Source organism: Anolis carolinensis, chromosome 5 (assembly GCF_035594765.1).
Source record: "Anolis carolinensis isolate JA03-04 chromosome 5, rAnoCar3.1.pri, whole genome shotgun sequence".
Lineage (NCBI taxonomy): Eukaryota > Metazoa > Chordata > Lepidosauria > Squamata > Dactyloidae > Anolis > Anolis carolinensis.
The window spans coordinates 53,531,551-53,603,639 of record NC_085845.1 but is presented as its reverse complement, the minus strand read 5'-3'; the positions used below and the strand labels follow the sequence as shown (position 1 = coordinate 53,603,639).

Genomic DNA, 72,089 nt, shown 5'->3' with positions numbered 1-72,089 from the left:
TTCTTGGACTAGAACTTCAGGCAGCTGCCAAGGCTCTGACTCCGACCGGAAATCTGGGGAAAACTCCATATTTTCCTCCTCATCTGCCACAATACTGTCAGGAATAGGACTGCAGGGCCCATGAGTCATCACACTAGGCAACTGACACATCTAAAAGAAACACAATATAATTAACCTAGGTACAACAAATGTGAAAGAAGGCAACAATATACATAAAAAAACATTTCTGGACTCACAAATGTAGTCTAAGAGAATTGGGCTTCCATTCTCCAAACCGGAAACAAAGTGGGAGGAAATGTAAAGAGTGTTAATGATGCTCGAAATCAAATGTTGTTCTTTTACAAAGTCAAACTAAAACTAAGAATAAATGCTTCGGTCTTCTCCTGATCTTCTTATCTCCTCACCTTGCGTCCAGCCGAGTTACGTCCGCACTTGCGATACAGCGACCTCTTCCCTTGGCTCAGTGGGCAGTATTTTAAAGTATGGGCCTTTTCGCCCGTGGCACCGCAGAGCGGACAGGTGTATTTGCGCAAGATGGGGCACTCCACGGTGCCGTCCATCCCCTTCAGCCGGTGGGACGAATAGACCTGCTTGGATTCCCCGTTGTGTTTGCAGAAATTGCAAATCTCCTTGTTTTGGGAAGCCTGGCCATTGGCACTACCTTTGGAGCTCTTGCTGCTGGAACTGCTTCCATTAACCCATTGTGATGCTGTTTCAAAGTTGTCCTCGTTGAGGACTAGCTGCATGTCGTACTCCATTGTGTCCCAACTCTGAGATGGAAATGGGACCTTCTTGCGTTCCGCGATGATCTCCGTAACCACTTTCGCAAGGCTCAGATAGCCCTTCCATCTGTCAAACTCCCTGAACATGGAAGGGGCATAATGTGGCACGTGCATGGCTGATCTGGAGAGCATGGTGCCAATTCTACCCTGGTGTGGACACACACTGAATGCCACATATTGGAGGCGGAGTCTTTGTTTTATATATAAGGGGAGGGGTTCCAAACCTTTCACATTGGACCCTCCCATCTATTTTTACCCTCCTTTGCCCTAGATTTAACCCCCACATGTCTAGACAATCACAGCTTTTCAAGGAAGAGTTTGGTTTTTCCAATTTTTTAACTTCAGAGGTAATGCCACAGTTTCTCCCTTGAGGCAGTGGTTCTCGACTTGTGGGTCCCCAGATGTTTTGGCCTTCAACTCCCAGAAATCCTAACAGCTGGTAAAATGGCTGGGATTTCTGGGACTTGTAGGTAAAAACACCTGGAGATCCACAGGTTGAGAAACACTGCCTTAAGGGAACGTTAGCAGTTGTGGTTCTGTTTGTCCATCCAAGAATGAGTTGAATTTCTGCCTTGGATGAAATAGCAACATTGCACATCCAACGTTTGCCAAAGTCCTGAAGGACGGATCCAGTAATGATGAAGCCTGCAAGAGTGTTATATTGCTTTTGCATGGCAGAATAGCATTGGACTGGATGGTCTCTTCTACATTTATGATTCTATGATGTTTGGCGCCATGACTCTATGATTCTATCATTTTAGGATTCTAGGACTTTTGGGATGATTCTGTTACTTGGTTCTTTGAGTCTATGACTTTAGGGACCATGTTTCTATTATTCAATGACTTCTGTGACCATATTTCTATGACTTTTGTGACCATTCATGGGCCATCTGGCTAGTATTCCGGGACGGTAAATGATATATCGGTTACAGCACCAGATATTTCTGGATACAGTAGAGTCTCGCTTATCCAACATTAACGGGCCAGCAGAACGTTGGATAAGCAAATATGTTGGATGATAAGGAGACATTAAGGAAAAGCCTTTTGAACAGCAAATTAGGTTATTTTACAAATTAAGCCCCAAAAAATCTTGTTTAACAGCAAATTAGACAGAAAAGGTAGTTCAATACGCAGTAATATTACGTAGTAATTACGAATTTAGCAACAAAATATCACAATATATTGAAAACATTGACTACAAAAATAAGTTGGATAATCCAGAACATTGGATAAGCGAGTGTTGGATGAGTGAGACTCTACTGTATATTGTTTTTGCATGGCAGAATGGCGTTGGACTGGATGGTCTCTTCTAGCTTTATGATTATATGATGTTTGGTGCCATGTTTCTATGATTCTATCATTTTGTTGTCGAGCAATTTAGAACAGTATAGGATACCGCTAACTGTTTCTTTGAGTGGTGTTCTGTGGAAACACAACCCGCCCATCCTCCCCCGCTGATTTCATGAAAATAAAAGAAAAGAAAGAATAAGCCTCATCCGGCAAGGCCCACACACTGAAATACTAGGCCGGCCATCGTTGGCCGGCAAGCTTCCCTGACTGGAAGAAATAGAGGCCGCCGCCCCAAAGAAGGGTTCTGTGCAAGATTGCACCAAGGGGTAAAGAACGACAGCCGCGAGAGAAGACAGAGGCGGTGCATCGTGGGAAACACGTCGACCACGTAGGCCGACAAGGCCCACACGTTGAAATACTAGGCGTGCCACCGTTGGCCGGCACGCTTCCCTGTGAGGAAGAAAGAGGGGCCGCCGCCCCAAAGGAGGCTTCTGTGCAAAATCGCATAAAGGGGTAAAGAACGACAGCCGGCGAGAGAAGAGAGAGGCGGTGCATCGTGGGAAACCCGACCACGTAGGCCGAGAGGCAGCATAAAGAAAAGAAAAGAAAAGAAAAGAAAGAAAAAAGCCACAGGCGACAAGGCCCATACATTAAGCCGGGCCGGCCACTGTTTGCCGGCACGCATCCCTGAGAGAGAGAGAGAGAGAGAAAAAAAACCAGAGGACACCGCCCCAAAGGAGGCTTCTGTGCAAAATAGCATAAAGGGCTAAAGAACGACAGCCGGCGAGAGAAGAGAGAGGCGGTACATCGGGGAAACTCGGCCACGTAGGCCGAGAGGCAGCAAAGACCAAAGAAAAGACAGAAAAAGCCACCGCCAAAAAGGCCCACACTATAAAATACTAGGCCGGCCACCGTTGGCCGGCACGATTCCCAGACAGGAAGAAAGAGGGGCCGCCGCCCCAAAGGAGGCTTCGGTGCAAACTCGCATAAAGGGGTAAAGAACGACAGCCGAGAGAGAAGAGAGAGGCGGTGCATCGGGGGAAACTCGGCCACGTAGGCCGAGAGGCAGCAAAGACCAAAGAAAAGACAGAAAAAGCCACCGCCAAAAAGGCCCACACTATAAAATACTAGGCCGGCCACCGTTGGCCGGCACGATTCCCAGACAGGAAGAAAGAGGGGCCGCCGCCCCAAAGGAGGCTTCGGTGCAAACTCGCATAAAGGGGTAAAGAACGACAGCCGAGAGAGAAGAGAGAGGCGGTGCATCGGGGGAAACTCGGCAACGTAGGCCGAGAGGCAGCAAAAAGAAAAGAAAAGAAAAGAAAAGAAAGAAAAAAGCCACAGGCGACAAGGCCCATACATTAAGCCGGGCCGGCCACTGTTTGCCGGCACGCATCCCTGAGAGAGAGAGAGAGAGAGAAAAAAAACCAGAGGACACCGCCCCAAAGGAGGCTTCTGTGCAAAATAGCATAAAGGGCTAAAGAACGACAGCCGGCGAGAGAAGAGAGAGGCGGTACATCGGGGAAACTCGGCCACGTAGGCCGAGAGGCAGCAAAGACCAAAGAAAAGACAGAAAAAGCCACCGCCAAAAAGGCCCACACTATAAAATACTAGGCCGGCCACCGTTGGCCGGCACCCTTCCCAGAGAAAGAGAGAGAAGAACAAAAAAAAGGAAATGTGGGCCCAAGCCCCTCAGACCCGGGGGGCCGGCCACCGTTGGCCGGCCCCACGCCCACACGCCGCAACCCACGGGGAAGGGCAGGCTTTCTTCACGTCTGCTTGCAAAATGTGGGCCCAAGCCCCTCAGACCCGGGGGGCCGGCCACCGTTGGCCGGCCCCACGCCCACACCGCTGGACCCACAGGGGGAAGGGCATGCTTTCTTCACGTCTGCTTGCAAAATGTGGGCCCAAGCCCCTCAGACCCGGGGGGCCGGCCACCGTTGGCCGGCCCCACGCCCACACCGCTGAACCCAGAGGGGGAAGGGCATGCTTTCTTCACGTCTGCTTTCAAAATGTGGGCCCAAGCCCATCAGACCCGGGGGGCCGGCCACCGTTGGCCGGCCCCACGCCCACACCGCTGGACCCACAGGGGGAAGGGCATGCTTTCTTCACGTCTGCTTGCAAAATGTGGGCCCAAGCCCCTCAGACCCGGGGGGCCGGCCACCGTTGGCCGGCCCCACGCCCACACCGCTGAACCCAGAGGGGGAAGGGCATGCTTTCTTCACGTCTGCTTTCAAAATGTGGGCCCAAGCCCATCAGACCCGGGGGGCCGGCCACCGTTGGCCGGCCCCACGCCCACACACCACAACCCATGACACAAAGATACACTCCATAACAGCAAACCGTCTAGCCTCTGGAAAAATCTAGCCATTTCTGTAGTCAATGATTCCATTATATTGTGATATTTTGCAGCTAAATTCATAAAGTAAGCAATAGCAACATATCATTTCAGCATATAGAACGACTTCTTATGTCTCCTTGGTTGTATAACATGCATTTATGGTGCTTTATTTGGATAATAATAACCTGATATGATGTGTTATATGCTTTTCTTCAACAAGTCCAATCCAAGAAATTTGCTTATTTCAGCAGTGGTAGGCCCGTTTGGCTTTGATCAGTGAGACTCTTCTGTGTTCATGTTGGGTCAATAAGACATAAGATATAACTGAAGTCACAGTCAGCATACAGCATTACCAGCTTAAAAAACAGTGGTGTAAAAACACGGCTCGAGTCCGAGGACTGAAGAGGAGGTAGTTTGACAGTTAAAAAACTATACAGTGCGAAATACTATTGGCCTGTCAAGCTATTCTTAAATAGGCTACAAACGACCACACAGACCTATAATGCTTTTTGGAGGAGGAAGGTTTTAAGGCTCTGATGTTAGGCACATGTTTCCATGCAGTTCCACTGCAGGTAAGACTAGTGTGTTCTTCAGGGGTTATTAAAGTTCTCCTGCAGATGACCTGGATAGAGGGAAATGACTTCAGTTGGTATACATACAGTTTAAGTAAACTTGAGGAAGTACAATTATGAAAGATATAGTGTGTAATGTAGTAGAAAGTAATTCAAAGTAGAAACAAAGCAGAAATGTTGATTCCAAAGGAAACATGAAGGCATTATTAAGTAATTGTTTTTAATAGCAAAAGAGATTCTGAGTGGATTGATTCTCTACTTCTTACTCTGCGTAAGATTATCATCACATGCTCTCGACTACACCTGCACAAGGCAATGGTACAGTAAAAGAAGACAATTTTGAGAAGTGGTAAAGGCCAAGGTGTCCCACTTCTTTCAGTGATTCCGCGTGCGCGGCCAGAGGGCGAGGGGAACAGCAAGAAACAGTTTCCACGAGACGGAACTTGCGCCCACTCCTTGAAAGCAGCCGCAAAGGCACACGCCCTGACGGGCAATCGGCAACGTCCGTGTGCGCGGACAGTGGGCAAGGGGAACCAAAGGCGGCCGTTCTGCCGCCACATCGTTGAGTACACTTCCTTTTAAGGTGAATGGGACACTGTCCCACAGTCTGTGATCACTCCACCCTCGTTATTACCAACAGACCAGCAAGAAACAGTTTCCACGAGACGGAACTTGCGCCCACTCCTTGAAAGCAGCCGCAAAGGCACACGCCCTGACGGGCAATCGGCCACGTCCGTGTGCGCGGACAGTGGGCAAGGGGAACCAAAGGCGGCCTTTCCGCAGCAACAGCGTCAATCACAACCTCTCAGGGTGATGGGAGACTGTACCACTGTCTTTGATCATTCCACCCTCTTCTATTGTTTTACCCACAGGGCAGCAAAAAACATTTACCACTCGGCGAAACGTTCTGCCAACACCTCGAAAGCAGCCGCAAAGGCACACGCCCTGACGGGCAATCGGCAACGTCCGCGTGCGCGGACAGTGGGCAAGGGGAACCAAAGGCGGCCGTTCCGCAGCAACAGCGTCAATCACAGCCTCTCAGGGTGATGGGAGACTTTGAATCGTTCCACCCTCTTCTATCGTTTTACCCAAAGGCCAGCAAAAGGCAGTTCACAGTCGGCGTAACCTGCGCCCACACATTGCAAGCAGCCGCAAAGGCACACGCCCTGAAGGGGGAAGGGCATATACCTCTAGAGTCTGGCGTCACGTAGTCCGAGAGGCAGCAAAAAGAAAAGAAAAGTAAGGGAAAAAAACAAAGGGCAGCAAAGACCCCACCCTGAGCCAGCCGGCCACAGTTGGCCGGCATGCATCCCGGAGAATTCGGCACGGCCCTCCCACAAAGTTTTTTGTTTTTGCGACTTAAGCCTCTACCCACAGCAACACTCCACCACCCCAGGGGAAGGCCGTGTACCTCTTCTATCGTCCTGCCAACAAGCCAGAAAAAGGCAGTTCCCACTCTGGGTAACCTGCGCCCACACATTGCAAGCAGCCGCAAAGGAACACGCCCTGAAGGGGGAAGGGCATATACCTCTAGAGTCTGGCGTCACGTAGTCCGAGAGGCAGCAAAAAGAAAAGAAAAGTAAGGGAAAAAAACAAAGGGCAGCAAAGACCCCACCCTGTGCCAGCCGGCCACAGTTGGCCGGCATGCATCCCGGAGAATTCGGCACGGCCCTCCCACAAAGTTTTTTGTTTTTGCGACTTAAGCCTCTACCCACAGCAACACTCCACCACCCCAGGGGAAGGCCGTGTACCTCTTCTATCGTCCTGCCAACAAGCCAGAAAAAGGCAGTTCCCACTCTGGGTAACCTGCGCCCACACATTGCAAGCAGCCGCAAAGGAACACGCCCTGAAGGGGGAAGGGCATATACCTCTAGAGTCTGGCGTCACGTAGTCCGAAAGGCAGTGTCACGACCCAGGCGGCAGAGGCACCAATAACCATACACAGAGGCCAGAATCTAACTAATATCTTTATTGAAGGAATATATAAAGTTAATAAAAACAAGTATAGAAAATAGTCCAGAATTAGACCCTTCAGGAAAGGTCAGAATTAGTCCAAAAAAGCAATGTCCAATAAGAAATATTAAGGTCCAAAGTTGTAATCCAATAACCGAAACACTCACTTTGCCAAGCAAAGTGAGGGGAGATGACAAGGTCCTTTAGTCCATAAAACTTGAACGTGGCTAGGAAATAACTTGACACTTGAAACAAGGCTTGAACGTGGAACAAGGTAACTAAGAACAAGAACAAGGTCCGTGGAATAACTTGGTAAAATCCGTGAAACAAGGCAAGGATTAGTCCTGGGAAACAAGGCAAAGTCCGTAGATAAACAAAGGCTGGGAAGCAAGGCGAAGGCTGGATAGCAAGGCAAGGCTTGAGCTGAAGCGAGGCTTGAATCGGAGCGCGCTGTCCAGACACAACTCGCTCCGTAGGCTGACGAATTGACTCCGCGAAGTTGCTACGCGGGCAAAACACCTATATAGAGTCCAACTTTCTCACCAAAGCGGTTCTCTGGGAATCAGAAACGAAAGCTAAACTCTGAGACCAGATGTTAAACTCCTCAAAGATTCTCACGAGAACCAGTGTTAATTGGCAACATTCTTAGCTGCTATCCTCGCACTCCTGCGCGAAGCTGAATCCAAACTTCTCTGTTGTTTACAAAACTCCCGGCGCAAGAACACGGGAGAAGAAGGCTCTGGGGTTGTTTGACATACTTCTGGGGCACAACTTTCTTGCAGGTGCAAGGTTCCCAGATCTGCCTGGGAAAGATCAGGCTGAGAGGAATCCAGTTCAGACTGGGAAGGTAAAAAACCCAAGTTTTCATCTTCATCAGGAATTGCAATGTCCTGAGCAGGACTACAAGGCCCATGGTTCATCACACTATCCCCCTCCTCAGGGCCCCTCCCAAACTGGGGTCCTCTCCCCGAGGCGCGAGATCGCGGTTTGGTGGGATAGGTCAGATGGAAGCGACGGGTTAGATCAGGAGCATGGACTGTGGAGGCGTCTTCCCAAGAGCGTTCCTCAGGGCCAAAACCCACCCAGTCAATGAGATATTGTAGGCGGCGGCGATGAAAGCGAGAATCCAAAATGTCCTCAACCTCGAACTCCTCCTCCCCATTCATCAAAACAGGAGGGGGGGCCGGTTGGTCTGTATCAGGACGCACACCATCCGCCGGAAGGAGCAGGGAACGGTGAAACACTGGGTGAATGCGCATTGAACGCGGAAGTTGGAGTTTGAAAGTCACGGGGTTTAATTGCGCCACCACTGGATAGGGGCCAATGAAGCGGGCATCTAACTTCCGGCATGGGCGGTGGGAGGGCAGGAAGCGAGTGGACAGAAAAACCCGATCTCCTACCTTGATTTCGGGGCCCGGCTGGCGGTGTTTGTCAGCGTGGCGTTTATAGTCCTCCTTGGCTTGGTCCAGTTGCTGGAGCAAAAGTTGTTGCACCGCTGTGAGTTCCTGCAGCCAATCCTCTGCTGCGGGAACTTCTGAAGTTTCAATGACAGGGGGAAAGAAACGTGGATGGAAACCGTAGTTTGCAAAGAACGGCGTTTCTTTTGTAGAAGCTTGAACTCCATTATTGTAGGCAAACTCAGACAGTGGTAACAGAGAAGCCCAATTGTCCTGTTGGTAGTTTACATAACAGCGAAGATACTGCTCCAAAGTGGCATTGGTGCGCTCCGTTTGCCCATCTGTTTGGGGATGATGAGCTGAAGATAAGCGAGAGTCTATGCCCAGTAGTTTTTGCAGTGCCTTCCAAAAACGAGAGGTGAATTGAGATCCACGGTCTGTGACTAAACTCTTGGGCAATCCATGTAGTCTGAAAACATGCTGAAGAAATAGATCCGCAGTTTCTTTGGCCGTGGGGAGGCCTTCGCAGGGAATGAAATGGGCTAACTTGGTGAATAGGTCCACCACCACTAAGATCGTGGTGAATCCACAGGAAGGTGGTAGGTCAGTGATGAAATCCGCGGAAATTATTTCCCATGGGCGAGATGGGGTAGGAAGGGGGTGTAAAAGCCCTGAGGGCTTCTCCCTTCGTATCTTGGAGCGCTGGCATACTGGGCAGGTGTTGACATATTTTTCCACATCCTTGCGGATCTTGGGCCACCAAAAATCTCTTAGGATCAAATGCATGGTTTTAAATAGTCCGAAGTGTCCTGCTGGTTTGCAGTCATGACACAGACGAAGCGCTTTTTCCCTGCCCGGTCCGGGTGGGATATAAACATGATTTCTATAGCAGAGCAGCCCATCTTTAAGCGAAAAGGGAAAATGCAGACCTTGGCGAAGTTGGTCCTGCGCCCAGGCATCTGCTTGCTGACTAGCCCTGATTTCTTGAGCACAGATGGGTCCTGGAGTAGGAGAAGTTGAACCAATGGGACTGGATTTGGTGTTCCCCACAGTGAGCGTGGCAAAGTTCTCAGGTTGTAGCAGTTGGGATTCAAAGGTCTCCTTGCGTCCTGCAGCGTATTCCGGTTTACGTGACAGGGCGTCTGCTTGCTTGGTTTGAGCTGGGGTCACATAATGGATCTGGAAGTTGAAACGTTCAAAGAATAAAGCCCAACGTTGCTGCCTCTGATTTAGTTTGCGGGCAGTTCTTAGATGTTCTAGATTACGATGATCAGTGTGGACTTCAATGGGGAATTTGGCCCCTTCTAGCCAATGTCTCCAAGTTTCAAAGGCTGCCTTTATGGCCAGTAGTTCTTTTTCCCAAATGGTGTAATTCCTCTCTGGTGTGGTTAGTTGACGAGAATAAAAGGCACAGGGATGGAGGTGATCTCCCACCGGTTGTAAGAGTACAGCCCCAATTGCCACATCAGAGGCGTCCGCTTGCACCACAAAAGGGGTTCCAGGATTTGGGTGCTGTAGAATTGGCTGGGAGGTGAATAGTTTCTTCAGTTGCTGGAACCCTTTCTCTGCTTGATCGGTCCAGCGGAAAGGCTGCTTTCCACGGATGCAGCTAGTGATGGGGTCGGACCAGCGGGCAAAATCTGGAATGAACTTGCGGTAGTAGTTCGCGAACCCCAAGAAACGCTGCACCTCTTTCTTGTTAGTTGGCGCCCGCCATTCCAATACTGCTGAAACTTTGGCTGGATCCATGGAAAGCCCTAGAGGCGAGATGCGGTAGCCAAGGAAATCTACCTCTTGTAGATCAAAAGCGCATTTTTCTAGCTTGGCATAAAGTCCATGATCCCGCAATCGTTGCAACACCAATTTGACGTGGTTCTCATGTTCTGATTGTGATCTGGAAAACACCAAAAAATCGTCCAGGTAGATTATCAAGAATCTGTCTAGATAGTCCTGAAAAATATCGTTGACAAAATGCTGGAACGTTGCGGGAGCTCCGCATAAACCGAAATTCATAACTCGGGACTCGAATAATCCGAATTTAGTCTGGAAGGCGGTCTTCCACTCGTCCCCTTCTCTGATGCGAACTAGATTATAAGCCCCCCGAAGATCCAGCTTGGTGTAGACCTTGGCTCCTCGAAGTCGGTCCAGTAGATCCGAGATTAAGGGCAGGGGATAGCTGTTCCGCTTGGTGATATTGTTCAATGCTCTGTAGTCCACCACCAAGCGTAATTCCCCTGACTTCTTCTTCACAAACATCACTGGGGAGGCGGCTGGGGATTGAGAGGGTCTGATGAACCCCTTGCGAAGGTTTGTCTCTAAGAATTCCCTGAGAGCTTCTTGCTCTGGTTCAGTCAGGGAGTAGAGATGCCCTCGCGGGATCGGGGCCCCCTCCACCAAGTCAATGGCACAGTCATAAGGTCTATGTGGGGGTAATTTTTCGGCTTCTTTCTCATTGAATACATCCCAATACTCGGAGTACTTCTTTGGCAAGGTGATGATGGGCTCGGAGTCTGTGGCATGGCATACCTTGGCTACGAGGCAATGGTTTTGGCAGTACGGTGAAGCAAACTGCAGTTCTCTGTTGGACCAGGAAATGTTAGGGTCGTGAAGTGTCAGCCATGGAATTCCCAAAATCACAGGGAAATGGGGAACCTCGGTAACAAAGAAGGAAATCTCTTCCATATGTTCCCTTATCCACATCCTGGTGGGTTCCGACCACTGGCTTACGGGGCCCGTCTTGAGGGGACGGCCGTCTATGGCTTGCACCACACGGGCATTCTTGAAATCATGATATTGTAATCCCAGAGAGTCGGCATACTCTCTATCGATGAAATTGTTGGTAGCTCCAGAGTCTATCATGGCGTGGATCATGACGGGTCCCCTTTTTGCTGACCATAATGTGACCACGAGAAGGAACAGGACCCCGGTTGGCGGCTCTTGGATGGATTTTTTGACCGGGTTGGCGAGCCTCTCTACACCCGGTCGTTGGCTTCCCCCGCCGGCTGTGTGCCAGTCGGCTCAGACGCCTTCGACTCCGTGGAGGACGCCGCCGCAAGACGGGCGGCAGGCTTCCCTTTGGCTGGGCACTCTCTGGCGAAATGGCCCCCGTTCCCGCAGTACCAGCAGAGGTTCAAGCGTTGACGACGGGCCTTCTCGGCGGCATCTAGTCTGGGACGCACATTGCCCAACTGCATCGGCACCTCCTCGCCTCCTCTGGGGTATGGGGTTGGCGGCGGGGGTCTCCACACCGGACGTGGCTGAACACTGGCGGGAGCGGGGGGTTTTGCCCCGGCTCTACCGCCCTGGCCTCGAACCCATTGTTTTCTGTTGGCAATCATGACTTCAGCCCGTAAACATTGATCAATGAGTGCCTCGAGGGTCTGGGGAGGATCCACCTTGGAGATTTCTTCCAGCATTTCAATGTTGAGACCCTCCCGAAATTGTCCTCTGAGGGCTACATCGTTCCAGCCGGTGTTGTGGGCCAGCACGCGGAACTCGGCTATGTACTGAGACATGGGTCTGTCTCCTTGAAGGAGGCGCCGGAGTTTGTGACCGGCTGCCTCCAAATTGTCCTCGATTCCCCAGGTCTCCTTAAGGTGATCCAAGAAGCGTTGTGCTGAATTTAGGTGGGGGGAGGCTTGATCAAACAGGGCCGTCGCCCAGCTAGCCGCTGGTCCATCTAGAAGACTGTAGACCCACGCCACCTTGATGTCTTCTTGGGGAAACTCGGCATCACGGGCCTCTAGATAAGCTTGACATTGGCGGCGGAAAACATGAACCTTAGCAGCTTCTCCAGAAAACTTGGTAGGCAACGCCATGGCCGGGAGGCGAACTCCGCGCTCCCTCAACCCTTTTATTTCTCCATCCTGCGCGTTGAGTCTGTCACGGATGCGGTCCACTTCGTCCTTGCTGATGGTGTAGCTGAGCGGCTGTCCAGCCGGCGCGGCTCCGGTAGACATCCTGGCCTCGGTTAGTTGGTGCTTATGGGTGGCGGAGTCAAACTGTCACGACCCAGGCGGCAGAGGCACCAATAACCATACACAGAGGCCAGAATCTAACTAATATCTTTATTGAAGGAATATATAAAGTTAATAAAAACAAGTATAGAAAATAGTCCAGAATTAGACCCTTCAGGAAAGGTCAGAATTAGTCCAAAAAAGCAATGTCCAATAAGAAATATTAAGGTCCAAAGTTGTAATCCAATAACCGAAACACTCACTTTGCCAAGCAAAGTGAGGGGAGATGACAAGGTCCTTTAGTCCATAAAACTTGAACGTGGCTAGGAAATAACTTGACACTTGAAACAAGGCTTGAACGTGGAACAAGGTAACTAAGAACAAGAACAAGGTCCGTGGAATAACTTGGTAAAATCCGTGAAACAAGGCAAGGATTAGTCCTGGGAAACAAGGCAAAGTCCGTAGATAAACAAAGGCTGGGAAGCAAGGCGAAGGCTGGATAGCAAGGCAAGGCTTGAGCTGAAGCGAGGCTTGAATCGGAGCGCGCTGTCCAGACACAACTCGCTCCGTAGGCTGACGAATTGACTCCGCGAAGTTGCTACGCGGGCAAAACACCTATATAGAGTCCAACTTTCTCACCAAAGCGGTTCTCTGGGAATCAGAAACGAAAGCTAAACTCTGAGACCAGATGTTAAACTCCTCAAAGATTCTCACGAGAACCAGTGTTAATTGGCAACATTCTTAGCTGCTATCCTCGCACTCCTGCGCGAAGCTGAATCCAAACTTCTCTGTTGTTTACAAAACTCCCGGCGCAAGAACACGGGAGAAGAAGGCTCTGGGGTTGTTTGACATACTTCTGGGGCACAACTTTCTTGCAGGTGCAAGGTTCCCAGATCTGCCTGGGAAAGATCAGGCTGAGAGGAATCCAGTTCAGACTGGGAAGGTAAAAAACCCAAGTTTTCATCTTCATCAGGAATTGCAATGTCCTGAGCAGGACTACAAGGCCCATGGTTCATCACAGGCAGCAAAATGAAAAGAAAAGTAAGGGAAAAAAACAAAGGGCAGCAAAGACCCCACCCTGAGCCAGCCGGCCACAGTTGACCGGCATGCATCCGGGAGAATTCGGCACGGCCCTCCCACAAAGTTTTTTGTTTTTGCGACTTAAGCCTCAACCCACAGCAACACCCCACCACCCAAGGGGAAGGCCGTGTACCTCTTCTATCGTTTTCCCAACAAGCCAGCAAAAGGCAATTCCCACTCGGCGTAACCTGCGCCCAAACATCTACAGCAGCTGCAAGGCACACGTCCTGAAGGGGGAACGGCACCCTCTGCGTGCCAGGTCAAAGGGGGAGGGGACCCAAAAGCGGCCGTTTAACGACCACAGCGTAGACCACGGCATATAAAGGAGAAGGGACACTAGACAACCATTTGGAGAAATGCTGGCAAAGGCGGAGGAGTACCACTGTCTTTGATGATTCCCCCCTCCGAGTTATAAAGGCACCCTCCGCGTAAGCGGGCAGAGGGCTAGGGGACCCAAAGGCGGCCGTCCCATGACCACTGCGGCAACCACACCCGCTCTAGACAATGGGACACTGAAAGATGACAATTTAGAGAAGTTCTGTCCCAAGTCGAGGTGTAGTAATTCCAGTGGATAAAGACATCCTCAAAGGTTCAGATGGACAGATAGTATACCTCTGTAAAGTGAGAGTCTGGCGTATTCCTACACCTGAAATGATTATCTGAAGTATCCACATCAAATATAACAGTGCTCTTTCTGTACAGGAGCTGCGAGGATCTGTAGAAGACCAAACAGTCATGGCTCGTGATGGTAATATTTCCCCCCCCCCAAATAAAAAGGGAATTGAATGAAATCCGAACAGAACACAAAGAGGAAGCATTATCTACCTTGGCTTTTATGGTCTAATTTTCCACAGAATATCCTTCAACCTCTACAGAGCCAGTATTACATGAGAGAAAACGTTTTGTAACTTCCGAATACAGAGATGGGCCAAAAGTATATTAAGTTCAACAGGGACAAATGAAAGATAGTACTTCTCTCCGCGATGGTTGTTCGGGAGTGGAACTGTCTCCCCCGGACTGTGTTGGAGGCCCCTTCTTTTGAAGCTTTTAAGCATAGGCTCGATGGCCATCTGTCGGGGATGCTTTGAATGATACTTCCTGCGTCTTTCTTGGGGGAGAACTCGATGGCCCATGAGTTCTATTCCAACTCTACTTTTCTATGATTCCATGATTACATGATTCGTGAAACGGCCCCTTGAGATGGATGAACCCAAAAACGTCAGTGGGGCAACGTCGAGTGATGAAAAAGAGGAGAAAGGAAGGGAAAAGAGAGAGGAAAGCATTGTAGGATAGAGGAGAGAGTTGTTGGACAGAGTCCAAAGGGGCCACCCCCCCGCCCGGACGCCCAAAAAATTGGCCAAAGTTACTCTGAAGCAGAGTTGGTTAAAGGAGGAGAACTGTTGCTCTAGGAGCAGTCGGTCTCAAAATCCAAATCTGGGAAATTCAACACAGGAAGGTTGGCCTTCAGGAAAACAAGTTTCTCAACTGTTTGAGGGTCCAGCAAGCTGCGGTGGGGCGTGACTACATCTCCCGCTAGGCTGAAGACCCTTTCGCTCTGGACGCTGGTGGGAGGACAGCTGAGGAACTGGCGGGCTACGTGCGACAGATCCGGCCACATGTGTTCACGTGAAGCCCAATAGGACAATGGATCACAAGAAATTATCTCCGGAGGCTCCTCAAAGTACCTGTTGACCGAGCATTCGGCCGAGTCTACCTTTTGAGCAGAAGCCAGCAAAGAGGATTCTTCAGAGCAGGCAAGTATGGCCACCGTCTCTGCAAAGAAAACGTTTCCTGTTCGCGGCTGGAGATCCGTATCCCTACGGCAACCCCCTACCGGCTCCGCGGGACTTTCCGTCTCGCCACTAGCGCTAGTGCTTGGGGTGACAGGCAGTTCTGGAAGAGGGGCCGCTGTGCCCGTTTCCTCCACCCTGGCAGCAAAGACCTCCCTCACAAGGTCAACAAGTTGGGCCTTCCACATGGTAAAGTCTTTTGGGCAGACGTTGTACTTTAGCCGTGGATCACACAAGGCCGCCAGCATATGGACCTTGCTGGAAAGAAGTGGCTCTAGCCGTTTCCGTACAGCAAAGGACAACCTCCTCACCACCTCCTGGACCGGCGGTGTCAGCGGTCCAGCCAGGGAGTCCATTGTTCGACCGGCCCCAAGCCTTTCTAGGTGCCTCCTTAGCCTCAAGACCATGGGCACTGCCTGGCTCAGAAGAGCTTTTGATTCCGAAAGTGTCTCAGTGGCATGTTTGAATGGCTTTAGTACGTCTACTAGCTGGGAGATGGTGTCCCACTCTTGCTTAGTTGGAACAAGCTTGCTAACAGGCGCAACCAAAGTGAGGGAGATGCCGTGTACCGCCTTCTGCTGCTCGACCATGCGTTCGAGCATTTTTAAGGTTGAATTCCACCGAGTCGAGACGTCCTGGAGCAGCTTGTGCTGCGGGAGGCCTTCAAGGCTCTGCCTGTCTCTCAGCTGCCGGGCTGCCTTGATGCTCCGGTGGAAGTAGCCCGCGATCTTTCTACAGCGCTCGATCAGCAGGGAGATGTTTGTGTTGCTGCCCGACTGCTCTTCCTGGCTCTTTAAACCTTCCTTGACGGTATTGTGAAGCAAGTGGGCCATGCAGGATACATTCTGAAACCCGGCACTTTCAACCGCTTTGATCATATTTTTCCCTGCGTCCGTCACCATAAAGCCCCTCCTCATTTCTTCCGGCCTACACTGCATCCATTCCCCCATCATGTTTTCCAGATAGTTGCAGATGGTCTCTGCCTTGTGATCACGATCAACTACCTCCAATGCGAGGAGTGCCCAACGATGGGATGTATCCATAGTGCCTTCCTTCTCCCACCAATGTGCCGTGAGAGAGAGGTAGGAGTGGCCTCCTCCCAAGCTTGACCAAATATCAGAGGTAAAATGGATGTGTCCTCCCATGGCGGTACGCAACATCTGGATAATGCGTTCCTTACAGCCCTCGTACAAGCCGGGGATTACTTTTCTGGAAAAGGTGTGACGGGAGGGGATTTTGTAGCGGGGGCACAGTCGTTTCATAAGGCGTACAAAGCCTTCTTGTTCTACCAGGCGGAAGGGATGGTGATCTAGGGCAATCATCTCTCCCACAGTTTGGGTTATCTGCTGGGGTGTGAGCAATGTTTCCCCCGTTTTCTTTCTGTGTAATGGAATGGCCCAATCCTCCAAGGTGGACTGTGTCCGCCTTCCACTATCTTCACCTGGTGAACTTTGCGTGCTAAGGCTGCCACTGGAAGGGCTTGCAGTTCCCCCTCCCAGCGAAATGGAGGGATGGTGTCGCTTCATGTGAGAGCTCAACCCCGAGGTCGCAAGATGTCTCGTGTCTCTGCCTCTGCTGATATTTGCCCCACAGTGTCTACAAACTGCCAAAGTAGAACTCTGAGAGTGGACATGGAAATGGTCCCAAATAAATGACCTTGGCCTCCCCACAGCCACTGTGGCGACGCCCTCAGAGATGGGAGTCGTGGGCACCCTTTCAGCAGCATGAGAAAGTCTACGTTTTGATGGTAGTACCTCCTCTACCTCCTCCTCACTGTCAGTAGCTGGGGGAGGGGTGGGGTTATCTATATCCTCACTATCCACCACCTGTAGTTCCAGGACGGCAACACCTGTATGTTCCAATGATCGTCCAGTTGTCTCAGCTCCATGCGACAGCCGGCTCCGGGTGGATGCCTGTGAACTGTCTGCATTAGAACAGCCTGGTTCTTCATCAAGTCCACCCACTCCCATAGTTCGGCGTTCCAGACGTATGGGACCCACCTTAACTTTTTTGGCCCCCCACAGTGTCCTGGCCGTGGCTTGACCACTACTAGGACTTGCTCCCCCAGACCCGCGTACAGCTGAGCGCTTCATGTCAAGGGGAGTGTTTTCAGGTAACAGAAGGGATGATGGTAAGGTGTTGTGTTACTGGTGGGAAATATTTGTTGAATCTTGATTGGCAACGTGTTATATTCTGGCCAATTTACTGTTGCAAAAGCGTAGTCTATAACATTTAGTTAGTTTTATTTATTTACAAGGGGATACCTGTACTTTCCAGTTCTACAGGAAAGTATGGGATATGCAACTCTTTCCCAAAGTTGGCTTGGGAAAATCAGGAAGCGTCCCTGGCAGACACACTCCCACGCAGCCCTGGAGGTGTTTGAGACTGGGAAAGGCAAGGCACAAAGGCAAGCTTTTATTTTCCCCGAAGGAGTTGTATTTTGAACAGGATGGGATATGCAACTCTTTCCCAAAGCGTCCCTGGCAGACACACACACAAGGCAAGGCACAAAGGCAAGCTTTTCTTTCCCCAAAAGGAGTTGTATTTTTAACAGGATGGGATATGCAACTCTTTCCCAAAGCGTCCCTTGCAGACACACACACACCCGTAGCCCAGGGGAAGGCAAGGCAGAAAGGGAACCTTTTCTTTCCCCGAAAGGAGTTGTATTTTGAACAGGATGGGATATGCAACTCTTTCCCAAAGCGTCCCTGGCAGACACACACACAAGGCAAGGCACAAAGGGAACCTTTTATTTTCCCGAAAGGAGTTGTATTTTGAACAGGATGGGATATGCAACTCTTTCCCAAAGCGTCCCTGGCAGACACACACACAAGGCAAGGCACAAAGGGAACCTTTTCTTTCCCCAAAAGGAGTTGTATTTTGAACAGGATGGGATATGCAACTCTTTCCCAAAGCGTTCCTGGCAGACACACACACAAGGCAAGGCACAAAGGGAACCTTTTCTTTGCCCAAAAGGAGTTGTATTTTGAACAGGATGGGATATGCAACTCTTTCCCAAAGCGTCCCTGGCAGACACACACACAAGGCAAGGCACAAAGGGAACCTTTTCTTTCCCCAAAAGGAGTTGTATTTTGAACAGGATGGGATATGCAACTCTTTCCCAAAGCGTTCCTGGCAGACACACACACAAGGCAAGGCACAAAGGCAAGCTTTTATTTTCCCGAAAGGAGTTGTATTTTGAACAGGATGGGATATGCAACTCTTTCCCAAAGCGTCCCTGGCAGACACACACACAAGGCAAGGCACAAAGGCAAGCTTTTCTTTCCCCAAAAGGAGTTGTATTTTGAACAGGATGGGATATGCAACTCTTTCCCAAAGCGTCCCTGGCAGACACACACACAAGGCAAGGCACAAAGGCAAGCTTTTCTTTCCCCAAAAGGAGTTGTATTTTTAACAGGATGGGATATGCAACTCTTTCCCAAAGCGTCCCTTGCAGACACACACACACCCGTAGCCCAGGGGAAGGCAAGGCAGAAAGGCAAGCTTTTATTTTCCCGAAAGGAGTTGTATTTTGAACAGGATGGGATATGCAACTCTTTCCCAAAGCGTTCCTGGCAGACACACACACAAGGCAAGGCACAAAGGGAACCTTTTCTTTCCCCGAAAGGAGTTGTATTTTGAACAGGATGGGATATGCAACTCTTTCCCAAAGCGTCCCTGGCAGACACACACACAAGGCAAGGCACAAAGGGAACCTTTTCTTTCCCCAAAAGGAGTTGTATTTTGAACAGGATGGGATATGCAACTCTTTCCCAAAGCGTTCCTGGCAGACACACACACAAGGCAAGGCACAAAGGCAAGCTTTTATTTTCCCGAAAGGAGTTGTATTTTGAACAGGATGGGATATGCAACTCTTTCCCAAAGCGTCCCTGGCAGACACACACACAAGGCAAGGCACAAAGGCAAGCTTTTCTTTCCCCAAAAGGAGTTGTATTTTGAACAGGATGGGATATGCAACTCTTTCCCAAAGCGTCCCTGGCAGACACACACACAAGGCAAGGCACAAAGGCAAGCTTTTCTTTCCCCAAAAGGAGTTGTATTTTTAACAGGATGGGATATGCAACTCTTTCCCAAAGCGTCCCTTGCAGACACACACACACCCGTAGCCCAGGGGAAGGCAAGGCAGAAAGGGAACCTTTTCTTTCCCCGAAAGGAGTTGTATTTTGAACAGGATGGGATATGCAACTCTTTCCCAAAGCGTCCCTGGCAGACACACACACAAGGCAAGGCACAAAGGGAACCTTTTATTTTCCCGAAAGGAGTTGTATTTTGAACAGGATGGGATATGCAACTCTTTCCCAAAGCGTCCCTGGCAGACACACACACAAGGCAAGGCACAAAGGGAACCTTTTCTTTCCCCAAAAGGAGTTGTATTTTGAACAGGATGGGATATGCAACTCTTTCCCAAAGCGTTCCTGGCAGACACACACACAAGGCAAGGCACAAAGGGAACCTTTTCTTTGCCCAAAAGGAGTTGTATTTTGAACAGGATGGGATATGCAACTCTTTCCCAAAGCGTCCCTGGCAGACACACACACAAGGCAAGGCACAAAGGGAACCTTTTCTTTCCCCAAAAGGAGTTGTATTTTGAACAGGATGGGATATGCAACTCTTTCCCAAAGCGTTCCTGGCAGACACACACACAAGGCAAGGCACAAAGGCAAGCTTTTATTTTCCCGAAAGGAGTTGTATTTTGAACAGGATGGGATATGCAACTCTTTCCCAAAGCGTCCCTGGCAGACACACACACAAGGCAAGGCACAAAGGCAAGCTTTTCTTTCCCCAAAAGGAGTTGTATTTTGAACAGGATGGGATATGCAACTCTTTCCCAAAGCGTCCCTGGCAGACACACACACAAGGCAAGGCACAAAGGCAAGCTTTTCTTTCCCCAAAAGGAGTTGTATTTTTAACAGGATGGGATATGCAACTCTTTCCCAAAGCGTCCCTTGCAGACACACACACACCCGTAGCCCAGGGGAAGGCAAGGCAGAAAGGGAACCTTTTCTTTCCCCGAAAGGAGTTGTATTTTGAACAGGATGGGATATGCAACTCTTTCCCAAAGCGTCCCTGGCAGACACACACACAAGGCAAGGCACAAAGGGAACCTTTTATTTTCCCGAAAGGAGTTGTATTTTGAACAGGATGGGATATGCAACTCTTTCCCAAAGCGTCCCTGGCAGACACACACACAAGGCAAGGCACAAAGGGAACCTTTTCTTTCCCCAAAAGGAGTTGTATTTTGAACAGGATGGGATATGCAACTCTTTCCCAAAGCGTTCCTGGCAGACACACACACAAGGCAAGGCACAAAGGGAACCTTTTCTTTGCCCAAAAGGAGTTGTATTTTGAACAGGATGGGATATGCAACTCTTTCCCAAAGCGTCCCTGGCAGACACACACACAAGGCAAGGCACAAAGGGAACCTTTTCTTTCCCCAAAAGGAGTTGTATTTTGAACAGGATGGGATATGCAACTCTTTCCCAAAGCGTTCCTGGCAGACACACACACAAGGCAAGGCACAAAGGCAAGCTTTTATTTTCCCGAAAGGAGTTGTATTTTGAACAGGATGGGATATGCAACTCTTTCCCAAAGCGTCCCTGGCAGACACACACACAAGGCAAGGCACAAAGGCAAGCTTTTCTTTCCCCAAAAGGAGTTGTATTTTGAACAGGATGGGATATGCAACTCTTTCCCAAAGCGTCCCTGGCAGACACACACACAAGGCAAGGCACAAAGGCAAGCTTTTCTTTCCCCAAAAGGAGTTGTATTTTTAACAGGATGGGATATGCAACTCTTTCCCAAAGCGTCCCTTGCAGACACACACACACCCGTAGCCCAGGGGAAGGCAAGGCAGAAAGGGAACCTTTTCTTTCCCCGAAAGGAGTTGTATTTTGAACAGGATGGGATATGCAACTCTTTCCCAAAGCGTCCCTGGCAGACACACACACAAGGCAAGGCACAAAGGGAACCTTTTATTTTCCCGAAAGGAGTTGTATTTTGAACAGGATGGGATATGCAACTCTTTCCCAAAGCGTCCCTGGCAGACACACACACAAGGCAAGGCACAAAGGGAACCTTTTCTTTCCCCAAAAGGAGTTGTATTTTGAACAGGATGGGATATGCAACTCTTTCCCAAAGCGTTCCTGGCAGACACACACACAAGGCAAGGCACAAAGGGAACCTTTTCTTTGCCCAAAAGGAGTTGTATTTTGAACAGGATGGGATATGCAACTCTTTCCCAAAGCGTCCCTGGCAGACACACACACAAGGCAAGGCACAAAGGGAACCTTTTCTTTCCCCAAAAGGAGTTGTATTTTGAACAGGATGGGATATGCAACTCTTTCCCAAAGCGTTCCTGGCAGACACACACACAAGGCAAGGCACAAAGGCAAGCTTTTATTTTCCCGAAAGGAGTTGTATTTTGAACAGGATGGGATATGCAACTCTTTCCCAAAGCGTCCCTGGCAGACACACACACAAGGCAAGGCACAAAGGCAAGCTTTTCTTTCCCCAAAAGGAGTTGTATTTTGAACAGGATGGGATATGCAACTCTTTCCCAAAGCGTCCCTGGCAGACACACACACAAGGCAAGGCACAAAGGGAACCTTTTCTTTCCCCAAAAGGAGTTGTATTTTGAACAGGAAAAACACCCACAGGACAGCCCTTTGCAAGTTTGCAACAACAAAACAAATAGAAAGACCTAAGACCCACACCACCAAACTCAGCCACAGACCACCCCACCTTTTCTCCTGTCCTGGTCTTCACACAGCCATGCTGTGACGCAGCAATGTTTCCTGCCTGCCTACACCAATCTACCCTTCCACCCTCTCCAAAAGTCCCAGTGCGACTGAGCCACGAGGCGTGTGCACGCTGTTTTCATTAAGCACGTCCTACCAGCCCCTCCCCCTGGTTAAACGTGCTCTCTGATTGGCTACAAGGTGCAAACAACACACTAGATTGCCCCAGTGGACTTAAAAAAGTTTGGATGATTTGACAAAGCATTTTTTAAAAACGAAAAAAAAGGCGCCATTACGGAAAACGGCCAATCGCGGTTCGAAACCGCGATATCCAGGCGTGTGGACAGCCAAGATTCAATATTGCTTCAAAAAATCCGAAAATAACGAATCAATAACGGTAAACGGGGAAAACGAATTATTTGAGCAAGCCTAGTGGGTAATGTGCACTGTGTTGGGGATCATTTGGGAATGAAACTGAAGCCTGTGTGAAAAACAGTAAATAGATAGTCTGTACAGAAGATTCATAAAAATTCTTTTCTACCAGTTCAATGGGGTGGTGGAATAACTGGTTGTGCATCTTGCAACACAATGGGATTCAAAGAATCTGTTCCAAAAGAATAGCTAATGAGGCAGTTCATTAAAGGAAATTGGTTATGGGTACAATGTTAAAAGAGGACAGTGATTTTTTTCCTTCTCTTCTTGCTTCCTTTCTTTTGCATTATGGTTATTAATAACTGCAATTAATTTTAAAGCTTGTTTTCTACCTTTACTGTCATCATTTCTGTTTGTGTCATCTAAATTATATTGTGCTATTGCAGCTTTGCCTGGCTCATTTTCTCCTACTTTTCCAAATTTGTTTTCCTTCTTTTAAAAAGAAAACAAAACAAAACCCTCAGTATTTCCCATGAGCAGCACAACTAGTGTAGTTAATAAGGGTGGCATATACGTTCATGGTGCCCCCTGAGATATGAGCTTTAGGTGTGAATAACTGGCTTGTCTCCCTCCATGTAATACAGAAACAGCTTCCATCCCACCAGAAGAACAGTGGACATGATCTTCACTGCACGACACTCCAAGAAAAATGCAGGGAACAAAATCAACCTCTGTACGTGGCATTCATTGACCTTGCAAAGGCATTTGGCACAGTGAATCACAGTGCTCTCTGGACCATCCTCCAAAAAATTGGGTGCCCTGACAAATTTGTGAACATCCTTCAGCTCCTCCATGATGACATGATGGCAACAGTCTTGGACAGCAATGGCTCCCAAAGCAACCCATCTAAGGTGGAATCAAGTGTCAAACAGGGATGTGTTATTGCCCCAACCTTATTTTCCATCTTCATCACTATGATACTTCATCTTGTTGGTGGGAAGCTTCCCACCAGTGTGGAAATAATCTATCGGACAGATGGCAAGCTATTTAACCTCAGGAGACTGAAAGCCAAAACCAAGGTCACAACAACATCTGTTATAGAACCCCAATATGCTGATGATAATGTAATCTGTGCGCATTTAGAAGAAGATCTACAAGTCACTCTAAACACCTTTGCAGAAACATACGAGAAGCTCGGCCTCTCATTGAACATCGAGAAAACCAAAGTGCTCTTCCAGCAGTCGTCAGCCAATCCCCTGCAATTTCACAAATACAGTTTAATGGTATAAGATTAGAAAATGTTGACCATTTCCGCTACGTTGGCAGCCATCTCTCCACAAAAGTCAACATTGACACTGAAATGCAACACCACCTGAGCTCTGCAAGTACAGCATTTCTCCGAATAAAGCAGAGAGTGTTTGAGGATCGGGGCGATCTATTGTCCTCCCAGCTCTGCTATATGCCTGCGAAACATGGGCTGTCTACATACATCACACTCAGCTCCTGGAAAGATTCCATCAGCGTTGCTTCTGAAAAATCCTGCAAATCTCTTAGGAAGACAGGCAGAAAAATGTCAGCGTGCTGGAAGAAGCAAAGACCACCAGCATTGAAGTGATGCTCCTACGCCATCAATTCCACTGGACTGGCCACATTGTCCGAATGCTCGATCGCCATCTCCCAAAGCAGTTGCTATACTCCAAACTCAAGAATGGAAAATGGAATGTTGGTGGACAGGAAAAGAGATTTAAAGATGGGCTCAAAGCCAACCTTAAAAACTGTGCCATAGACACTGAGAACTGGGAAGCCCTGGCCCTTGAGCACTCTAACTGGAGTCAGCTGTGACCAACAGTGCTGTGGAATTTGAAGAGGCACAAATGGAGGGGCTTAAGGGAGAAACATGTCAAGAGGAAGGCATGTCAAGCCAACCCTTACTGGGACCGCCTTCCGTCTGGAAACCCATGTCTTCACTGCGGAAGAACATGCGGGTCAAAATAGGTCTCCACAGCCACCTATGCATCCACAGCCAAGACACTACACTTGGAGGGCCATCATCCTCAGGCTACGAGGAATCGCCTAACCAACCTTTGAATACAGAAACACTGATCCATAGGAAGCCACTTGGCAATGGAAATGTGATATTGTTTTTTCTTGTTAATGCAAAAGGGTGTAGCCATGCTGGCAACTGATGTCACCAGTATTGATCATTTATTCAGCAGCCTAGTGCCATGTTTGGCTGTTGAACCTTACCATTATTAATGACTCTCACAATAAGGCACATTCAAATTGATTTAAATGAGCAGAAAGCCCTAGGTTTTGCTCCAATTTTATTTTGGAGATAGTAATTTATTCCAGTATTTATTTATTTATTTATTTGTTTACTGCATTTATATACCGCTTTTCTCACCCCTGGGGGGACTCAAAGCGGTTTACAACATAATGGCAAAATGCCAACCATACATTAGAAAACATAACAGACTGATCACATCATAAACAATAAAATGAGCAACATCAAGTGTACTTATCAAACAACTCAAAAATAACAAAAATAGAAATTTAAATATATAAATCAAACATTTAGGACATGTTTACTAATAGATCTAATGTTAGTAAACAGTTAAACATTAAACGTAAAAAGGCAATTTGCAACAAGCCAACAAGCAGATGTAGTGTCAGTGTTTAAAGTGCTGTCTGAATTAGATTATATTCCACAATTCCACAAGATAAAAAAAAGGGCCAAGTTAAGAAGGTTTGGTTACCATTCCCCTTCCCCTCCTGCCTCCCGAATTCCCTCCCCATAATGTCTAGCCCCAGTCTTTATGCCCTCCCAAAAATTCCCAGATCATTGCAAATAAAGACGCCTCTGGATACTGTATTATCAGAGCAATTTGATACGAGCTTCCTGGATCAATTTTAAAGCAGGATAAAATAGAAAGGAAGAGGAGGAACATCTTCTCAATCAGTCTGGATGTACCTATAGGAGGGAAAGAAAAAGCAGTGTATCACAATACTGTGGACACTGATGTGTTTCCTGAGCCTTCTTCCTGAATTAGCAACTTTAATTAGCATCTTCCAAAAATGTGCCTGATAAAGAGTCAATTCTAATCTGAATATTAGAGATAACTCTGCAGTTATTACATTAAAATGCTCAGATCATCCCAGCTTCGGCTAAATGGGAGTGTTTCTTCAATAGCATTGCATTCACTTGAGAGGGAGTACAAGACAGAGAAAGGAAATGTAGGTGAGCATAAGTTTGTATTTCCAAGAGTGCCAATTGCAAGTACCAATTAAAGCAATGGGAAAAGTCCAGGATAACTTGCCAATGTGCTGCCATGAAAACCCCAAACTCGAACTTGACACCCAGACTTCTGCCTTCTGATAAAGAAAGTAAAAGAATAATACATTGCTGGTATAAAAGCAAAGTAACTACCTTGTGCCTACACTTGTGAGCCAGCTGTATCAGGGGGACATGTTATTTAGTACCTGCACTGAGCTTTATATGAAAGTGAAATGGGGCATTAATCACTGATTCACTGATGAATAAAGAGCTCCTACATTTTAATGGGCCAGGGGAAGATTTAATCTTTAGCAGTTTTGCTTTGGAAAGCACTTCCCAAATAATTAATTTCAAGCAACTTATTTCATTCAAGGAGTGACTTCCTGACTATTGCAGCAATCCACACTCTATTTCCGGAGCATTTCACACTGGAATGAGCTTTGCAGAGGTGTGAGTTACATATTCACCTAGGATTGCCAAACCATTTGGTGTTCTGATAATCTCAAAGCATGATCACCATGTCTGGGAACTATTTTTTCATTTATTTTACTTTTTCACTTTGTAAAAGTACACTTCCTTAGTTAATTCTCCCATACAATTGTCACAGAGAGACACATACACACAGGTTATCACTACTACTACTGTCACTACTCAGTACCGCTGCAGCTGTATGAGCTAAAACACTGGTGTTGTAGTTAGGAAAACTATTAATAGTCTTTTGAAATCTCCAAATTCCAAATTGGCTAAAGCAGACTATAATTAATCTTAGAAGGATCTGAACAAAAACCTAAGGGCTGTATCTCAGGGGTGGACTCCATGATTTGCATGCAGAGGAAAGCCTAAAAAGAATCCTGCTTAAGACTTTAAAAGCCACTTCTAGCCAGTGCTGGCAACACAGCCCTGAATGGACCAATTGTCTGTCTCAGTACAAAAGGCATTTTCTATTTCCTAACCCCTTGGGATATATTGCATCGTGAAGTCCTCATGCATGCATATGTCCTTCTACAGCTAAGAGGGCACTACAGCTAACCCGGTAACTTCTGAGTTTTACAGCATGTGTAGAAGGGCCCTAAGAGATTCTGTCATACTTTCCAAACGTGTTGTCACTCAACTTAAAAATGCATTGTACATTAGAACAAATGATACAAGCCAGAATTTGTGAGGGAATACATTCCCAAACTCACCATGGAAATGGCAAACCATGGATAACAGCAACCCTTATGGAATTCCATTGGAAGTTACCATAGATTTGTGTTGGAGGATCTAGAAAATTCCTAAGGAGCTATCCTCTTTAGGTCCTTCAATGTGATTCTGTGGTAATGCCCAATAGAGGCATGCCATCAAATCATCTAAAGAACCTACAAAATTAATGGAGAGGACATACTGTGGATACTCATTCCTTTGGTACAGGAGTTACACTGTAATTCAGTTATCGATTGGTAAGGTACAGATCCACAGCTGCTCTGTGTTTACTAAAAATTTACAGTCAGGATCATGGCACTCTTATCATGATTGAAAATGCCTTACCAAATTATGGAACTGATGGCAGCAGCTGAACTGAAAGATAAAGGTCTGCTCAACAAGGTTTCAGGGAATAGGAAGATAGTGTTTCCATTCCCCTTCCACCAATAAGTGATGTTAGAAATATTTGAACAAACCTCTATTTCTCAGTGTGGCTGCTGCCTGTAGATTTGGGTGGAGGTTGGCCTAAAAGATGTTACTTAGCTAAGCAGATAATGTAGAACATAGGTCTAATTTTATAATTATTACTTTAAAATTCCATTTCTCTGTATGGACAAGTATTATGCATTTTAATGAGCACTCTATTTGAGGATAGTGGAACCACCATTTTAATGAAACTTGCAGGAAAAAGTAGAACAGCAATTTCTCAGCAGAGTGAAAAGTTCTTAGTGTGAAAGGAGCACATCTCTAGCAATGTCAGACAAGATAACTTTCGCCGGTGGAGGGACTCTTCCAGACACTGCTAATACCTCAGCTGAAGAAGCAATCTGGCTATTTCTGTCTCAGACAGCACAATCCATTAAGCATCCATTAAGGCATCAGCATGAGAGGAGGGGAAAAAACATTTTCTCTGTTTCTTTAAATAAAAGAACCAATTCATATAAATGCATTGCCCAAGGACAAGGCTAACAAAGCTTTGTTCCCCTCCAAGTACTTACATCAACTAATATTTTAAAAGTTTCAGCTGCTGAAAAAGTAAATACTATATACATTATATCTCTAGCAGGAGGAATTCAAGGTTGAAATGGCCTCCCCATTTCATTCTAGCCAACTTGGTAGCTGAATCGTGCTTCATCACCGCTAATGGGACAATGACCTTATGGCAAAGGACAAGAAACCGAGAAATCCGAGGACAAGAAACTGGCTCAGGAACACAAGGCAGACTATATTTTGCTCCTTTTAACACCTGAGTGCTCCAATTTACAGCTTCCTGGGGCTATTACCTTACTTACACCATTGTTAAGTTTGGCCCTGATCTCATTGTTGTTGAATGTGGCACCCCCACCCCACCCCAAAGAATTTGTAATTCACCTAGGACATGCAAGCCAAAAGATATAAAATGATTTACTTTTTCCTGCGTCGTCAGGCCTCCATAACCCCATGAAGGGCCAGCAGCAGCCAATGCCCCTCAATGCTCACTTTCCACCTTTTATATTTTTTTTTATTAAAAGTCCATAAAGATGCGCTGATTTGTATCAGCAGAAATACAAACTGGGTCTGCAGCAGCGGATCTCTTACACAACAAACCCAATCTCCCATTCTGATAAAATGTATCCTTTCCTTCCTCCAATGTGTCCATTTCTATTTGCTTTTATTCCAGCTCTGTCTCTTCTCGCATGTCTTCCATCATATGTCTATATTTATTTATTTTATTTATTACAACATTTATATCCCGCCCTTCTCACCCAACAGAGGATTCAGGGCGGCTTACAATAAAACACACATATAAAAATTGTACAGTACATTATAAATCAGATTAAAAATTATTAGCTTACATCAGCATTCATATTAAACACATTCTAAAATACAGATGGGCATGTTCAAGTTCAAAAGACTGGGTCTGTCGATTAAGTTCTGGTGTACATAATAATAATTAGCGCTGCTAGTTGTTGTTTGAATATATCTACATGCCTACCCATATGTATGCACATGCACATGAGCAGAGCCCCAGCCAGAATATAGAAACAACATTTTTAACCCTTTGATATGATCTACCTTATTCCCCTGTATCCCTGTTTCTGAACTGTACTAATTAAATATGATTGCAGCAAGAAGCTTACCCCTTGCTGATCCTACTGGGGAATTTCCTGTGACATCTGGGATGGGCAGGTCATGAGACAAAGGTGACAATCAAGCTCCATTGGGTACACATGCTGGACAACAGACAATTTCCTCTGTGAGATCTGATAATTGTAAGCAGGTCCCTGCCCAGCTGATTGCTTCCATTGAGCTGACCATGGAAACAGGAACTCCAGGTGTACACACATACTGGATCCCTTTGTCTGAGGCCCAAGGCTTGATTGAACATAACCATCACCTTTTGTCTCAGGACACCTCACCCCCACCTTTCCCAGGAAACTGATGCATCACCCAACATTAAGACAAATACAAACAAATCAGAGACTTATTTGCATTTCCTGAGGTAGACACAGACTTTCTAAGGCTCACCTCCTCCCAGGAGAGCTGTCCCTCAACCTGGTTTAGCATAACACTCGCTGGGAAGGACCCTCCATAACTGACGTCCTTACTCTAAATTCAACCTCATCATAAGTAGACAATCTAAACTCACGCAGTCTCATATGTTCATAAATGTATGTAGAAAGCTCCAGAAATATCCAGTACTACCTGCAACAAGACAATCATTGTTTAAATAAAAGGTTCTCCTTACTTCATCTTTGTCCAGAACTCTTCTGCTTTGATAATCCACTAACTACTTCCCTACTTATTGGGAGAGGGCCTGTATCATGGAACACAATGTAAACGTTTGTTTGCTGAGATCTGACAATGGTCCGATGGGAATGATTCCTGATTTTGTGGAAAGTGAGAATACCAGTCTTCACCATAGCCACAGAAGATATACATAGGCATAAGTTGCATCTACACATGTGTACATAACTAAAAGGTGCCTTTAAATGCAACAATCCTCTTCAGAAGTTATAAAGTATGGAGAACAATATAGAATAGCAAACATAATTGCAGGATGACCCAGTGCTGCAAGAAGATCTTCACGTTCCTGTTCTTAAAGGCTAACAAAGGTCTCCTGACAATTCATTACCAAATGGCTATCCATAAACATGCAGGTACTAGCATCAATGCCAGAGCATATTTCTCCTTGCTTAGGGAAGGGATTCATGCCTCTCTAGATTTCATAACCTGTAATTCAAAGTCAGTGTGGATAAAGTGACCTTCATCAGAATTCCTGCTTAGAGTCTAAAAGCCCAGTACACACAAAGTTGCACAGACTGCATACTTTCCGGAGTTCTGCCTGTCCTGCTGAATGATCCTTAAAGTTTGCATAAGTCAACACTTTCTCCTGCTGCATTATTACCACCAGTGAGTACTGGCAGAGGCATGGGAGCTATTCTTACACACAGAGAAGCACTAACAGCTGGGAGGAGGGGAGCCCATCTGGGATTCAAGCATAAGGTCTGTATGCATTCCTGCTGCTTTCAAATGCTCCATGTTGACATTCCCGCTAACATATGCTTCACTAATGAAAGGTAGATTCTTTTCAAAGAGAGAGAAATTGCTTTGTTTTGAATGATTTTCATTTAATGCATCTTAAATTTTGCTTATTATTCATTTAAAGGAAGTTCTTCAAACCAGGAGATCATGGGGAGGAAAATCAATAGTCAGGAAAGGTCGGTTCCCTTTTGAATACTGAAAACCTCTTGCCTCATATATGCTCCAAACATCTGGTCATCCAATTAAAGGTAAATGAAAGATTCTTGTAATATCATTGCCACATAAATTATATCATACTCAAGATATACACAAGAGATAGAGACGACAATCACGGAAAGATAAACAGGTTGCAGTGTTAAAACTGACCCATTAAAAAAAGCTCTATAACACTTGGATTATCCAAGTGAAGTATCCCACCACAGCTTCTTGGCATAAGTAAATGTTTTTATTCAGCACAAAGCCTGAGAATGAAACCAAATAAAAAGGCATCAAAAGATGGTGAAATAAAAGTATCCGCAGAAGCCACAGTTGGGCCAAACCTGGGAAATTACTATTTAGACTACCACTGCTATGCCCATACTGAGTAGAGGTTGAGTTATACCTTATTGTGACCAAGGAAAATATTACAGAACAGTATGTAAGGGTTGTTGTGTATTTTCCAGGCTGTATGGTTCTTCTGGAACATGGCCATACAGCCCGGAAAACACACAACAACCCTGTGATTCTGGCCATGAAAGCCTTCGACAACACAGTATGTAAGCTTCCAAGCTTTTCAGAGCTCATCATCAAGCTTGGTAGTTCAAAAAGCAAGGAAGCAATTGGAGATTTTTTTTTAGAGAAGTCTTAATGTGAGACCTACATGAGACTTACTCTGAAGATGGAGATTGCAGTTAGGTCTAAGATTCTGGATCTAATGTGCACAAAAAAGGAATAGCTTTCCCTTTTTCTTTTCCCATAGGTTTTATTCAACGTTTTTAAACGGTTGTATAACACAGAACATGAATCACACATAACAAAGATCTATTAAACAAGAATACACAGTTCACCAGGGTGAGGATGAACACCACATACGTGAGTTTCATTACATATTAGAGACAGTAGTATAATTCGACAAGCTAACCTGACAACTGGGAGATGGATAAATGTTCAAGTTGTGATTAAAGTGATCAGTGAAAGGTTACTGAAATATTGACAACATTACCTAGGACCTCATCACACTTACCAATTTAAGCATCCTAGGACACTTGCCAGACAACCGAGGGATGGATGGGCACACAGCCCCCACACAATGCTCCTGAACCTCTGGCAGAGGCCCCACCCCCAACCAGCATGGAAACATCCTAGAACACATCCTCATCAACATGAGAAGTCTCCCACTTGAGGAATGCATCTCCCATGTAATGGGGGAAATGTCACCATGCCATATTGGCACTGTTCTGCCATCACATTATCTTTACTACTTGGAAGGTGAACTGACTGTGAAGGGACCAGATCAGAGACTATATAGTTGATTCAAACAAGAATTTATTAACTAACAAGATTGTAGACTTTCTCTCCTTCTGAGTCTCACCCCAAAGTCTTTATGAGGAGAGGTAAAGTCTTTGAGAGATAGACGCAGTTCTGGCCGAACCGAGGCTCTTGAATCTTTATTTCTTCTTATTGTCTCTTTCTAGTATGGCTTCTGAAGACCCCAGGTTGAGAACCAGTGCTCTAACTAAAAAGGGCTTAACTAGGGATAAACAGTTAGGGTTTTCATGGGGCACAACAGGTACACTTGCTGGTAAAACATCACCAGGGGTGGGGATGTGATAAGGTCACTAGAAATGTCCCCAAGTTTGAATGAAGCACATAACAATTTTAGTTAGACAAGAGTAAAAGAGGAGAGAGAGAGGGAGGGAAGGAAGGTCACTAGACATGTCCCCAAGTTTGAATGAACCCATGACGATCTTAGTTAGACAGAAGTAAAAGAGGAGAGAGGAGAGGGAGGGAAGAATAACAGCAAAATTGAAGGATTACTTTTACATGGGTAAAGTTGTTGCTGAAGCCAAAATTTGTTATATTTTGTATTGTTTAGAGCAGGGGTCCCCAAACTAAGGCCCGGGGGCCGGATGCGGCCCTCTGAGGTCATTTACCTGGCCCCCGCCCTCAGTTTTATAATATAATATTTATACATATAACATTGATAATAATATTATAATGTAATACAATACAACACTAATAATAATACCATATAATAATATTTATATATTCTATATAACATATAATATTACTAATAATATTACAGTATAGTGGTATAGTTCAATATAGTAATATATAATGCTAATATTGTGCTATGCTAATAATATAATATATTGTATGTACATATAATTTGTAAGCCACTCTGAGTCCCCTTTGGGGTGAGAAGGGTGTGATACAAATGAAGTAAATAAATAATAAATAAATTTTAGACTTAGGCTCACCCAAAGTCTGAAATGACTTGAAGGCACACAACAACAACAACAACAACCCTAATTAACTTGTCTAGAAGCAGGACCACACTTCCCATTGAAATCCTGATAAATGTATGTTGGTTAAAATTGTTTTTATTTTTAAATATTGTATTGTTCTTTCATTGTTCTTCTTGTTGTTGTTGTTTTTGCACTACAAATAAGACATATGCAGTGTGCATCGGAATTTGTTTGTATTTTTTTCAATTGATAATCCGGCCCCTCAACAATATGAAGGATTGTGGACCAGCCCTCAGCTTAAAAAGTTTGAGGACCCCTGGTTTAGAGGGAATCAAGTCCTAAAAATACAAAGTTCTTCTTCAGTTAGCAGCAATTGTCCTTTAGATGCAAATCCTTCCCTGAATGGCTAACATAGTATTCTCCCAAGCACATGCAAGCAAAATAAATAACCCTGTGAATTTTCAGGAGCATGGTAACCCTAAAATAATAATCTATGATAACCAAGTCAAGACAGACTGATAACTAGAAGCTCAAATTGAAAATTAAATCTGTTAAAACAATTATTTCATATTTATTAGATCAGGTGTTTCCTATTAAATTACATTTTTGAAGGGAAAAATCAAGAACAGAATTTAAAGATGCTGATTTACAAAGGGTTAAATTTTTACTACTGTCACTAAGGTGAATGAAAATATTCTCATTTCCAAAGCTGAATACATGCAATAAGAACCATAAAAACTGTTACACGTTGCCTTAGGCTAGCCTGGCTCAGTTTAAGACTATAACAAAAATCTTCAGAATGTAAAACGAAGGCCAAGATCAAACTTAAATGCAACTCTAAGTCATATTTTTAATTTTAATCACTCTAGTGAGAGATTGGTTCAGTAAGCCTACATTCATCGTCCTTTAAAAGTTCATAACTGTTGTTAAATTAATACACATATTATACACATTGATATGTGCTCTATGGACACCATAATGTTATGGAGGTTTTGTGGAATAGAAATTAAAGTTTAATTTCCCAGCAGTGGAAAGGAAATATAAGATCTCATTTTCTAGCAATTTGCTTAGCATTTGGAACAAGGTCATTTTTCCCCTTGATGCCTCTTGGAGGGGCAAAGGAGGGAGAAATCTAGCCAGTCAGCCCCTTCTCAAACTTTTGATATCATATGTACTCAAGATAAACTGTAACACAGAAGTATGTAAGAACACAGAAAACATGTGCTTATCTAAATGGTTATACAAAACCTTTCATTACCTGCATTTTCTCTCTGTTCTCACAAGACCTTTTCACAAAGAATGGAAACTGTCACACGTTGCCTTAGACTTCCTTAAAAGTCCTTTAAAATAATTATGATTTCTAAAGTATCTTTTAATCTCTCTCTTTCTCTGTGCAGCCGGCCCATCACATTTTCTGGGATTAGTGGTCCAAAAGCTATCTGTAAAAAAAAGCAAATTTAAACAGTTTGTTTTTTGTTCTTTCTTTTTTTTTCTTTTTTTTTTTTACTTGAGACAATACCGTTCTGGGTATCTCCAGCATGCTCATATGGTCATTTTCCACCAAATCACATTGGAGGACGTAAAAGACTACTAGAAATAACATTTTAATAAAATCTGCCAATAATAAAATCCACAAAACTAAACGTACAAATGTGGAAGCCTTCAGTAGATATGAAGTGTATGGAAGTGCATAGAAACCATCAGGAAAATAAGGAATGGGGACATTGCTTTTGTCAGGAAAGCTGTACATTACTGCTGCCATGATCACTGTTACACACATGGGTAGATGTTGATAAATTACATAAAATGTGCATAGTGACTAAGAAGTAAAATATGATCTCATTTCAGATCTTTAATTTACAAAGGCAGGAAGCATGCACATACTTTTGGAGGTTTACATCTGGTAAGCATGTGCATTAAGAAATAGACTGTTCATTTGCCTCCATATATATGTTCCAATGAAAGCAATGCAGTTTCTGGTAGTTATAATATACATCTAAGAGTATGTGCTAGTTTTCTTTTGGTTTGGCTCACAAATGGACATTTCCTCCAAAAATGAATGGCTAACATAGTTGAACACCGCAGTTGAAGGGAGATGTTGACAAGCTGGAAAGCGTCCAGAGGAGGGCGACTAAAATGATTAAGGGTCTGGAGAACAAGCCCTATGAGGAGCAGCTTAAAGAGCTTGGCATGTTTAGCCTGCAGAAGAGAAGGCTGAGAGGAGACATGATAGCCATGTACAAATACATGAAGGGAAGTTGTTGTCGACCGCGTTTTAGGGGATCGGGGCCCTTAAGGAGAGACCCGATCCGGTCCTGAGAGAACGGACCTTGGCGGAGCCAAAAGGAAAATACGAGCCGTAATACAACCTTAAGCCGAAATGAATAAGGTCCGCCAAAGTTGAAGGAAAATCCGCCAAGGAGTCTTTATTGAGCAATTCAGCTGAAGAGGACTCTAGTAGCGATCATTCGACTTACTAAAAGTCCCATACAATCAAAATAAAGCCATATTTATACAAAATTTCAGTCTGACAGCCCTTTGAATTTCCCGCCCTGCTTCCCCGCCCATCTGATCATTGATAGGCTAGAAGGTTGAACGAGGCGGGCTTTCGTTTCCCGCCTTGCTCCGTTGGCCCAATAGGAAGCTGCCTTATGTCTCCACTCGGGCCAATCAGGAGAGAGAAGGCGGGAGTTAGCAAAACAATGAGGTGACAGGGACAGGAACCAGAGGATTAAGTCCTGCTAGACTGATTTCTAAAGGGTGCTATTTTATTAATGGCAGCAATCAAGGATGTCCGGGTTTCTGTCACGTATACAGATTTTAGATATGCCTTGGGGTGTCAGAGATGGAAGCAAAGATGGGTGGTGATGAGCCATATTGACAGGCTCTGCAGGGCGCCTTCCTGAGGTGTCCTGGATATTTCTTTGGGTGAGCTATGACAATGTTTGCCTTGGGGCGAATCTCCTTTAGGTCAACAACTCCGAATTCGGTGACTCAAGCCCTATATTGTCCATGCAATTTGAATTTGATTGGATTTAGCGGTGGCAGATTATCCTTTTGTTTTTGGGAAAGGAAGCCTGGGTCATAGGAAATGGGATAGGTTCTGGGGTTCATGTTGAGTTCAAAATATTTCCTATTTGATTTCATGATTTGACAATTATATGAAATAAAATGAAAAATAAAATAAAGTTGGAATATAACCCAGGCTGGGAAAAATACATATTTTCCGGGGATTCCAAAGAGTACAAATACATATAGGCAGATAGATAGATTTCATGGAAATAAGGTAGAATTCATAAAAGTGAGTTACATTTCATAAAGGGGAATCATGAATGATATAAACAATTGAAAATATTTGATAAGAACGAAGTTCATAACATCTGGAGAACCCAGCATGGAAATTCATAAAAGTGGAGTTTTAGCAGCATGATTTTACAATTCATGAAGTTGTTATCTCTTGCCTCAGGCTAAAAGGTCAAACACCTTTTGTGCAGAGAGTTTTAGTAAACCACAGTAAACTTCAGTAAAAAGTCTCAATCACCTTCTACTATAAATATATGGACTATAGAACATAAAGTCTTGATTTTTGAACTATCTTTTACAAAGTCCTGGGGGGGGGGGGGGGTCACCTCGATCACAAAGTCATAGGGAGGAGGGAGCAAGCTTGTTGCCCTGCTGCCCTGCAGACTAGGACACGGAACAATGGCTTCAAACTACAGGAAAGGAGATTCCACCTGAACATCAGGAAGAACTTCCTCACTGTGAGAGCTGTTCGGCAGTGGAACTCTCTCCCCCGGGCTGTGGTGGAGGCTCCTTCCTTGGAGGCTTTTAAGCAGAAGCTGGATGGCCATCTGTCGGGGGTGCTTTGAATGCGATTTCCTGCTTCTTGGCAGCGGGTTGGACTGGATGGCCCATGAGGTCTCTTCCAACTCTACTATTCTATGATTCTATTATTCTAAAATAAAAGTGGGAAACCTTTGGCCATCCAAATTGTTGTGCTACAATAAAATCAATCCTTACTATTGGCAGTGATGCCTAGGATTGATGGGATGTGGAATTGGAAAAATTCTAAAGTGGGGTCCCCAAACTGAAGCCCACTGGGTTCAACCCTAAACTTTGGACGAAGTCTGAAACTGCTTGAAGGCACAAAACAACAACAATCCTAATTAACTTGACTATCTCATCAGCCAAAAGCAGGCCCACATTCCCATTGAAATACCAGTAAGTTTATGTTGGTTAAAATTGTGCTTCATTTTAAATATTCTATTGTTCTTTCATATATATTTTTTGCACTACAAATAAGATGTATACAGTGTACATAGGAATTTGTTCATGTTTTTTTACAAGCTATAGTCCCCCCCCCCCCCCAACAGTCTAAGTGACCATGAACCAGCCCTCTTCTTTAAAAGTTTGAGGACCCCTGGTCTAAATTACATAAGTTTCCTAGAACAGGTTTAAAGCAGAGGTTCTCAAAACCTTTTCAGCCACAGAGCCCTTTTTAAAGCAAAAGTTTCTCATGGAGCCTCAAGAAATGTTTATGTATTATATGACATATTATATAATGTATATATATCAAGCATTGACAAACTTTTTGACCAACATAAACTTAACAGTATTTCAATGGAAGACCCCAGTGGCCAGGGAAAAAATGGGGGGGGGGTGCAAAGTGAGGAAATAGGCTTTTGGGGGTGAGGGAAGCAACTAAAAAAGTTTTTGGGGTGAGGGAAGGAAGGAAAAAGAGCTTCTGGGACATAGGAGGAGAGTTAAAAAGTCTTTTCGGGAGAGGAAAGTGAGGAAAAAGTATTTTGGGGGCAAGAGAAGGAAAGAAAAGTCTTTGGAGGGCAAGGGAAGTGGGTGAAATGGTTTTGGAAGTAAGCAACAAGAGGAAAGGGGGTTTTGGGGAAAAGGAAGCAGGGGAAAATGCTTTTGGCAGCAAGGAGGCCAATGAAAATTGCTTTTGGTGGCAAGGGAAGCAGGTTGAAAAGGCTTTTGGTGGCAAGGGAGGTGGAGAGAAGGAGAAACAGGAAAGAGGGGGGAAGCTTGGAGGAGGAGGAAACCATGGAGCTCCATGGGCTCTGCAGAGCATACTTTGAGAACCACTGGTATAAAGTGTCCTGGGAGATAATGGAGATACATGTCCACCAAAGGCACTTGCCCATTTTCAATCCATCCCAGCAATCTAAGTCTACTTTCTCTCTCCCCATCTTTTGAACTTCCTTACAGCAGATTCCTTAGATAGTTAAGTGTTTGAGGAGTGGGCCAAAGACCTGAGTTGAGTCATAATCTAATGAACCAGCAGGTTTTATGCTAGGTAGTAAGTATTTCAATTTATTTCATTTTAAAATCTATTTTATTGCAGGGCTATTTCACTTTACTTCCGTGGAACTCAAGATCATTTCTCAGGCAATCTTCTGTCAAAACACTGTCCAAAGAAAAGATGCTTATTTATACATTTTAAACTACTAAGGTAAAATGAACATATTTCATTCTCATGGGGAAAGCATGTGCCAGTAGCATTCCTAGAATTCTTTGAATCATTACTAAGATGTTACATAAAGAGGCAAGATTCAAGAGACAACTTTATCGCATTCTCTCTTACAAACACATACACTTTTTTGCTAAATCCAATTTTAATGTTAATATCAATCAGATTCTTCAACATACAGTACAGTGGACCCTTGGAATCTACCTGGGGGTTGGTTGCAGGACTTTCCATGTGACATAGTAAAATGGTGTCCTGTACATAAAATGGTCTTTTAGATTTTTAAAAAATATTTTAAAGACATGGATGATGGGATCCATGGATGCAGAATCCATTAATTTAGAGAGCTGAGTATCACTTTGAGCTAGAATATATTGCAGCTATGGGAGAATTATGCTTTCTACCAAGAAAAGCCTTGTCATTCTCTTCAAGAAGAGTGAAGATCAGTTATATCATAGGAAGAACCAACACTAGCCCAAAATATTTAAAAGGAAAAGTAAACCTGCTTGCACAACAGATCTTCATACCCAAAGTGTATGCCAGTCTTAGAGTCAGGGCATTTGTGGCACTTTGCCTCATTGACCCATAGGATTTATTTTATTTTTTAGTATGTCTCACCTTTTGTTTCATTTTATTTTTATGAGTGCAAGCCATTTGGGGAAATGCATGTGTTTACTTGATGACATTGGAACTTTTTGGAACCAAGGAAATCTCAATCCATAAAATTATAGGGTTTTTAAATTTTATTTTAAGCAATGTTAATAATTATATGCACATTTTTCAGCTGTGGGATTTCTCTTGTGATAGCACCTCCGGTTAAATGCTGACAGCTATAGTATACCATCCATGCTTGAGGCTGTCCTCTAAACCTTTTTCCAGAAGTTAGACCTGCTTCTCAATTTGCCAAAAACCAATTAGCAATAGAGAGATTATTTTAAAATCTAATTTAAGAACTACTACTTTTGACACATATCCTTGAGACGTACAATTTTAGATATGATATTCAATCACCCTGAGGTCAACATATAAAAGCTCCAGTATAATTAAAAAAGGTCTTAATATCCATAGTAATTGTGATGCAGGAGTGGGGGGTGGGAGACAGATAAAGTTATGCGAATCCATGACAAATGGCTCCTCCAGATTTCCAAGTCTAATAATTTTTAGACGATTCGCTTCCTCTTTCTCATGCCTTCTAGAAATTGTTATCACTCACACATCCAGTCAGGACTCGTTCATTCTTGAGGTTTCGTTTTTCTCCCCATCCCCTTCTTTTGCTTCCAGGATTTCTTTCCCTCCTGGGAACAATAAGGCAGAAAGGAAGGATTCCTTGGCAGTAGCTCCGTCTCTATCCACAAGCACAATGGTGAACCTTTCCAGGAGTGCATAGGAAATTTATACAATAGAGACAGAGATGAGCATTAACTTGTCCCTGTTTCATAAAGTCCTGTAATCAGGCTTTGGAAGAAGGTCCAATCCTGGGTTTAAAATCCTGCAACAAGTTCCAAAATTTCACAAGAAATAAACCTAAAAAAGATCTGACACCATTTGGAACTCTTTTTTGGGGAAAAAACATATTCAGGTATAATTCACAAGGTTTGTAACCAGTCAGGGTGAGCTCAGAGGGAAAACTAAACTTTAAAACACACACACACACACACACACACACACACACACACAAGAACTATTAGTTTACATTGTATGTAAAGGGTGCTTAAAGTTGTAAGAATCTGGGAGTTAAAAGATTTGCAACGCATAGAAAGTAATTGTTCTAGCAAAAAGTATATACAGTAGAGTCTCACTTATCCAACATTCGCTTATCCAATGTTCTGGATTATCCAATACAGTTTGCCTCCAGCCACAATCCACAGCTGTTTCTCTAGACAGTAAGGATTGAACTTTTTATGGATTTAATTTCTGACAGTGTTGCTACTGTAAGTTCATTTTATGCAATTCTACCTTTATTTGTAGTCAATTTGTTAGTAGCCAATGTTTTTTTAGTCAATGTTTTCAATATATTGCGATGTTTTGGTACTAAATTCAGAAATACAGCAACGTTACTGTCTTTTGGACTGCTTTTTCTGTCGATTTGTTGTAAAACATGATGTTTTTGGTGCTTAATTTGTAAAATCATAACGTAATTTGATGTTTAATAGGCTTTTCCTTAATCCCTCCTTATTATCCAACATTTTCGCTTATCCAACATTCTGCCAGCCCATTTATGTTGGATAAGTGAGCCTCTACTGTACCTTACTTTGAAAGGATGTGGGCACAACAGTCAGCGGGAAGACAGCTAAAATTCTGCTCCATTACAGGTTTTAAAGGGGGCTTTTTTCTTTATCTTTTCCTCCATAAACTATTTTATATTCACAGTAACATGCTGCCAAGTATGCATTCATCAGCCAGCAAGCTCTCACACTGAATACAGACACTTTTTTAAAGGGGCATTTCTAACTTGAAATAAGATTAGTTTATAAGCATTTTCAAGGTCTATGCTTTTCCATGCTGATTTGGCTAGTTTAGTACGGTAAATCACATTTCCCCGTCCTTTTCTCCCCTGGAAGGTATGAGCAGAGGGGAGAGAGGTAATCAATTGGTAATAAAACGAAATTTGCTGTGAGTAGGACAAAGTAAACAAGACTGCAGTAGAGACAGAAGAGATGATAAAATGCAAAGTGAACATTTTAAAAAAAAGTCTGTTGGAAAGAACCGAAATACCATGTAGCTTTTCGGCCAACTGCAGTTGCCAAGAGTTCCTTTTGACCAGTTCCTCTCTCTAAGGGAAGAGAATTTTCTATCCTGTTTAAAAGAAGCAGTAGACTACTGCTGGAAAAGCCCTCCCTGGAACCCTTGGACCTTAATAATTACAGACCAGTGTCTAACCTTCCTTTTTTGGGCAAGGTGATTGAGAAAGCAGTTCCCTCTAACTAAGTGGTTCTCAACCTGTGGGTCCTCAGATGTTCCTGTTCATGCTTCTAGACCTCTCAGTCAATACCATTGACTATGGTATCCTTCTGGAATATTTGGAGCGTCTGGGAATTTGAAGCACTGTGTTGTAGTAATTCCAATCATAACTCTCAGGTAGGTTCCAGATGGTGGTGCTTGGGAATAGCTGCTCCTCAAAAGGGAGCTGTTATGTGGTATCCTACAAGGTTCCATTCTATCCCCAATTCTTTTTATTTAGGGTGTTATTAATATGCTGATGATACCTAAACGTATTTCTCCATGCCTTCCAAAATAGCTCTAGTTAAGAATGGCATGTTTCCTCTGAAGAAATGCCTGAAGGAAGTAATGGGCTGGATGAGGGGGAAAAATGAGACTCCAAACAGATTAGGACCCTTGTGTGTGAATCAGTTCTGGATGTAGTTACACTCTCCCTGAAAGACTGTATTTGTACCTTGGAGTGCCCCTGGATCCGTCTCTCCATATATCAGCCCAGGTAGATGTGAGGGTCAAGAGTGTTTACTACCAACTTTGGTTGATAAACCAACTATGACCCTTCCTAGATTTGGAGGACCTAAAGATGGTAGTGAATGTGCCCCTGGTGGCACAATGTGTTAAAGCGCAGAGCTGCTGAACTTGTGGACCAAAAGGTCCCAGGTTCAAATCCTGGGAGCGGAATGAGTGCCCACTGTTAGCCCCAGCTCCTGCCAACCTAGCAGTTCGAAAACATGCCAATGTGAGTAGATCAATAGGTACCGCTCCGGCAGGAAGGTAACGGCACTCCATGCAGTCATGCCACATGACCTGGAGAAGTCTATGGTCAACGCTAGCTCTTCAGCCTAGAAATGGAGATGAGCACCAACCCCCAGAGTCGGTCATGACCGGACTTAACGTCAGGGGAAACCTTTACCTTACTTTTCCTTATATTGTAGAAATACGTTTTAATATGTGTGTTTTATATAATGATTATGTGTTTTTAGCTATGTTGTAAGCTGCCTCAAGCAATGAGGAGAGGCAGGTAAGAAATAAAATAATAATAATAATAATAATAATAATAATAATAATAATAATAACTGATAAATCTACATAATCTCTGCAATGACACAAGAAGGGATACTTTCAGCAGAGAAGATAGGTATAAAGCTACAATGTATTCAGTTTCCATAAAAATAGGAAACAAAATATGTAACGACCAACAACAAAACATACGTGGAGAGAAATAAGTCCTTTAAAAAATCAAGCTGTAAAGGTCAGTCTCAAAGTAAAAAAAAAAAAACAAAACAAGATTTACTTATCCACGAGTCAATGAGAGTACAGTGACTTAACTCTTATCAAAATGGAACCATCCTCTTTTCTGAGAGAGAAGTGAAAGGCAAGAGTTTTTCCATCTTTGTCTTTAAAAAATTGGGTGGGATAAGGAGAAGATGGAGAATCCCCTCCAAGATCTTGAAGGTGCAGGAATGGGGCAGCTGAATCTCCAAACTCTTCAAACTTGCCCAGTTGTGCTTTGCTGGTTATTTCACTAAAGGCATCACTACAATATATGCACAGAAACTGTCCACCAAATTACAAGAGGATAAAAAGTGAATCCCCTTTCTCCTTCCAAATCTACTTTGTTTCTTGCTACTCTAGAGACTAGGACCAGATCAATGGATTCGAACTGCAGGAAAAGAGATTTCTCCTGAAATATTAGGAAGAACTTATAATATGCGTTGCTCAACAGTGAGATACACTGCCTTGGAGTGTGATGGAGCCTTTTTCTTTGGAAACTTTTTAACACAGGGACGCAAGTAAATCTTTAATTGATTTTTTAAGGAGGTCAAACTGTAAAAACTGATCTTACAGAAAATCCTCTGACACTTTTCTGGTAGAGGCCAGTTATATCGCTGGTCAAATGGTTCTTTAATGTCTGGCTCTATTCAGATCTCAGCTCTAAGACAATGTAGGATGGGAAAGCAGCTGTGCGTTTTTGACAGGTTATTTTTTTCTAATCCATCACTCCAAACACTGAACAAAACTAGTCATTAAAGCACCGGGAAGCTCTCCACAAACACATCCTCTGTCAAGAGGTCTCCATGTTGGGTGACTGCCTCTTCCTCTGGAGGTAGCATGCAAGTACAGAGCATGGCCAGGACCACACATTGCCATTCATCATTATCATCTTCATCATGGTCACTTCTGCTACTGTTTATGCTAAGAAGTCTTGGACTCCTCCCTTCATAAACTGCAAGAATGTCAAGCTGTTTGCAGATCAGTCTTGTTATTTGAGCAGTTTGATCCTATACAATTCTTGTCCAACATGCTACAGTATAAACCTTAATGATTTTCTGAATGCTATTCATAATAAGCATATTATTTCTTAAAGTCAGCCCGGCTGGCTGTTTCATAAAGGAAGTGTAAACAATACATTCAGTGTCTCCCAACTTCTCTTTTCCTGAAAAACAGAGATTGGTGAGCTTTCGATTTTCCTGGCTACATAAATATAGCACCTAACTGTCTACCAATTTACATTTGTTAAATATGAATTGGTTCTTGAACAAGACTGCAACAACTGGAAGGAGTACCTTCCTATTCTCAACTGGAAAATGGCTCTTCCTCACAGGTCTTTCCTCCCTGAAGCCAACAGCATGTCCCAACCATGCAAATCATTCTCTAAACCAGAGATAGATTTTAATGAGAGGATTCAGGTAAGGATTCAAGCCAAGAAGGCAGGCCAGAACTTTGCTAGCTTAGACTCAGCAGTAGAATGCACTTGCTGATGTGACACGCTTCTGAAATGTCAGTACTAATATTCCATCAGATGACTCTGGCATAGCTACATGATCTTTTCAGTTTGAAACCACATCAGCAAATAAGGAGCAGGGAATTGATGACCATAAATACTGCAGGCAACCTAAAGTGAGATTATTGATTAAACAACATTCATCTCCATGTTGATCTCCATTTTCTGTCAGTGTAGGATTCTTGACACGTAATTTCTTGTTTCTGTAAAGGGGAGGGGGAAAACTCTCTCAAAACAATTTAATTTTGTACTTCATACAGCTTTTAGCAAACTGATATTAGGAGTTCTTGAAATAATGATTCACAATATAATGCATGTCTGTTTACCAGCAAGTTGTCAGCCCTGTCTCTTTAACATTTCTTATCATCATACAGTTGAAAAATCCTAGCACACCAATTTCTTAGCACAGGATGGCTAAATGGATACCAATTTCTTACGTTGCATATTCATTTCTTAAATGTCACCACACTGAGCTAAAAAAGAGGCTGAAATAAACTTGGATGAATTGTTTTATGGGTTATTTCATGGGCCCATAATATCTTAGTCTTTGCCATCTTTACCATGATAGCCCTAATCTTTGAGCAGAACTGTCCCGAGTTTCTGGTTACTGTCATTAGTTCCAGCTACATTCACACAAACAAGCAGAAATAGCACTACAGTAATTAGATAGCTCTTTTGATATGTTATTTTCTTATTTCATAAGAAGAAACACATTGGTTAAATCTTGTATCTTCTGTGCCACCTAGAATGCCTTGCTGTTTCTCAGTCATGGAAATAGAAGCAGCTGCAACTAAATCTTTAACAAAGATATGGTTTTCTCATTTAATTATAACTTCTTTAAACTCTTTATGGACCTTATCTCATGACCCTTCCCCATTTTAAAATTGTTTTATTCAATTTAAGGACTGGAAAGTGATGGAGACCATTCCATGGTCAGCACCTGTCAAGCTCTGTAATGTAAACATTTTTAAAAAGGGGGCTTAGGGTGCATAATTTCCATTTCTAAAATGCCAAAAATACATGGCATGGGATTTGACTGATTTGTCCACGTTAAATAGTTTCAGTGATGTGGAGGAATGGGCGTTCCTCACCACTTTGCTTCCACTGCATTTTCTCCTTAATAGTAATCTAGGCAAAGTGGTTTATAATTACCCTGATATAATGAGGGAAAGCAAGGCCTTGCAAGAGGGGATCATGGCAAAGTGGTTTATAATTACATTGGTATAGTGAGGGGAAGGAAGGCACAGGAAAGACTTTTCATGGGAAAGGAGTTTCAAATCCCCACACTGTCCCCCCCACCCACCCACCCAATGGGCTTTCAATATTGAAGTTTTCCCTGATTAAAAAAAAGTAATATGAATCAGGTGAACAAAAGTATTATGCATGTGATAATTTGGAATGCAGGCAACAACAGTTGAAAACATGAAGAGTGAAACGTATGTGATGGGAAAACAGAACATGAAATATGATAATTGAGGATCTAACAGAATTATTTCCTTTGATAAACGGTACCCAATGCTTCTCAAGGTCCGTAGGATAAGGTCCCAAGACAGTTTTCAGCCTGCTATAGCAATGTGGACTGAGTCATTTGTGTGCACAATGACATGATGGACTAAGATCAACCCTATATTGGCTTTCTGAACATTTATCTTCAACCATAGACTGAAAGGTAATTTGTTTTGGTCATCAAGAACTGGTCACCAAAAGTGATTGGAGTTGATGAAGCCATCTACAGTGGATCTGCACAACTTGTGATCCTCCAACTTCCAGAAGCCCTAGCCAGCTTGTCCATGTCAGAGTTTTTTATTATTTAGGTCATTTCTTATGTGAAAATGGATAAGTGTTTGTAAGAATCATGTCCTATCCATGTATGACCAGCAGCAATCAAGACACCTGCTAAAGACTGCTATTAATAGAGACTGAGTAAATCTTGAGTTAGTGAAGGTGATGGTGATGATGATGGTCTTGATGTTGGAGTGGAGCCGAAGAGAGTTTGAAGATTGAGAGTCTGGAAACCAGAGAGTTTGAAAGGTTGGAGCTTGAAAGCTTGAAGATAATAACATTTTGTTTCGCCGTTTGAAAGCAGCTGATAAAAACCAAGGACTGTTGTGTTTATATATATTTTCATATAAATCTTTCTTTACTAAATGACAGTTTGTTTTGTGGTTTTCTCCTTGGACGAAGGGTGCAGCTTCCGCAGACGGGGTTGAATGTTTGGAACCCCAGTTTGATAACTGCAACAGTCCAATGATCAGAAATTTTGCGAACTGAAGTCCGAACACCTGAGGATCACAGGTTGTGCAGGCCTGATCTACAGTATAACAGGTTGGAGAAGGTTAGATTGGACTGATGGCAGTGTGGACTCGGATAACCCAGTTCAAAACAGATACTGTGGGATTTTCCTCCTTGATATTCTGGATTATATGGATGTGTGAAAGGGTCCTGAGACAAAATAAATTGAACTTTTCTGCCACTAATATCAATGGAGAAGTTAATCATGATGAACTAGACTCTATTGGAATTTATTAAACTTGTTTGACTAACACAACAATCCTACTGATCCTTAAGAACTGATCTGATAAGGATCTTAGCACGCTAGTTTAGGGGTTCAAATAGTTCTCTCCTAATACTAAGGTGTTTTTCAGGACTACTCTAGATTCTCCCAGAACACCCAAGTTCTGGTTAGCGATTCAAGTTCTACTTACCCTTTCCCCCTCTCTGATGCTAAGGAGCTTAGGTCTATGGAGGTTTTGAAGGAGGATTTGGATTTTAGACCTCTCTATGTTCTCAAAAAGAGAGATCTCATCTTCAGCTTGGACCACCCTCTCAGGAACTATAAAATTGCACCCTAAATCTGGATACAGCCCAACATAGTTTGTTTCTCTTCAAGACATACATTCCACATTTCTCAATGCTTTCCAAGACAATATGTTCATTATGTATTATCCTGAATTCAATTGCAGTGAGTGACAATCTTTTTAAAAGCCTATTACAAATAAAATGAAAAGAATAGATAACATACATCCATTAACACTCTTCCAACAAAACAAACTAAAAGGCAGTAGTATTGTGAAGTCATCTTAAGAGGAGAAAGTTAGGAAACATAGCTGAATTAAACCTGTCAGTGCTTCCCATCATAACAATGTTCAAAAATACTGTTTTAATGCTAATTTACTTTCTAGGCCATTTTTTCTTTCATCTGTAGAAATAGTTATCTAACCTAGTAACTAAGCATATTCTTCCTCAGAAGGTTGTTAACTCTATCTATCTCCTCTGTCTCCTACCATCATCATGATGTGAATTAATTCAGTATACTAATCAAACCTATTGTCACACAACAGGAAAAAGATTATTCAGTACAGATATGTTTTGAGTGGTCTGTACTATATACTTCTTACTGCTTATTTTGTTACACAGTCCTTGTTGCGTCTGAATTTAAATCCCAAGGGTTATTAACTCTAACCTGATTACATGGTGCGTTTTGAAGCCAGTCTACTTCTGACATCTATTGAAGCATAATTGCAATTTCTCCTGAGAACTTAGTTCAGCATATGCATGGGTACATTATTCTTCTTGCAACTTCAAGAAAGGATTCAAATTTCTTTTGCCACCCAAGTCTCAGAACAGCGAAAGCCTGAAGAATCAAGATAAGCTCATGCCAAAAAAACCAAAAGAAAAACTGAGTATTCTGGTAGGGCAGCTTCAGATCTTCCAAAGAAGCAGAGAAAATGAATGCATGGGTGTCTTGTGATTTTGTACTTTAATTTCCTGGTCTTATCCAAAGAGAAACATGTGCTCATCCAATGCCTTCCCTTTTGGACACATTCTGAAATTATGGGAGGAAGAAGTACAAGTTCCTCATCCTCATTCTTCTGTGATTTTCAGTGACAATTACAGTAGTGTTTTGAATATATAACATTAGCCAAAATATAAGAGCAATTAATAAGACAAAGAACAGCCTATAGAAATCTGATTTTCCAGATTCAGAGACTACTATGATGAGGTTAATAGTCTGAATGAACCATCAAGGATCCCTTCTGAACTTGGGAGGCCGTGGCTATGAAGAGAGGCTGCTGGAATGTTTCACCTCAAATTTAGCTTGGCCATGTCCAGAACTGTGATTATTCCATTCTCACATACAACACTGACAGTTGTCAAAGGTTTTGCTCCCCACTGAATGAAAATATGAGAGATTTTTCACATTTTCAGTAATGTCATTTCTTTATTGCTGTTCAATACCCAACATTTTATTTATGGAGAAAAAGCTACAGTGTTTTCCTCAGAGAACAGCACATTTTGCACATATTGGGAGCTGCAGTTTTACAAGGCCTTTAGTCTTTTCTCTAATAGAGTGCTGGTGCCTTCCCAAACAATAAATCCCAGAATTCCATAACATTATGCCATGGCAGTTAAAGTGGAGTCAAACTGAATTTATTCTACACTGTAGAGCCAACCCTGGTTACGTATACACACCATTTTTTGTAACATTCTTCAGTGTAAAAAATCTTACGGGAATTGAAATTTTTAGTAGGTGTTTTGATGTGTCAAGATGTTTTATGTCATCGACAAAGGGACAAATTGTGAGCACATTTCTTATCGTTCCTGAGATCCAAATGCTCTCTCAAAACCCATTTAGCCTAAGAGGAAGGGAAAGAGGCTAACCTTGGGTGCCCTTTTGAATGCACAACATTCATGTATTAATTAAATCTGAATTAAAGAACAAGGAAAGCAAAGGAATGAGTGAGCAATCCATGCAAGCTCTAGGAAGGTAACAAAGTGTCAGCTTTGCTCTCTGCTGGAAATCTGATGGGTAACAGTAAAATAGTGATGTATTAATTTGGTGATCCTCATCTTGTGCTCACCCAGAATAAATGTAGAGATTGATGTTATGTCACAAAGAAACTCACGTCTCAAATTACTTCTTTCTAACTAAAGTCTGAATAACTACTGGAGTTCTAATAGGTCTTAAGTGGTTTGTGACCATTTGTATTTCTTGGGCCTAGCAGATGATAAATATTTGAAATGTCAATTTGATGGACAGTAGTCAATTGGCACCAGTTTGATAATACAGTATTTGTATTTGTTCCCTGGTTGATTTAGACACAACAGACATGGCCAAATGCATAATAGCATTATTTGCTTAACTGAATATATTGATTTCCTCTCTCCTGTAACTAAAGAAAAAGGATGAGTTTTAATCAGGTCAACAAAGAAGGATGCAAGATAAAGGACTTGGCTTCAAATTGCATTTGTAATACAATCAAATTCAGGGGTGCCTTTAAAGCTATATGGGGTAACCTGGAAAACCTGGAAACCACACAACACCCTGGCTTCTGGTGGGACTCTGTGGGCGTGATGGGACACTGCCGTCACCAGTGTGGAGCAGCCCCATGTTCCTTAAATAACAATTGAGCTTTGACGGAGCGGTGATGCTTCCCTGTGTGGGATGAGGAAGCACCTGCTGGCATCCAGAGTGCCGGGAATGCCCTGCTGCCACCCCACTGCCATCATGATTCATCATGGAGGCTGGTGAATCATGGTGCTGGACCCCATCAATGTGATACGGTCCTATGTCAGAATTTTGGAAGAAAAGCAAAGTTGATGATTATAATGATGGCAGTGGGGCAATGCATCCCAAAATATTATCATTTGGAGAAATTGTGAAAATTATACTTTCTGGGATGATGCAACAGCCATGTTGGATGTAGTTGGCGAGACAAATAAAGGTAATATGTGACATTCAGAATTAATGCATAAACTGATGGATTAGTACAATATCAAATATATATCTAAGACAAAGCTTTTTTAAAAACCATACACTTTTGTTGAATAAATGTAGCACCACAACCTGATTCAGCACATCTCCTGAAGCCCTAACTTTACAATGAGGAAAATAAGCAACATACAGTATTACTACTGCTTCCACAAGATATATGTTCCTGGACTTCACATGAGTTCACAAGCCCGCAGATAAGAGTGAATCCAATTGAAAAGAATGACTTCTGGACTAGAAATATCATGGAATCATGCTAGAGGACTAAAAATGCCTACAGCAATATTTTGTTGGACATGGATAAATAAAACTGTGGATATTGATCCTGCATATGCAGGGGTGTACTGTATATTACATTAAATGGTATGCATTCTTGTCCAGGGCCAGACTATATAATGACTTTAGTTGGTGTAGACAACCCTGAAAGCTTCAGGCTCTAATTTGTGTGCTCACTTTTCTTTCCGTTCTCTTAGGCGACATGCCAGACCTACACTCTCAAAATCAGCAGTAGAACACCCATATCATTGCCACAGTTGAAGGCTCAACCGCTAGTTCAACTAACTTCTCTAAATAACATAGAGTAAGTGACATCTTGTCTTTTGTCTTGCACAACAATGTCTTGTTCTTGCCATATGAGAGAGATGGAAAAATTAATATATACTCATAAATATGAGGATGCCAAAACACTGTCAGTTCAATCCAACTTTGGCTAAGAAATTGATCTCATCAGTACTTGCCAGCTGTTATGCATGTCAGCTCACAAAGACAGAAAAAATAATGGTGCTCTTATTATTGCATATCTTTCTATGCCAATGGGAACATTTATATGCATACCTTTCATAGATATATTGAGCCAGTTGCCATTCGCTTTTTGTATCAATCATTAGTGCTACAAGAAAAGATCAACCAAAATTCTAATGCAATCTTTTAAAAAATCAGATTCCCAGTAATGTGCACTTCCACTATTACTATAGATCAGTGGTTCTCAACCTTCCTAATGCCACGACTCCTTAATACAGTTCTTCATGTAATGGTGACCCTCAAACATAAAATTATTTTCGTTGCGACTTCATAACTGTCATTTTGCTACTGTTATCGACCATAATGTGAATATCTTATATGCAGGATGTGTTTTCATTCACAAATTTGGCACAAATGCCCGGTACACTCAAATTGAATACTTGTGGGGTTTGGGGGGGGGTGATTTTGTCATTTGGGAGTTGTAGTTGCTGGGATTTATAATTCACCTACAATCAAAGAGCATTCTGAACTCCACCAATGATGGAACTGAACCAGACTTGGCACACAGAACTCCCATGACCAACAGAAAATACTGTAAGGGTTTGGTAGGCATTGACCTCAAATTTTGGAGTTGTAGTTCACCTACATCCAGGGAGCTCTGTGGACTCAAACAATAATGGATCTGGACCGAACTTGCCACAAATATTCAATATGCCCAAATTTGAACACTGGTGGAGTTTGGGGAAAATAAACCTTGACATTGGGAGTTGTAGATGCTAGGATTTATAGTTCACTTACAATCAAAGAGCCCCTTGAACTCCACTAACGAAGGAATTGGGCCAAACTTCCCACACAGAAGCCTCATGATTAACAGAAAATACTGGTCTTTGGCGACCCCTCTGACACCCCCCTCGTGACCCCCCCAGGGGTCCCAACCCCCAGGTTGAGAAACACTGCTATAGACCTTTCCTCAAGGGTATTATTACTTGACATCATCATGGAAAATAATTAATGTAGATGTATGCTGGCTTGAAAACTTGCTCAAAGGTCTTGTCATTTGCCTATATGTTGCTATATTTCAGCTAATAACTTTGCCATAAAATGTCTTTTTGAGACCTAAGTAGTTCTGCAAAACTAAAGTTTTAAAAATAAAACATACAGTAGAGTCTCACTTAGCCAACATTCTGGATTATCCAACGTATTTTTGTAGTCAATGTTTTCAAAACATCATGATATTGTGGTGCTAAATTCATAAATACAGTAATTACTACATAGCATTACTGCGTATTGAACTACTTTTTCTGTCAAATTTGTTGTTTTGGTGCTTAATTTGTAAAATCATAACCTAATTTGATGTTTAATAGGCTTTTCCTTAATCCCTCCTTATTATCCAACATATTCACTTATCCAATGTTCTGCTGGCCCGTTTATGTTGGATAAGTGAGAGTTTACTGTATAAAGGTGTTCCAGCTTACTTGTATATTAACTTTCCACTCCCCTAGCCGCTCCAAATAATTGTTATTCAGACAAAAGCGTCTTTAACTTCAAGACTGAATTTCATTTTTAAAAAACCATATACTTTCCCTCCTTAAACTCCCACTTCCCCAAAGAAGCTCATAACACTAGTAGTTGTTTCTATGAACCAGCATGGTGTGGTGGCTTTAGCATTGGACTACAACTCCAGAGACCAGGGTCCAAATCTCCACTAAGCCATGCAAACCTACAGGAGGATCTTGGCCAGAGGAAAGCAAACCCCTTTGAACAAATCTTGCTAAGAAATCCCCTATAATAGGATCACCTTAGGGCTGCCGTAGGTTGAAAACAACTTGAAGGCACACAACAAACAAAAATGTCATCCCTATCTCACTGTACTAATTCTAAGTGCTAGTCTATAGGACTCTGGAGTGACATCTCACAACAGCACCTGTTTGTAAGTTGTCTTTTATTGAAGGAAGTAGGAAAGGGAGTATGAAGGGAGTCACCAGGAAAAGGGAACAGGACTGTGAGTGCTGTGAAGTGAAGGAACCGATTTTAAAAATTATTTTGTATAAAAATAACTCTTGAGTAGTGAGTAAAGTCTTAGGAAAGGAAGAGCTGACATACTGTTGAAATTGTAGAAGCCCAAAGTATAATGTAGTAAATCTAAATTGGTTGGCATCACAGGCTATCTAAATGGTACAAAACATTATTCATCTCCACCTACCCTATTAAATCACCTATAGTTTATTAACTACATATCTGCATGATTGCAAGAGCCCACCAGAGTTAGCACAAAGCTTGCTGATGCTGACATGATTTCAACAGTTGCCTTCAATCCTATTTATATATGCATGCTATTGATTTATATATTTGTTCCATTAAATCATAGTGATTTAGTTGCAAACAAATGCAATACACACTGGGAGAGAACAATTGATGCAGGGCTGTTCAAACACACTTTTCTTTTGCTGTTACAATTTTATATTAACAGAAAAATATATCCACCCATTTAATCTCATTGTAAATCTGGTTTCTTGCTACTAAAATCCCCCCTCAGGGAATAATAGGATATCCCTGACTGTATCCAACAAAAGAAGGCAAAGCAAGTGTTGAAAAATAAGGCAGAGCAGCCAATATTTTTCTTTCTCAATACTCCCATATGGCCACTGGCCTATATAGAATTCCCATAGTCTTTCTTTCATGGATGAAAAAGTTGAACTGTACCCTAAATTACCAGTGATGTTGATGCTACTATGTCTTGGATTTGGTAAAAGAATTATAGCTGCTTTAGTGCTTTTACATGTGGGTATCTTGAAAAATTAAATACACAATCTTGGAGTCCTCGTAGACAAGTTAAACATGAGGCAACAATGTCATGCGGTTGCTTAAAAAGCCAATGGGTTTTTGGCCTGGATAAATAGGACTATAGTGTCTAGATCAGAGGTCCTCAAACTTTTTAAGCCGAGGGCCGGTCCACAATCCTTCAGATTGTTGAGGGGCCGGATTATCATTTGAAAAAAAAAATACAAACAAATTCCAATGCACACTGCACATGTCTTATTTGTAGTGCAAAAACAACAACAACAACAACAACAACAACAACAACAACAACAACAATGAAAGAACAATACAATATTTAAAAATAAAAACAATTTTAACCTACATACATTGATCAGGATTTCAATGGGAAGTGTGGTCCTGCTTCTGGCCAATGAGATAGTCAAGTTAATTAGGGTTGTTGTTGTTGTTGTTGTTGTTGTTGTTGTTGTTGTTGTTGTGTGCCTACAAGTCATTTCAGACTTTGGGTGACCCTAAGTCTAAAATTTATTATTTATTTATTTACTGCATTTATTTACTACATTTGTATCACACCCTTCTGACCCCAAAGGGGACTCAGAGTGGCTTACAAATTATATGTACATACAATATATTATATTATTAGCATAACACAATATTAGCATTATATATTACTATATTGAACTATACTACTATACTGTAATATTATTAGTAATATTATATGTAATATAGAATATATAATTAATATTATTATATGGTATTATTATTAGTGTTATATTGTATTACATTATAATATTATTATCAATATTACAATTAATATTATACTATAAAACTGAAGGCGGGGGCCAGGTAAATGACCTCGGAGGGCCGCATCCGGCCCCCGGGCCTTAGTTTGGGGACCCCTGGTCTAGATCAGTGGTTCTCAATCTGTAGGTCCCCAGGTGTTTTGGCCTACAACACCCAGAAATCCCAGCCAGTTTACCAGCTGTTAGGATTTCTGGGAGTTGAAGACCAAACCATCTGGGGACCCACAGGTTGAGAACTACTGGTCTAGATCCAGGGAAGTCATGCTACCCCTCTATTTTGCTTTGGTCAGACCACACCTGGAATACTGTGTCCAATTCTGGGCACCACAATCGAAGGGAGATGTTGACAAGCTGGAATGTGTCCAGAGGAGGGTGGCTAAAATGATCAAGGGTCTGGAAAACCAGTCCTATGAGGAGCGGCTTAAAGAGCTGAGAATGTTTAGCCTGCAGAAGAGAAGGCTGAGAGGAGACATGATGAGGGTCATGTATACATATGTGAGGGGAAGTCATAGGGAGGAGGGAGCAAGCTTGTTTTCTGCTGTTCTGGAGACTAGGACGCAGAACAATGGCTTTAAATTACAGGAAAGGAGATTCCACCTGAATATTAGGAAGAACTTCTTCACTGTGAGAGCTGTTCAGCAATAGAACTCTCTGCCTCAGAGTGTGGTGGAGGCTCCTTCTTTGGAGGCTTTTAAGCAGAGGCTGGATGGCCATCTGTCGAGGGTGCTTTGAATGCAATTTTTCTGTTGCTTGGTAGGGGGTTGGACTGGATGGCCCACGAGCTCTCTTCCAACTCTATGATTCTATGAATGAATCCAACTAACAATATACCACCTTCCAGGAAATTCTGTACCATCTTATTCCTGTTTAACCTCTGCAACTCTGAGACAAACTTCTTGATCATCTGTAAGCTATTGAGAGGAAGAATTTAAGGTTTATTTTATTCCTAAAATTATTTTTACTGTTTTAAACCTTTAGTTGGCCACTAAAATCTCCCTTTTTATGAGTATGGTGACATTTTGGTATTGCATAGATTCAGAGCTAGAGAATGATTATGTTTACTTATTTAACAATTTCTAGTTTCAGATATGTTTTGCTCCATTTCTTAATCCCATTTTGTGGGTGGGGGTTAGGTTTTACATTTTTTTGAAAATGATGTATTATTATATCCTGTAAAGTCCTTTTGGATTTCATGTCTTTACAACAAACCTTTCATATTTTTTCCAGTGCAAAGAGATGCTTCTGCAAGACAATTTGTTTGACATCCTCTTCAGATGTCTTGAAATTTTAACACAAACCTTTATCTGAGTGTCTCATTTCTTATGGATCTCACTGTAGATTTTGGTTCATGCACAGACTCCATTAAAAGTTAAGTGCTATTTGGGATTACATTTTCATTTTTTTTAAAATAAATCTTTTAATTTGATGCCTTAGATAGTTGAACACCCAACATAGATCTATTGAAATTCACTCTTTTTTTAAAAAAAGGGATAGGTCTATGTCAGCATATTTTCGATTCGCTTTTTAAAATATGCCCCCAGTGGCGCAATGGGTTAAACCCTTGTGTCAGCAGACTGCTGACTTGAAGGTTGGGTTGCTGACCTAAAGGTTGCCCATTTGAATCCAATCCAGGGAGAACATGGATGAGCTTCCTCTGTCAGCTCCAGCTCCATGTGGGGACATGAGAGAAGCCTCCCACAAGCATGGTAAAGCATCAAACATCCAGACATCACCTGGGCAACGTCCTTGCTGACGGCCAATTCTCTCACACCAGAAGCAACTTGCAGTTTCTCAAGTCACTCCTGACACGAAAAAAATGCTAGCATAGACCGAGGCTGAATCTACACTGCCCTATATCCCAGGATCTGATCCCAGATTATCTGATTATCTCAGATTATCTGGCAGTGTAGACACATATAATTCAGTTCAAAGCAAATAATCTGCGATCAGATCCTGGATATAGGGCAGTATAGAAGGGGCTTGTGTCTCATCTCTTAGTACATATAAAGGTAGCAAACTCAATCCACACACCAAAGTAGGATATTATTATTATTATTATTATTATTATTATTATTATTATTATTATTATTATTATATTAAACACATCACACAGACCTTTGATCACACAGATTTCTAAACACATTATTATTTGTTGCAACACATATCTGCTGCCCCATAACTGGAGTTACTTCAAAAGCTTATATCATATTTGAAATTAATTGCAAAAATACTCAAATTAATTTACCAGCACTACATCATTTTAATTTTACCAAAAGACATCCTAAATATTGTTTCAAAACTATGCAGAAAATAAGGTTTCAAGTTGTCATAAAAAGACCATAATGCTATATTTAAAGTTGCAAGACTAGAAATGGTCAATCTGCCATCTAGTGGTTTTGCTTAAAGAGAGCCCCCAACCTTCATATTTCATAGCTTTCTATATTATGGCATCCCATGTATGAAAAATAATCTATTGCAAGTCACTTAGACAAATTGTTATGTACACAAAGGACATTTTCTTCAGCACAGTCTAATTCAAGGAATTGAATGAGATACTAAAAGAACTCCCTGTTGATAATATTATCAATAGTGGCACCGCCCAGCATAGATTTATAGCACTCATAGTCTGGAATCCTACCAATAAAATAAACTGACATACTTTGGGGTTGTTTAATTATACATAATTTGGGTAATATTTCAAGGAAAGGGATATGTTCTTTCCTCCCAACTTCAGAATTACAGCCAGGTGCTATACAAGAACCCGATGTCTTTACCCAACCAATAAATATTTGTGAGGGAGTTCTCCAGGGCTGGAAATCTGTCTTGCACATAAAATGAAAGAAGCAGCCTAACAGAAATGTAGTGGTGAAGCTTATCCTGTGATGGAGGATGTCAACTCTTAGTAGCAAGATATATGGATATAAGTCCATCCCATATGGTGACTTCCGTTTCCCACATTGCACTGCTTACTGGTCTCTACTCCCCAACACTGAAGAGCCTCTGTCAAGTCAGAACAGACTATCTTGGGCTAGATGGACAGTAGTGTAAAGCAATGATGTATGTTCAAGCTAACAATGAAACTGAGATTCTTTGTGGGTCATATTGTTGCAATGTCATAGTATCACTCCACCACCCAATCCAGCTTTCTATAAAAGGTAAAGGTTTCCCCTGACATTAAGTCTGGTTGTGTCTAACTCTGAGGGTTGGTGCTCATCTCCATTCCTAAGCCAAAGATCCGGTGTTGTCCAAAGACACCTCCAAGGTCATGTGGCTGGCATGACTGCATGGGACACCATTACTTTCCCACCGGAGTGGTACCTATTAATATACTCACATTAGCATGTTTTCGAACTGCTAGGTTGGCAGAAGCTGGGTCTAACAGTGGGAACTCACCCCGCTCCCCAGATTTGAACCACCAACCTTTCAGTCATTAAGTTCAGCAGCTCAGCGATTTAACCCACTGCACTACCAGGGGGGCAGTTTCTATACCCCCCTACTGAGTATATTTTTTCCCACAAATACTGTAAATCTCACCCATCCATCCCCCCCAAAAGAAATCTAGTCCCCGTTTTTCTTAGCAAATGGTCTCCTTTTTGACAGCAGATTATTTCAAGCATCAAGAAACCTCTTTTTCATTTGTGATGCAAATTTTAGTGGGCATTCTTCACATTACTATAATAGGGATGTGCTGATAGCCAGATGCCCTCATCCTGTATTTCCAGGCATCATGTTTCATGTTACTAACCTGCTGGGCAAATTAAAATGGAATTAGGCACTTTAAGAACTCAGAGAGTGCTATTATAAGGGGAATAATTGACAGCATTGCACCAGAGGCTCAATCTCTTTAAAACTGAAAGTCATGGGAGCAAGAAAATGAAGGGAAAATGCCAAAAGCAATTAAAATGTATTAACAAGTGAGCAGGACAAAAAATACTCAAGAAATTTTGCTTCAAATTATTGTTAGGTCTGAAAAAAAACCCCAATGTCAACTGAAAAATCCTTGGAAACACGTTTAATGTTGCTGTTTTGTAGAATTCTTCACTTTGACACTGCAAAACCTATTCTTCAAATTGTCCAGAAAGATAAAGGCTGGCAATACAAAGCCACTTTTAGTTGCCAATTTAGTGACCACTGTGTTCCAACCCTACATAGCAGCAAAAAAAAAAAAAAGCTGGTGCAGCCTTACCTCTTCTTTGCTCACATGATGGCATTAAAATATAGGGAGGATGTAGTGTAGGCTACATGGCACACACAAATCTATTTTAGCCTCTCGGCATATGTGCAGAAAGAGGCAACTTAAATCATGAGTAAGCTGAACAACTTCTCTATAAGGACGAGAAAAAAAATGTTTGTGGGTATTTAACTTTTTAAAATACAATGAATAAAGAGAGACATGATAGGTTTATTTAACAATGTGAATGGCATGCAGAAAATTTATAGGCAGAAGTGTTTCTACCCTCCTGTATAGTGTTTGAATGTTAGACTGCAATCCTGGAGACCAGTTTGAATCCCCATTCGGCTATGAAAATCAACTTGCTGACCCAGAAAACCCTCTGAAAGGATCACCTTAGGTTTGTCATGAGTTGGAAATGGTTGGAAGCACACAACAAGAACAAGTAATACAAAAAGCCAATGTCATTGAAGGAAGCTGAACAATGGGAGGTTTGGGACAAATAAAAAGAAGCACTACTTCACACATTACATAGTTAAACTAGCTCTATATAACTGCTGCCTCTGGCTTTTGAGTTCAGTCTCTAAGGAGAGTCAGAGAAGATTTGTGTTTGTGGAGCCAAGCTTGAATTTATGTTTTGATTAAACAGCCCAACCAGAAAGAATTACTTGTTGTCTTGGTTTTTAGGCCTGTTCCCTTAGTTATTTGTGGTGTTCATTCAGAAAATTGCATTGGATAACATGTATCATTTCTAGAAATTGTTATCATGGTTTTCTATGGGTGAGCAGATGGCAACTAGTAGATGGCATATGTTCTGTATCTCAAAAACTAGAGCTGATGGGGGGAAACTGGTAACATTTTAGGAATCAGTGGGTTAGCTATACCTAGAAACAAGGCTTACATCTGAGGCACAAAAATGTGTGTTGGCCAGTGTTATGTATGGCAGACTGTTGGACTGGATGGCCCCTGTGATCTCTTCCAGCTTTATGATTCTATGAAAATGTGACTTGTTATAGCAAGATGTAATAATTACCACCAACCTGGTCATTGGCAATTTAAATTACTCTTAATGATTGAGTCAGTGTGCCTCCATATGCCTGTTGTTGGGAAACACAAGTAGTAAGTGCAGCTCACTCATGTCCACTAGAGAAGTACCCAGAGGATCTGATGGACCATTGTGTTGATAGAATTATGGGCATGATAAACTTTTGGTCTAATCCAATGTAATTCTTCTTAATTTTTCTTCATGTTGAATACCAATTGAGAAACTAAAATAGAGATCCCAAGGAATAGGAGATAACTTTCCTAAATCTCCAAGGAAGTATACTGAAATCCATAATATCTGTCACTGCAATAAATCAGTCACTCTTAAAAGTAGGGATGTACAACTTTGTAAACTTTGTTATCACAGGCAAAAACGAACAGTTTTACTAATTTCCCCACCACTGCAGATTTTTGAGGGAGCCTATTTGCAATTCAGAACTTATTCTGTGCACAAAAACTTGCAAATATCTAATTGCACAGAAAATTGTATTTTCTTCATAGAAAACAAATTTCTTGAACAGAAAACAACATTTTCTGAACAATCAATAGTTTTCTATTCAGGCAACTAGCATTGTGCACAGAAATGTTATTTTCTACACAGAAATGCTGTTTTCTACACAAATGCACACAAACCCCATGTGAATTTTTGTACAGGTTAAGCCTTGAACATTCTAGCCCAGTGGTTCTCAACCTGTGGGCCCCCAGATGTTTTGGCCTTCAACACCCATAAATCTTAACAGCTGGCAAACTGATTGGGATTTCTGGGAGTTGTAGGCCAAAATCTCTGGGGATCCACAGATTGAGAACCACTTTTCTAGCCAATCTAGAATTCTCGTTCTTATATTTTCTAGTGCTTAAAATCTATTTTTCAACTATTTCACCAACTTAAATGTACTGTTAGATCCCCACCACCACCAAAAACAACAACATACATGTAAGAAAAAACACTTCATGATATTTTAAAGGAGTTTATTACTAACTGCCCAGAACTCTAACAATATTCCAGTTGAGAGATAAGAAAATAGTGTAACATTTTTTGTTATATTGTAAATATTTAATGATTTCTCAACTTGAACTAGTTCCTCATATTTACCAGATGGCACTAATGACTAACAGATTCTAGATACAAATACATTGTCTTAAAGTTGCAAAATTGTGAAATTGTCCAATTTCTTCCAAGCAAAAGTGATGTATGTTCTTATTCCCCTTCAATTTTAAAATAATAGGACTGGGTAGCAGAGTTAAACGTTTAGTAAACTCTTAAGAAGCTTCTGTTCTCTACATGAATTGTGACTTTTGCCATTTCCTGGGAAAGCTACCTAACATCTAAGTGTTATTATTACATCTTTTTTCACACAGGCCAAATTGTCAATTATACAGTGCTGTGACACTTTAGCTAAAATGAATCAGTGTTATACTTACCTTTTTACTTCTAATTACAATTACTGTAACTTCTTCTGCTAAGAATTCCTTCAACCTTCTACTTCAGATCAGAGTTAGATATACAGTAGGTCTGGACAGAAAATCTGAAAACTGCCTAACTTCAAAGATACTTCTTTTCAAATCCTAAAACAGCCAAGCAGTCAAAAATTCAAGAGAGAACAAAGACACAAGGAACTGCAAAGCTTATAACTGTGATGTCATGTCCTTGAATGAATTATTGACACTGGATCGCAGACCTGCTTCTCTGCGGTGTCCTCCAGTTAATGTCCTTTCAGCATCTTGAACTTCACATCTGAAGATAAAACTGATTTTCAGATGTTCTTTTTCAGTTTCTGCATTCCAATTATATTCCAAGGCTGCTGAGATATAATTGGCTACTGATCCAACCCCTTTAGGTCCGTGTATTATCACTTCTAAAAGTGATGTTAAGAATAGATCATGATATTTGAGGAGCATTTCTACATATTACATGGAATCAAACCAGTTTTAATGCATTTGCCAGAACACTGTAGCCCTTCCTGCCATCATTATTAATATATATGCACGACGAATGTGCTTTAGTTGTATTCATACATTACATGTTTAGGATTACACCTTCCTTTTTTAAAAAAAAATCTCATGGGCAGGGAGGTATTTCTGCAACAAAAACAAAGGTTTATGCCATAATAAATTTCTTAGTCTTTAAAGTGCTACAAGTCTTTGGGTTTCTACTTTTTAAAAGGCAGAAACCCCATTTTTCTGCTTTTTAAATAGGAATAAAATATAAAGTTTTTTAATTCAAAATTTAAAAACAGAAAAACAAAAACAAAATTTTCTAAACAGAAATACAAAAAATACAAAAAAAACAAATAAAAAACTGAAACTGACAAATTAGAAAAAGTACTACTCTACATGGTTTAATGGTTTGAGTGTTGGACTATGACTCTGGAGACCAGGGTTAGAATCCTGCTTAGATATGGAAACTCACTCAATGACCTTGAGCAAGTCACACTGCCTTAGACTCAGATGAAGGAAAAAGGAAATTTCCTCTGAAAAGATTTTGCCAAGAAAATCCTGGACACATCTACAGTAACCATTTACCACAGATCCATGGTGGCCAAAATACAAACAGAACTGATCTGGGATAACATAGGGCAAGGGAAGCTTAACATGCACACTCTGGCTCGAAACTCAGAGCAACCAATTACTTTGGACCCATGTAAACAGTTGGGCTGGTTCCAAGATTGAACCAGTAACAACTGTTTATGTTGTCATCCTATGTTTCCCAGCCTTGGGCAGCCTGGGAACATGGGATGACACTAACTATCCCAACCCATTATCCATGTTGCAGCAGTCTCTGAGTGCAACATGGGTCCTGCCAGTCAGCCATTGCCTGCAGTGATGTCAGCTGGGGCTACAGGGTAATCAGCGATGGGAGGAGTGGGAAGATTTCTTTTCTCCCCTTACCTTCATCACCCATGTCACCACAACCAACATCACTGCAAGTGATGGCCGACCAACAGCATCCATGTTACACCTGGAGATGACAGCAAGATGGTAAGGGTGCCTGTCTGACAGTTCAAAATCAGGTTCTGCAGTTGAAACTCCTTCTAGATGGGATAGTGGTTGAGTAAACCATCCCAGGGCATGTGATGCCAGATCATCCCAAGGATAACGACTCAGTGTCACTCTATTCCTTGTGATAGGTTTGCCTTGGGATCACCGGAAAGGTACATAAAATCAACTGTATAAGACATACAGTTCTTCCTCCAATTAGGTTCTGAGTTTTGAGACAGAAGAGTATTCAATCTAGCACTATTCACTATGGATTACATGACTCTATGCACCCCATGGAAGTGAGAATTCAATCAAATTCAGTTTAACTAATTTATGTGGATTGTATTTGATCAACTTAATTACAAATGTAATTGAAACAATAAATTAATTTTTCCCATATTTGTATGAAGCTATCAAGTTAAAAGAGGTAAACCCAAAACAATAACTTCATTATTGTCAGTAATACTCAGATCCATAAGCGAGGAGGAGCTAAGAAAGCAGAATATGACACAGGCAGACTTTTACTTGTCATATGAAATACATTTGTTGTGGTAGAGGGGTTAAAAGAAACCTGGGTACAATATTTCTTATACATTTTTCTTGAATATATTGCAATGTTAATTCAATTTTTAAAATAGTACATCCTACCGTCCAGGAGAGTCAAAGATTGAGAAATATTGTATTTATGTTCATAAGATGAAAGTCTTGCTCTGAAGCAGGTAGAGGGGGTTCAATGGTTTCCCAAAAGAACAAATATTCTGCATGCATGCCATCTTAAATTCAGTATGTTTTTTTGACAGATTTAAAGTAATACTACCGTTACATGAGATATTAGAATTTTTTTGATGGATTATTACTGAACTAGAGGGCTTCACACAGTATAAGACATGTGTGTGTGTAATACTTACAAATATTGCATAAAGATTATAGCATATTATTCATTTAACCATGTTAGATATTAATTTTTAAAACATTAATTTGACCATGAGCAGACTTACCATATCACTAAGTTTTCTTTGCTGCACAGAAAGCTATGCTGTTTTCTAAGCATACAACCTGCTTATCGAATTAACTTTTATCTTTTTATTTTGCTGGTAATCACCATCTAATACAGCTACGTATATTTGATTTTATTGATCTCATAGAGCTTAGCTCTGTCTGACATCTCATTTCAGAAGTAAATCCCAAAGAGTTTATTGGAATTTAGAGCATACTAATGGCCAACGGGATCTGGATTACCTGTCCTGATCCAAATCCTTCCCAGCCTTGGGGGGTTCTGAAACTGACCTAGTTAGGGCTCACTTTGTCTAGCATTATGACAGAATTATAGCTATGAAATCAACAGCAACTTGAAGATACATGTACACACACCTAGTCTAGAAGACCTTTAGATCTGGCATACCTTGGCCATACCTCGCTCTGCTCGTTTTTTTTTTTTTTTTTAAAAACTGCAGACTTGATTTGATAGCAAATTTCTCTGTTGGCAGACTAGGGGCACCTTCAAGTCTCCTATTTATAAGCCAGGGATTCTGGTACCTACCTTACCCCTACTTCTAAACACGTTCTTGGGTTTTCACTACAAGGACTCCAAAGGACCTCGTCACGCTAGAGCAGTGTCAGGACCCAGGCTGCAGAGCACCAATAACCTTATACAGAGGCCAGAATCTATCTAATATCTTTATTATAGAAATATAAAAAGTCAATAAAAACAAGTGAAGAATATAGTTCAGAAGCAGACCTTTCAGATGAGGTCAAATATAGTCCAGAAATGTATTGTCCAATATAAGATATTAGAGTTCAAAGTTTTAATCCACTTGACCGAAACACACACTTTGCCAAGCAAAGTGTGGGGAAATGACAGAGTTTTTAAAGTCCAATGTAGCGTGACAACAAGGCTGGAAAATAAACTTGATTCTTGGCTAGATCAAAGACTTGAACGAGGCAAACATGAAGCATGAACAAAGTCCAAGGAAGTCCGTGAAACAAGGCAAGGCTGGAAACTTGATCCGGGAAACAAGGAACTGGGGTTACGAAGTCCACACACGATCTCTCTCCTCAAGCTGAACAATTGACTCCGCAAGGTTCCCCTTGCGGCAAAACCCCTATATAGGGTCTTGTTTTCCCGCCAACAGAACACTTTCCCTGGAGAACAAGAAGCAAAACCCAACTCTGTCCAGATGCATGACTCCTTAGAATTTCTCAAGGGAAGCAGACCTAATCAGCTAGTTGTTTGGCAGCGATTCTGAGACTCCGGCGATTTGCCTCCCTGACTCCTCTATCTCTATTATAATTGTCCTTTCGGGAAAACGGGGGAGAATTCTGCCCAAGGCTTGTTTGGTTAACTTCCTGAGGACAAACATCCTCCAGGTGGAGAGGCTCCGATTCAAGCTGAACCGGTGGAAATCCCATGTTTTCCTCCTCGTCTGCCACAATAGCACTAGGAACGGGACTACAAGGCCCATGAGACATCACAAGCAGGCATGGACAAACTAAGACCTGGGGAGCAGATGTGGCCCCCTGGGCGCTTACCTCAGGCTCTCCTCATTTTTCCTGTCCTCTTGGCATAAGGACATAGTGGCCCATCACATTTTTGTGCAGAAAGGACGTGGGAGGAAGGCATGCAGCAGCTAAGAGCCCTCCAAAAGGCTTTCAGCCACCGTGTGTCTCACCCTCCTCCTGGCATAAGGACAGTGTGAACAGTCCTGTCCTTATGCTGGGAGGACAGCTCAAGGAAGGCATGCAGTGGTTGAGAACCCTCCGGAGCGCTCTTGGACATCGCCTGTCTCGCCCACCTCCCGGCATAATGCTGAGAGAACAGCCTGAAGATCAAGAGAGGAGGATTGGGGAGGAGGATTGGGGCAGTTGTCACATGTCTCATATTCTTCCTGGCATAAGCTCACCCCATCCTTATGCCAGGAGGACAACCTGAGGATGACCCAGGCCCTGCCCCACCCCTTCCTGACCCTACCCTCTCCCAGGCCCTCCCCTTCCTGGGTCCACCTCACCCAGCATGTGCCCGGTTACTCTCCCTCCCAGCCCGGCCCTCAATGTGGCCCCAAGGCAAAAACGTTTCCCCATGCCTGCACTAGAGCATGGATACACTTCAAATCCAGTTTCTACCTCTTTCAGAATTCTGGGGCTTGTAGTTTAGGGAGCAGCCTTTAAATTACTCAGTCAGACAAGTCTTGGGCCTCCCGAAACTACAAACCCCAAAATTCTGCAGGAGGCAGAAACCAGATTGAAAGTGGATCCCTGCTCTAGTGTGATGAGGCTCTAAGGTTCCAAACATGGACAAAATTGTGTGCTGTAAGAATCTGAGATTAGACAATCTCCTAAATAAAGTTTTCAAAGTGATGGCTCTGTTTGTCTATCACTAATAGGGAATAGACAGGAGTTAACAACAAGGGCCAGTTTTTTTATTTAAAGGCTTTTTCAAAACAGATTTAGATTCACTACACTCTTTCAGGGTGTCACTTTGTATCAATCTGTAACCCTGTTTAAACCAGTGATTCCCAAATTCGGGTCCTCCAGGTACCTCCAGCTGCCAGAATCTCTGACCATTGGCCAAAGTTGTTGAGGCTAGAAGTTCAAAACATCTGAAGAATCAGAGTTTGGGTAGCACTGCTCTAAATTCTATCCTTCATTCAATTGATGATATCTTAAATCTATATTGGCTTGATGTAAGAATATTTAAATCTTTTTTAAATCAAAGGACTTTAGTATATTTAGCCATAAACTGGATGGTAACACATCTCTTTAGAATCCACTTGTTTGGAAAACAAATTTTAGAAAACACGTTTAGAACCCTATTGGTTAGTTCCATCTAGATGGTTTCATTGAGTCATTTGCTGAATTGTGAATGAACATGTTGATAAGTTCAATTGATTCAATGGGCCTGCTCTAGTTGGGACTAACAATAGGATTCAGGCTTAAATATGTGTTTCTGGCTCCCATCATCTGAAATGGTCGTCTCTCTACTAGAGCACAAGTTACTCTTTACAATGTTTCCATTCTAACATCTTTCTGGACCATTGTGGAAATTTAAAACAGTAGGTATTTGGTGCATTGGTTTGAAATATGTTGGATACCAGGATCCACTGGCAAAGGAGAATCTCACTAAAGGACACTTTGCCTGGATCTGCACCCACAAACCAATCAGAAGCTTGGTTGCTTTTCATATCATGATGGAAACATACTGCCAGACTGTCTCCGAGTATATTCAGTGGCTCACATACTTATTGTTGACATTATTGGATGCTTTAATGTACATAATCGATGTCATTTTGAACTTGCACAATGTAAATCCCAGTGCCTACCTCACCCGGTCATCTTTAACCAGAGATCTTGGCTAAGCAAAACATGCAGGATCATACCCTGGCCAGCTGTCACTGTTGGCTTTTAAAAAAGATAAATCTCTCTTTTTCTGTGTTAGCAGTATAGAAAGAAGTGCACAATTTGTTAGAAGTGTTTTGCAAACAAAACTAATCATTACACAGAACTATCAAGATAAATGGTCATTTGTTTTGTTCTTACAGAGGATTTTCTACGTAGCAAGGCACAGCTGTCAAAGTTTCAGGTTTTTTTTTAATTTTGGAAGGAAAGGAGAAAAAAACAAATGGCAATCAGCAGCTTGCAGCAATTTGCAGAATGCTTTCCAACTGCAGCTCCCAATTGCCACAGGCATAGCAGACATACTGGAACAGATCCAGCTGTATCCAAAAGCATATATATATATAAATAAGTAACTTAAAAGTTAACTTACTTATTTTGTGCCTGTCAAGAGCTTCAGATGGCTCCAACAGTGATTTAAGAGAGTGCTGCTTCAAGGATTTCACAAAGCTTTCCTCAGAGCAGCTCCAAAGCTCCAAAAGAGAATGATCAGAACTTGAAAGCTATCACAGGGTAACTCCAAAACAGAATATATGAGCATGTGTACTGTTCTAACAAACCGCTCCTAGACCAAAATGTGTCTGAGAAATACAGACACAAGAAAACCTTTGTCATTCCTTTATATCCAAGCAGAATCCCACAAAGGACCCATTCCCAGCACCCTACCTATTTATTGAAGTTTTGTTCTTATAATTGGCAAGAAGAAACTGAAAGCTGTAGATTAAAGTGTAGTGGAGAAGTTACCTTACTGAAATTATTTGTCCCGGGTGTCAAGGAAGAACTAGTTGCCTACAACCATTCTAACAAGATTCTCTGATGTTCAAGCCATCACCAGCAGTCATTGTGGGAACAGTTTTTCTAGGAAATGTTCACGAGTAAACTTAGGCATCTCAGGGCCCATTCAGACAGGCCCATATCCTGGGCCCTATCTGTTTTACTGGAGCTGTCTAAATGACACCTCTGGTAAAACTGAATTAATTTGGAACAAACCAAGGTTTCCCTGGTTTGTTCTGAATTAATTAGATACCCCATTAGATCTGGGCCTTCCAGAAAGGCCTGGGTCTAACAGGATATTGGGCCTGAGACTCACTACTAGATAGTCCTGTAGTATGTAGCCACCCCCATCCCCCACCCCCACCCCAAGAAACCCCAGGGTTTTTGGGCAGCGTGGGGGCTGAAATCCATGCCAATGCAGTTTTTTTAAACTCGCTTTGATGATGATTTTAGTCCTGTCTGGAAGCGCCCTTACATGAGTTAAATGCAAAAATGCTGGAGAAGCCATGCCAAATGAGATCAACTGCATGTTCAGTTCAATGTGTGAATATTTATGCATAGATGTGCACACACACAGATGTACCTACCCACATGTATGTGTGTAGCTGCCATTTCCACTTGGCTAAATTTCTTTATACAGGTTGAGAAGTGAGAGGCATTTCTCACATCTTAGAGAACCAAAATATTCCTGATCCTCTGCCAGATGTACTTGTTTACATGGCAACTGTGTCACCCTTTACTTTTCACATCAAAGCAGCACAAACTGGTGCTAAGAAGGAGGGCAGCTTGTATTTTATTCCCACTGAAGGACCCCACACTTTCTCATATCCCTCTTCCCTCCACCAGACTCTGTAAAAAGATCTCATATTTGATAAAGGTTAGTCTGAACTTCCACAGGAAAACAGAGTTGTTACACCTTTAAGAAAAAGAAGGAATTTTAGCAGATGCAGATTTTCTCACCATAAAGAACAAAAGTGCAACCCCAAATCACTTTTTCTACTCAGCTATTAAGAATGCAAGAGTCTCTCTCCTCTGTCTCTGTATCACACATGGAAGACTCTGACTGGAAGGTGTCAGGAAATGAAGGGACACATATTTCATCTCCGTTACAGTTCATTTTTAGCTAATCCTGTTTGGAGGAACTGGAAAAATTGTCACCATTGAGTAGCAATAGAAAAAGTGAAGAAAGTTAACAATTCCTCCCTTCCTTTCTGTCTCCCCCTCTTTTTTCTCCCTCCCTCCCACCTTCCAAAATGTAAAAAAGACAAGAAAAGAAAGACTGGAGTATTAGCCTATTGATCATTCCGGATGACAATTCCTATGTCCCCTTGCTTAGTGAAATAAATCAAGACATTCTAGTGTTCTCTCTATTCTGAGAGGTGGAAAATATGTGAACATACCTTCCCATTTGTCATGTGTAAGTACAGAGACAGATCGGTAAGTGTGCCTATTTTCCCCCTTTCTATTGAGAAGATTAGTTTTAGTGGTCAGGAGTTAAGTCTTCCGGGGCCAATAATCCTACTGCTGAAAGTACTGTTCCACGGGCTGATGTTACTGAAACTGCTTCCTGCTTTCTTTTCAGCAATACAGAAGGACGTGCAGATGTTAAGGCTACTGTTATAAGAACTAAACAGAAAAGAAATACAGACAACCCTCCACATAAAAGTTTAACTTTTATGGATTTGTTTATAGGCAAATAATATATTCCCTTTAAAAATCTCTAGATCAGTGGTTCTCAACCTGTGAGTCCCCAGGTGTTTGGCCTACAACCCCCAGGAATCCTAGCCAGTTTACCAGTTATTATGATTTCTGGGAGTTGAAGGTCAAAACATCTGGGAACTCACAGCTTGAGACCAACTGCTCTAGAGCCTCCAGAGAACCTGAATGCCAAGTTCTGCCAGAAGTCATGCTTAAGCACCTAGAACAGGCCTGGGCAAACTTGAGACTTTAACTCCCACAATTCCTAACAGCCAATAGTCCAAAACACTTGGAGGGCCCAAGTTTGCCCAGGCCTGACCCAGAGATTCCCAGACAAATGTTCTTTTTAGTTTAAAAAAAAATATTTTTTTCAAATTCACTTTTGCAGGGGCCCTTTACCTCTAACCTCCATGAAAGTGAAGTGCTACTGTATTTCGAATCGTTTGAGTTTATAAAGAGCTTCACCTGACTGCGGAGGTCACTTAGGGTGCATCTACCCCAGGGGTCCCCAAACTAAGGCCCGGGGGCCGGATGCGGCCCTCCAAGGTCATTTCCCTGGCCCCCGCCCTCAGTTTAATAATATAATATATTGTATATACATATAATATTAATAATAATATTATAATGTAATACAATATAACTCTAATAATAATACCATATAATAATATTAATTATATATTCTATATTACATATAATATTACTAATAATATTACAGTATAGTGGTATAGTTCAATATAGTAATATATAATGTTAATATTGTGCTATGCTAATAATATAATATATTGTATGTACATATAACTTGTAAGCCACTCTGAGTCCCCTTTGGGGTGAGAAGGGTGTGATACAAATGTAGTAAATAAATGCAGTAAATAAATAAATAATAAATGAATAAATTTTAGACTTAGGCTCGCCCAAAGTCTGAAATGACTTGAAGGCACACAACAACAACAACAACAACAACAACAACAATCCTAATTAACTTGACTATCTCATTGGCCAGAAGCAGGAGCACACTTCCCATTGAAATCCTGATCAATGTATGTTGGTTAAAATTGTTTTTGTTTTTAAATATTGTATTGTTCTTTCATTTTTCTTCTTGTTGTTGTTGTTGTTTTTGCACTACATATAAGACATGTGCAGTGTGCATCGGAATTTGTTTGTATTTTTTTTTCAAATGATAATTCGGCCCCTCAACAGTCTGGAGGATTGTGGACCGGCCCTCGGCTTAAAAAGTTTGGGGACCCCTGATCTACTCTATAGAATTAATGCAGTTTGATACCATTTTAACTGCCATGGTTCGATCCTGTAGAATCATGGGATTTATAGAGTGATGAGGCACCAGCATTCCTTGGCAGAGAAGGGTAAAGATCTTGTAAAATTGCAACTCCTATAATTCCATAAAGTTGAGTCATAGCAGCTAAACAGGTGTCAAACTACATTAATTCTACAGGATATATGCACCCATGGTGCCTTCTCAGTGGTGGCCCCTCGACTGTGGAACTCCCTCCCTAAGGACATCAGATCAGCCCCCTCCCTCCTGACCTTCCGTAAGCGAGTAAAAACGTGGTTCTATGACCAAGCGTTCGGAGAGTTGAGCAATAAATAGATATGGAATGACATGTTATGAGTACAGGAATGGCCCGGTTTATGCTTGTGCTATATATAATCAATTATCAATCAGTTTTAAATATTCCCAATTGTTTAATTGTATTTTATTATTTTATTTTAAATGTCTTTTAAAATTTGTCTTGTTATTAAGGCATCGAATAGTTGCCTATATGTAAAGCCACCTTGACCCCCCTTTGGGTTAGAAAAAGGCGAGATAGTAATATCGTATATAAATAAAAAATAAATAAATAGAAGCTTATACCAACCTGTACTGCAATTTTTATTCTTTATCTGAACCAAACCAACAGGTAAAACTGTTTGAAATGCAATTCCTAGCCCTGCACCTTGTTCAGTTTGAACAAAGTAATCAGTTACTGTGGATTTTATCAAATGAAGTGTTATTCAGAAAACTCAGCAGGGATCAGCATCTAAGGAAGAACTCTGCAATGTAAGATGGAGGTGATGAGAGAAATTAGACAAGCTAGAAGTGATCAAGGCCAGAGATAATGGGCAAAGGCAAGAACCTGGAAAAGGAACAGAGGAAAGCCAGAGGCTGAGACATCGAGTCATGGCCTCAATATCTAGGAATGATATCGATGGTAAGCTATATTGTAGGCCTCCAGGCAAATCTCTGTAGAAATACCGATGACTTATGCGGAGTGACAAGAGTGGAAAGAACAGAAATTCTGCTTGAAGTCTGAGAGATAGGGACAATTTGACAGAAACAATCACATTTGCAAAGGTACCCCATGGACCTCTAAAAATACAGTTAAGCAACCTTGATGGACAAGGAGGGAATATGCAGAGTGATGGAAACACAACAGGGATGATTTTAAGCATTAATTTATGTCATGTATACAAATGATCATAGGGCCCAAAGGGGTTGAAAATAATATGTGGAACATCGTATATTGCAATTCTAACTGTCCTTCATAGTGTTACATCAAATTGGGTATTTTAAAAAAACAAACCACACTTCAAAAACTCTTGTTTCACATTAGCAGGATAGTCAACTGTACATTAAAAAAACTGATCAGTAGATTTATCTCACCTCCTGTTGTCTCAACCCTGTTCTTAACTATGAGTTGTTTGTAAGTTGGATGTTACATCTTTATCATTGATGATGCATGTCATGTATGTATTTTATCGTGTTTTATTGTAATTTCCTGGGCTTGGCCCCATGTTAGCTGCCCCAAGTCCCTTCGGGGAGATGGAGGTGGGATGCAAATAGGAAGTTGTTGTTGTTGTTGTTGTTGTTGTTGTTGTTGTTGTTGTTGTTGTTGCTATTATTATATTTGCAACTCAGAGACTGCCTGTACTACAGTTAGTAAATAAATTAAAGACATGTAAATGTTTCATGGTAATTTTCTTGCTGGATGAATAATAAACAGTAATTAAATTAACCAGAATC

At 42.3% G+C, this 72,089-nt stretch overlaps 1 long non-coding RNA gene across 2 annotated transcripts; it reads left to right on the top strand.

Annotated features, from left to right (window-relative positions):
- Positions 1 to 27,931: 27,931 nt before the first annotated feature.
- On the top strand, positions 27,932 to 55,401 carry LOC103279023 (uncharacterized). 2 transcript variants are annotated; one of them, XR_010006350.1, is made up of 3 exons: positions 27,932 to 30,517; positions 50,167 to 50,273; positions 55,243 to 55,401. It is a non-coding gene; the product is annotated as an uncharacterized LOC103279023 (long non-coding RNA). The 2 variants fall into 2 exon arrangements; XR_506495.3 differs by lacking the exon at positions 27,932 to 30,517 and adding an exon at positions 37,314 to 38,183.
- Positions 55,402 to 72,089: the final 16,688 nt, after the last annotated feature.